General features: G+C 38.6%; 3 protein-coding genes across 4 annotated transcripts; all 3 read right to left on the bottom strand.

Moving 5' to 3' along the window:
* Window positions 1-4,893: 4,893 nt before the first annotated feature.
* Window positions 4,894-17,014, bottom strand: entpd4 (ectonucleoside triphosphate diphosphohydrolase 4). Of its 2 annotated transcripts, none has more exons than XM_041787850.1 (13): window positions 16,859-17,014; window positions 16,350-16,469; window positions 16,048-16,245; window positions 15,751-15,956; window positions 15,469-15,619; window positions 14,863-14,966; window positions 13,336-13,395; window positions 13,067-13,221; window positions 12,390-12,556; window positions 11,983-12,307; window positions 7,375-7,460; window positions 7,088-7,249; window positions 4,894-6,110 (listed from the first exon to the last, which is right to left on the bottom strand). In XM_041787850.1, exons 2-13 carry the CDS (start codon window positions 16,355-16,357, stop codon window positions 5,876-5,878), a joined length of 1,857 nt encoding a protein of 618 aa, XP_041643784.1. In that variant the 5' UTR covers window positions 16,358-16,469; window positions 16,859-17,014; the 3' UTR covers window positions 4,894-5,875. The 2 variants fall into 2 exon arrangements, with proteins under 2 accessions (XP_041643784.1, XP_041643785.1); XM_041787851.1 differs by having other exon boundaries at window positions 13,091-13,221.
* A 705-nt stretch (window positions 17,015-17,719) lies between these two features.
* si:ch211-214j8.12 (uncharacterized protein LOC100000539 homolog) lies at window positions 17,720-26,243 on the bottom strand. The gene is made up of 5 exons (XM_041786703.1): window positions 26,115-26,243; window positions 24,134-24,393; window positions 23,863-24,029; window positions 20,735-21,891; window positions 17,720-18,500 (listed from the first exon to the last, which is right to left on the bottom strand). The coding sequence occupies exons 2-5, from the start codon at window positions 24,375-24,377 to the stop codon at window positions 18,101-18,103; spliced, it is 1,968 nt and encodes a 655-aa protein (XP_041642637.1). The 5' UTR covers window positions 24,378-24,393; window positions 26,115-26,243; the 3' UTR covers window positions 17,720-18,100.
* Window positions 26,244-28,512: 2,269 nt separating this feature from the next.
* Window positions 28,513-51,178, bottom strand: gda (guanine deaminase). Its single transcript, XM_041786694.1, has 14 exons — window positions 50,999-51,178; window positions 49,662-49,750; window positions 49,403-49,574; window positions 49,131-49,218; window positions 39,501-39,606; window positions 37,509-37,536; window positions 37,314-37,421; window positions 36,921-37,028; window positions 36,733-36,830; window positions 33,501-33,568; window positions 32,961-33,107; window positions 32,573-32,691; window positions 32,431-32,458; window positions 28,513-31,809 (listed from the first exon to the last, which is right to left on the bottom strand). The coding sequence occupies exons 1-14, from the start codon at window positions 51,125-51,127 to the stop codon at window positions 31,733-31,735; spliced, it is 1,365 nt and encodes a 454-aa protein (XP_041642628.1). The 5' UTR covers window positions 51,128-51,178; the 3' UTR covers window positions 28,513-31,732.
* Window positions 51,179-54,918: the final 3,740 nt, after the last annotated feature.

Raw genomic sequence — 54,918 nt, 5'->3', positions numbered from 1 at the left:
AAAATGGCCACTGTGCTGTTTAGTATCATAGTGTGTACCACACTCAACATGGACCACAGAAAGCTAAGGAGAGAGTTGTCCCAGGAGATTAGAAAGAAAATTATAGACAAGCATGTCAAAGGTAAAGACTGTAAGACCATCTTTAAGCAGTCTGATGTTCCTGCGACTACAGCTGCACATGTTATTCAGGAGTTTAAGGTCCACGGGATTGTAGCCAACCTCCCTGGACATGGGCGCAGAGGAAAAATGTTGACAGAATGAAGAAACGGGTAATACAAATGGTAACCAAAAAGCCCAGAACAACTTCCAAAGAGATTAGAGGTGGGCTCCAAGGTCAAGGTATGTCAGTGTCAGAAAGCTCCATCCAGCGCTGTTTGAGCCAAAGTGGACTTAATGGAAGACAACTGACGAAGACTCCACTGAAAGCAAATCATAAAAAAAGCCAGACTGGAATTTGCCAAAACTTCTGGGAGAATGTCCTTTGGACAGATGTGACGAAACTGGAGTTTTTGACTAGTCATACCAGTTCTATCTTCTTCAAAAATGAAGCATACAAAGAAAAGAACACTGTGCCTACTGTGAAACACGGAGGAGGCCCAGTTATGTTCTGGGGCTGCTTTGCTGCAGAGGGTGTCTTAAATCTGTGCAGGGTACAATGAAATCTCAAGACTATCAAGGCATTCTGGAGCCAAATGTGCAGCCCAGTGTCAGAAAGCTTGGTCTCAGTTGCAGGTCATGGGTCCTCTAACAGGATAATGGCCCAAAACACAGCTAAAAACACCCAAGAGTGGCTAAGAGCAAAACATTTTACTATTCTGAAGTGGTCTTCTATGAGCCCTGATCTAAATCCTAGTGAACATCTATGGAAGGAGCTGAAACATGCAGTCTGGAGAAGGCACCCTTCAAACTTGAGACACGTGGAGCAGTTTTTTAAGAGGAGTGGGCCAAAACTACCTGTGGACAGGTACAGAAGTCTCATTGAGAATTACAGAAATTGCTTGATTGCAGTGATTGCCTCCAAAGGTTGTACAATATAATATTAAGTACTGGGTGCAATTATTTTTGTCCAGTCCAGTTTTATTAGTTTGTTTTTTATGATTCTGTTGAAGCACAATTCAAAAGAAATGTCTGATTTTCATTAGCTAATGTAAGATTTGTTCTATTATTACTTTTCTCAGTTTCACGTTTTATCAGTGACCACTGTGGGTTTTTCTCTCTATAATGGAAAGGTACCAACAAGTTTGTCCATCTGTGTGGGCACAGGTACTATAATTTTTACCCTTACTTCCCTACCTTGAAATTAATCTAAATATTATAATGTATCCTTGATGCATTTGATAAACCCTCACTACTTCATGACTTGCTCTGATGTTCAGTGTTTGCCACCTGCACCATGCTGCTCTGTGTTTTCATGGCATGCATTTGCTGTTTTTCTTATCTGTGTATTTTTGCCCTGTTTCTCTCATTCAGGTTTTATTGCAGTTTAGCTGCTAATACAATCTAATTTCCCCCCAAGGGTTAATAAAGTAATCCATCTCTGTATTTGTGATTTAAGAGATCATTCAAACAGAAGCAATGATTGTGAACATTAGTTTTTGTTCTAACAGAACTCATAATGGTGAATGGCTCTTTCCTCCAGAGACTCATGAAGTAATAGATTATTAAAAAGTATTAACATGTAATCTATTTAATCCTATCTATGAGTCTATGAATTCATTCTACATCGACTAAACTAAAAGCTTGCTGCACTTTGTGAGTTATTATTCATCTTTGAGAATTGTTTTTGGATAAATACAGTCTGATTTTATTTTAATTTAATTTTGTGCAGAAATACATTTTATTGTCTGATTGTTTTCCTTGTATTATCTATTTTTTGTGCAACATGGAGCAACATATACATAGTAAAGGAAGTGGTTGGTTTCAGATCTTTAATCTAACAGTGAAATTATAACACTTAAGGAAGTAGATAAGATTGCACCACCTTGTAGTTATCAATTAAGTTCTTTCAGGAAGGTTTATTATCCCAGTGAAGCTAAATGAATGTCTTCACATCTCTATTCTTAATTATTTATCTTTTTTATTTTGCTGTGTCATCTCGTCTCTTGTTGCAGGCCAGCAGTTTAAATTTCACCTTGATATCCAGCTCCATGCCCTCTTGTGTTTAAGACACCATCTGATTAAACTGAACGTACTGAAAGATTGTCCGCCAGTGCCCTCATGACACAGAGAAACACCTGAAACATTCACTCTCCTACATTTTTGTGACCTGTGTGTTGGTTAATTTCTTTGTTTGTCATTTGCGTTGTTTGACTCAATCCAAACTATCTTGTGTCGCTCACTATTGGCTGAAACTTAAGCTGTGCATACAAAGCACACAGCAGTGTCTCTGCAGGTGTGTCAGCTAAGTGGTGTGACGTATCAGTGACTCAGCATTGTAGGAGCCTGATCGTGTTGTCTTTTGTTAGAGGAGTGTTCTTACAGATTATCCATGTTCACAGACAGACCACAGCTGTAACAACGACCACACTTCAGTGGTAAAGTAGTTATTATACACTTGATATGCTCTGAGTCATTAGATTAATCTCTTAGTTGACTACATCATTCATTAGCGTTAGTAAGACCTTTGTTACCAACCATTTAATATTATTTATTCATTCTTGTTGGCATCAGTGGTGTGGCACTGGTCTGGTTCATCCTTCTGCACTAGTCTTTCTTGGGGTACCCCAATCAAGATGGGAGACGCCAGAATCAACAATACATCGCTTTACACATTATAATGCAAATGACATTTTTCTCTTATTTTCCAAAATATTAATGCACATGACAGTCAAAATATTTTCAAGTCATCAGCTGTTAGAGCATAATCCAAATGTTTTTGAACAAACTTCATAATGATAACCATTATTTTTTAAAAGATAAAAACCTCAACATGCACTGTTCCACATTATTATGCAAAACAGAGTTTTAAAAGATTTTATAGGTTGTAAAGAACTGAAAATGGCCATTCATTGAATTTGCAGCATTAGGAGGTCATATTTACTGAAATCAAAAGCTATTTCAATCAGAAACATCTTAACAGGCCAAGTTACATGTTAACATAGAGGACATTTGTGGCTGATTCAGAGCATAGACGGGTTCATGAAGATGAAGGCATAATGAGGAAGGTTTCTGATGAACAAATACATTGGATTAAGAGAGCAGCTGCTAAATTTCATTACAAAGCAGCAAACAAGGATTTGAAGCTGCTGGTGCCTCTGGAGTCCCACCAACCTAAAGGTGTAGGATCCTTCAGGGGCTTGCAGTTGTGTATAAACCTACTATTCAGCCGCCCCTAACCAATGCTCACAAGCAGAAACGGTTGAAGTGGGCCCAGAAATACATTTTCAAACTGTCTTTTTTACTGATGAGTGCCCTGGATGGTCCAGATGGAGGAGTAGTAGATGGTTGGTGGATGGCCACCATGTCCCAACAAGGCTGTGACGTCAGCAAGGAGAGGCGGAGTCATGTTTTAGGCCAGATTCATGAGGAAAGAGCTGGTAGGCCCCTTTAGGGTCCCTGAAGGTGTGAAAATGACCTCAGCAAAGTATATAGAGTTCCTGACTGACCACTTTCTTCCATGGTACAAAAAGAAGAGCAGCGCCTTCTGTAGCAAAATTTTCTTCATGCATGACAATGCACCATCTCATGCTGCAAAGAATCCCTCTGTGTCATTGGCTGCTATGGGCATAAAAGGAGAGAAACTCATGCTGTGGCCCCCATCCTCCCCTGACCTCAACCCTGTTGAGAACCTTTGGAGCATCCTCAAGCTAAAGATCTGAGGGTGGGAGGCTGTTCACATCAAAACAGCCGCTCTGGGAGGATATTCTGACATCCTGCAAAGAAATTCAAGCAGAAACTCGCCAAAAACTCGCAAGTTCAATGGATGCAAGAATAGTGAAGGTGATATTAAAAAAGGGCTCCTATGTTAACATGTAACTTTGCCTGTTAAGATGTTTTTGATTGAAATAGCTTTTGATTTCAGCAAATATGAGCTCCAAATTAAATGAATGACCATTTTCAGTTCTTTACAACCTATAAAATCTTTTTAAACTGTTTTGCATAATAATGTGGAACACTTGAAAAATATTGAAAATATTCTGTCATTTGCATTAATATTTCGGAAAATAAGAGAAAAATGTCATTTGCATAATAATGTGGAAAGTGGTGTACAGAAAGCTGCTATCAGAGCAACCTGGGCTTCATAACACCCCAGCAGTGCCACAGACTGACTGGCTCCAAGCCACATCACATGGATGCAGTAATTTGTGTGAAAGGAGCTCCAACTAAGTACTGAATGCATAAATAATTTTTCAGATCAACATTTCTGTATTGTAGTCCTTTTAGACTGATGTTTTATGATATTCTAATATTTTGATATTGTTGATTTTTGAGAGCTGTACAATCAACATCTCAAAAAAGTCTGAGTTTTTCACTTTGTAATGATGCATCTAGAATATATGAAAGTTTTACATCTTGAATTAAGTCACAGGAAAAAACAAATTTTTATAAATTTAAGATCTTGAGATGCACCTGTATACTTCCATTGTTACACAGATGACACTCAATTCTATGCCCCAGTATAACCCAGCACCACCACTGATTTCATAAATCATGACTTGTCTGGAAGAAATTAAAAATTAAATGTCCAAAGTTTTGTTGCAATTTTTGATCATTGTAAACGCGACATTGCTCTAATTAGTGCCTCAGACTTTTATTTTTCTTGCCCTTATAAAACAGGTATAAATATTCTTTGATATTTTTTACTGTCATATCAGAGTTTAAAATTCTGATGTAATAACCTAAATGCAAAAGTAATTTCTGATTCGTTCTGATGAAATGAAGAGTAAAAGAGTGTACCATAAAACCTTTATTACTGAAGTTCCATGTGACAACATTTATCTATCATTCATCTGTGCAAACATTTCACTAGTAGACCATTTTCATATAAATAACGGGGCATGTTTTGATTCCCCTCACAGCAGTGATATGACAGCTTCTGAAAATGAAGCTCAACATAAATAAATGCAACAGTATCCAACTTCAAAGTCGGGCGACCCGACAAAAGAATTTCAGCAGGGCTTTAAGAGCAACTGATACTCCCAACAAAAGAGCAGATGTGTTTTTTGGAGCATTTCCTGACAGTGACAAGACCTGTATTGCACTGGTAAAGCCATTAACGGCTACTTGTCTTGTTGAGGCAAAACAACTTAGGTAAGACACACACACATGAAAAGAAAGTCCATTCAGACTGCGGAAGGCATCCTAACTGCATTTTTAAAAGTGCTCCCTCTACTTACTATTAATCACTTTGTATTTAGCTTTCTGCCAAAATAGCAAGTGCTTGTACCATTTGACAACTATAAAAACAACTAAGAAAAGATGTGATCATACGACTTACAAAAGGCATAAATAAAAGGCAAATGCCACATACCCCCTCTGTACTCTGTACAGACTACACATCTATCCACAATCGAATTTAAGCTGGTAGGTAATGTACCGTTGTGTGTGTCTGTTTGAGAAATGAATCACAAAACACCTGGAGGCTGCTGATGTTTGATTTGAGTATGTGGCAAGCAAGAACATGATTTCTAGAAGACATTAATATATTAAAACAGAATAACTTAAACACAAATATATTCATGGCTCAGGTAGGCCTGATGACTCATAAAAATCTTTCTTGGCTGTCCATTTGTCAGTCTGATGCCTCATTTCGTAGTGGAGGGAATTGATTTCAGGGAAGATGACTTCAAAATTTCACTGAACAATCAAGAGAGAAAAAGGAGAGACGACTGGTTCTGTAAAGTCTGACATGCTGTCCAGACATTATCTATAATCTCTAGAGGTTGATGGGGAGTGTGGGAGAGCCAATGCCCTCTTCCAACCACGTCACAGCTGACGGGCTGCAGCGCTGGGCTGTACGCCGGTGTATGCGGCGGAGTCGCAGTAGGTACAGCATGATAGACAACAAGACGATGAAGAAACAAGCCAGGAACAAGTAGTGGTTGTTGACAAAGGAGAAGCTGTGTCGCCAGTGGGAGTGCAATCCTTTTAGACTCTCCTGCTGGATGTCCCTGAAAGAATTAAACAATGTATATTAGACTTTAAAGGTATACCGAGTGACTTTCAGTGTCCAGTAGATGCAGCATTTGAACACCACTGTCAGACCGAAACAAAGCGTTTCTTTGGCCATTTTCTCCACTGTCAATCAGTGCACTGTGCCCCCTACTCCCACCCAATATTGGCACCCCAATGCCAATCATATCGGCTTCAGAAAAAAGCACTTAGAGAAAGTGGGCAGTCACTGCCTCTGTGTCACCCACCTTTAGATCAGCCAACAGAAAAATTCAGTTGCAGTAGCTGGTTGCAAACTTTAGAGGATGGTCATTATGTGCATTGCCAACATAAAATTTGGAATCTAAATACTTCAAACTCAAATGTGGAGATTTGGACCCTAACTGATCCCATATACATAGGTTTTCATTTGAAAAAAGTGGTGTACGGGTTTAGGTACTCTTAAAAAAGGTGAGATCTGACTGATGATCTAAAAGAAGTCCTAAACCCAACCTGCCACATCACAATCTTATTTAAAAGTAAGCTGATCAGGAGCATTTCTTTTTTGAAGATTAGGAGCAAATGTGAGTTAATAATCTGAAATGAATAGATTTTTTAAAGACAAGTCCACAATTAATTCTGCAAGAGCATGAAATCTAAGATACTGATTTTACTGAATAAAGAGTTCACATTTTTAAGAGTTTTTTAAAATACCTTTAGAGAGTTTGTTTGTAGAGTCTGACCACGTCTGAGATCCAGCTTTAATTTAACTCCTGTGACTAAATGTGACCACTGTAACCTATGATTCAAAACAGTAGCGTGCTTTTGCCAAAGGTAACTCTGGGGACCAAACACTGGTCACTTTGTGAGCAATCATTGGTTATAGAGTAGAAAGGATTTAACTAGGTGGGATTTAAGGGCATAATCTTCTCTGGCAACCATTATTTAAGGCCTTATTAGAGGAACAAGGCTTACAGTAGAAAAAAATATCTCTTACCTTAAAGGGAGAAACCGTGTTCGGTAAAGAATGGCACCCAGAGTCCACTGGACCTCTTTGTCATAGACCAAAAGGGCAGTCTTCAGGTTTTTATAATTTGCAGGGAAAGAAAAGCCTGAGTGCAAAACTTCATACATCCAGGCCGATTTAAAGCACTGGTACCTGCAGGCAAAAAATGTAAAACAGCTGATAAACATTCCTCTCCATACCAGCAGGAGTATTTTCTGGGGTGTGGCCAACAGGTTGGTTGAGCTTTAGAAGAAGTCTGGTAATCTTGCGTGACTTACTTCAGTCTGTGAAGATCAGCATGTGAGGCGTACAGGCCAGAGTCAAAGCGTTCCCTCAGAGTCTTCCACTGGGTGGCACAGTAACTCTGAAATGTTAAAACGCAAACATCAGAAGACTTCACAGTGAAAACGCCTTCAGCAAATATCACATCTAGCTCTGCTCTTTATTGATAATACTGTCAGAACAACAAAGGCAGTGGACAAAATTCAAGGTAATCAGGGATTAATTTGGAAAAACAGTATGTAGAAATAGAATACTGACTGACCTGGATTTGAAACTAAAGCTTTATAAAATTATCATAACTGATCTGAGGCCTTTACTACAAAGTGAGTTTAATATACACCATATTGCCAAAAGTATTCGCTCACCTGCCTTGACTTGCATATAAACTTAGGTGACATCCCATTCTTAATCCATGAGGTTTAATGTGATATCTGTCCACCCTTTGCAGCTACAACAACTCTTCTGGAAAGGCTTGCCACAAGGTTTAAGAGTGTGTTTATGGGAATTTTTGACCATTCTTCCAGAAGCGTATTTGTGAGGTCACACACACATGCTGGTAGAGAAGGCCGGGCTCTCAGTCTCCACTCTAATTCATCCCAAAGGTGTTCTATCAGGTTGAGGTCAGGACTCTGTGCAGGCCAGTCAAGTTCATCCACACCAAACTCTCTCTTCCATGTCTTTATGGACCTTGCTTTGTGCACTGGTGCACAGTCATGTTGGAACAGGAAGGGGTCATCCCCAAACTGTTCCCACAAAGTTGGGAGCATGGAATTGTCCAAAATCTCTTGGTATGCTGAAGCATTCAGAGTTCCTTTCACTGGAACTAAGGGGCCAAGTCCAGCTCCTGAAAAACAAGCCCACACCAAAATGCCCCGCCACCAAACTTTACACTTGGCACAATGCAGTCAGACAAGTACCGTTCTCCTAGCAACCACCAAACCCAGACTCATCCATCAGATTGCCAGATGGAGAAGTGCGATTCGTCACTCCAGAGAAGGCATCTCCACTACTCCAGAGTCAAGTGGTGGCGTGCTTTACACCACTGCATTCCACGCTTTGCATTGCACTTGGTGATGTATGTCTTGGATGCAGCTGCTCGGCCATGGAAACCCATTCCATGAAGCTCTCTACTCACTGTTCTTGAGCTAATCTGACGGCCACATGAAGTTTGGAGGTCTGTAGTGATTGACTCTGCAGAAAGTTTGTGACCTCTGGGCACCATGTGCCTCAGCATCTGCTGACCCCGCTCTGTCTTTACATGGCCTACCACTTCGTGGCTGAGTTGCTGTCATTCCCAGTCGCTTCCACTTTGTTATAATACCACTGACAGTTGACTGTGGAATATTTAGGAGTGAGGAAATTTCATTACTGGACTTGTTGCACAGGTGGCATCCTATCACAGTACCACACTGGAATTTATTGAGCACCTGAGAGCGACCCATTCTTTTACAAATGTTTGTAGAAACAGTCTGCATGCCTAGGTGCTTGATTTTATACGCCTGTGGCCATGGAAGTGATTGGAACACCTGATTTCAATTATTTGGATGGGTGAGTGAATACTTTTGGCAATATAGTGTATCTTAGGGTAGGCTGTGGTTATGCAGCTTCACTGCCCTCAACACATGAAGGAGTCAGCAGCACACAACAACAGCTTTACAAATGAACAAGTCTGCTGTCATCATATAAATATCTATATGAAACACTTCACAAACCAAGATATTAGAACAACACAAAGAGACTGAATAAACACTTGAGACTGAATGTGCACAGCTGCATGAATAATAAGGACCAGAATTTGGCAAATTGAGACCTATGATATCACCTTATCATCATTAGGGTAATTTCAATTTAATATAACTCCCTTGAGTCATTTATTTCATAATATGTGGCACTTTAAGAGTTGAAAATGTAATATTTCAGCACCAGCTCTGACAAAATATGGAGCTGCATGCAGCTTAATCAAAATAGATATGAAAACATAACTGAAAGTAGTAAGCAAGTCCATTTTTAAATAATATTAACCATAAGACTTCATTGCTTGGATTTGTTTTTGTTGTAGGAGTTGTATATTAAAGGTTTTCAAATTAATTATTTCTACAACACATCACTATGACGTTGTAGATAAATCTGCCCTGATTCAGTGACAGAAAATAATAAATAACTGCATTTTTTCCGTTGTCTGCAGATTTTCTGGCTACGGCTACACCAACATACATTTGTTTTGGCTTGTAATGTTCAGACATTTATGTTGACATTGATCTCTAGAGCACTTTCTAAGGAACACGGGGCCTCATTCACCATGATCATCCTCAGATTTTTGTTAAATTTGTTCTGGACCTCAATTCCAGAGCGCTTCTCTATGTCACAAAAAAATCAATCCCATTTTCCTTGGTAGAATCTGTAACGTTGTCTTAAAATAGCTCTATGTTCTTCATGTTTCCATATTTCAGGGAAATGTCACACAGAAGACATGTAGACAATGTAAAGGAATCCTGTCCTGATGTGAGCAATAGCTGCAGACCTGAAAATGACACACAAAAAAACTACAAAGAAAAACAACTGAGATCAGTTTCTCTTCTGCCATTGACAGAAGTCCCGCCCCTTCTTGATTTGATTGGCAAGTGAGGAAGAAGTGACATTGATGAGTGAAACAATGTTAAAAAAGTTGAAGTTTTTAACCGAGACTGCAAAACAAAAAACAGCTGACGGCTACTAAAGCTTTTTGCCATCCTCACTCAGGAAAAAATATGACATAAAACAATTTATTATCTGTCTGAGTGTGTGAGTTTAATATTGAGTGTGCTAGAACAGTGTGCACATTTTTAGTTACTGTACACCTGTTCAGAAAGCCAATTGGTTTGTGTAGGTTCTTCATACATAGAGGTAACAATAATATCTCTAAGATTTCTCCCTCTCTTAAAGCAGAAACGAAGCTTATTAACTGTCCCTCCACCCATGTCATCTAGACTTTGAAATTTCCTTGTGGTATGATGTATGTAGGCCAAACTAAACGCAATCTTAAATTGAGAATTGCAGAACATAAGGCTGCCATCAGAAATGGTAACATGGATTATGCCATTGCAAGGCGTTACAAGGAGAAAAATCACAGGTCAGCCTCAGCCCTGAAATTCATTGGTATGGAAGAGTGATACCCAAACCTAGAGGTGGCAATTTGATTAACCAACTCTTAAGAAGGGAGGCTTTTGAATCTATGAACTGAATACTATTGAACCATATGGTCTCAATGAAGCACAAGATTTAAGTTGTTTTTTATGAGATGTAGAGACTTATTATTTGTCTTTTCTTCCCTACAGGTGATACAGACCCATAGGGAGAGATGAAGCAGTTTCCCTGACCTTCAGTAATTTCCCCACCCTATTCAGTGAGAGGGACAGCTGCTGCATTGTAATTTTAATTGTTTATTAATAAACTTCTTTCAGCAAGCCAGGTCGAGGAGGTCATTGATCTTGCGAGTTAATATGAACTGATATATTTTTGTAACTTGGATCAATTATGTCTTACATTTCTTGTTATGGATTTTCAACTTTAATAGTTGTACAGCACATTTATTTATTTTGTTTCTTTATCCTTGTAACTCTGTTGTATTATATACGTCATGTTTGTTGTTATGCTGAGTGATTTGGTTGATTATTGGTCACGTGACCATGTGTATTAAACACACCTGTGTTGGGCCGTTTGATTATGCTGGACGAACCTGAAGAAGCTACAGGCGAAACGCGTTGTTCATTCATAATAGAGTTTAAGTAAGTCTATTTCAGTGTGTTTCTCTTTGTTTACTTCGGAACTGCTACCGACCGGCACCTGACAACCTGGGCTGTGCACGGGGATCTCTGTTTAATAACTTCCCATATTTGAGTCATGTATTTCTGCATATTCAATGGTATAAAAATGTTAAATTGATTTTCAAAAAATCAGTGAAATAGAATTCAAAAATCTATTGCATTGTGTCATTCTTAATGACATTTTAGTACAGATGGGTGCAAAGGTGGACATTTTATCCTCTTATATCAACACTCAGATGTACGTAAGAGTACTGTGTAGAGTACCTAGATTTTGTTCTTAGCCAAGAGACAAATCACAGATAAAAGAGTTTGGTGGAAGTCAGAATCTTCTTAAAAACTGCGTAAAAGGGTTTCAAGTACAAATTTCTTCTTCAGAATGGTTGGTGAATGAGTCCAAATGTTCATATTTATCCGAATACTTATCTTCATTGGTGAGAAAGTGGCTCTGTGTGTTATAAAAGAAAATTGAGGATGCAGTCCCTCATGATGCATCATGATATTAGCCAGAATTGTTGACAGACTGATCATAATCACATCAAATGGCTGATGCACAGTCCACTTGAATAAAACAGTCATATTTTAAATGGGGTCATATATTCTAAATGCAAATCAGACAGTACACGTAAACTGTCTCTCTACCCCCTCTCCTTTTGTGATCAGCTCACAGAGGTCAAATATCTAGAGATCTGATTGGTCGATAGGGGAGATGTCATGTGGTCGAAGCTCTTATCCCTTACATAACCAACAAAAATGTAGTAAATAATACCTTAATTATTAGGTGTGTGATTTTGCAGTATTTACCTTGGCGGCCCGAGCGTATTTGGAAGCATTATAATCTCCACCCATGCGCAGCACGTCCTCCGTGCAGTAGTAGAACTCAGAGAAGCCGTAGAACTGACTGTTGTTGTAGTCGATGGCTGGCTGGTAGATCCCACTGAGGGAGGTAAGTGTCTCATTGGTGCGGTTTAGGAACGGCTGCAGAATCTGTCGACACAGGTCGAAGTCGCCTGTGCCTCGCAGGTAGAGCTTCTGGCTAGATGGACCGATCTCATCCTGCAGGTCTGTGGGTAGACAGGGGTCCAAGAGGGGAGACTCTGCAGTCTCACCTATGTGCTGATCTAATAGCCTAAAGGAATGAACGATATAGTGTCAATACACAAAACCTAGGCTGTTAGGAAACGTAAAAAGTAACAAGGTAAGGCTCTTACTTGTTTCTGGTGGCAGTGTTTTTGATGAGGCTCTCCTCGTATCTTTGGCGTGCTGCATTTCCTCCAAAACCCAGGAAGGTCGACACATAAACACGGTAAACATGCTCTGTTCGATGTGCGTCACACCCAAGGTTAAACTCAGCCAGTAAATTCTTCGCAACTTCCTCCTAAAGAGCAAACAAAAATCAGCCTGGGACCAATGAGGCATTTGTAATACTGCCATGCATATCTGCATTTACTATTTACAGATGACAGGAGTGCTAACATGCAAGACATTTATTTAAATGATATCAGCATCTACATTTGAAGCCTAATAAACTTAACACTTTAACTTTTTGTTTAGTATTTTGGCATTTTTAGTTAAATATTGAGGCTTTTAATGTGATAAATTACTAAAACATGAAAGTACTTGACATGTAAATGTTCAATTTCACCTAACAGTCTTTACATAAATGTCTTAATGTCCTCAGTCAGAAACCCTGCTTTGGAGTCATGCAGCAGGCTTACAATATGCCTTGAAAAGTGATGAATGGAGAGCAGATCGTCTCCGTGGGACAAAAATGGTGCATACAGGTTTAACCAGGGAATGACAAAGGTTGGAAGAAGGAAGAAGAACAAAGAATGAGTGCTAAAAAAACAAAGACAGCACAAAAACAGAATTGGTTGTGGATAATAACCTGCTGTGGAGAAGCAAAGCTTACAGTTTTGGGCACTTCGTATGCGATCTGTGTGGAGACCCCGCCCATGTCCAGGACGCCAGCAGTTCTTTTCCTCACCAGCGCCTCCTGCTGATCATTGCCTGGGACATGAACCTCCACTACTGCTTCCCCATCTGAAAAGATTTAGCAGAGATGTGGCAGTGTCAATTAGATCACATGAGTACTGTGGTACAAAGCATTTTCTATGGAACGTCATATTCATTTTAGGTGTTTAAGTATTGACTTACCGCTGTGCACATGGTCAAACCTCCCAAGGACAAAGTTTATTCCTATCCAGGCATAGACACCTGAATCCAAAGATGACAGTTTGTTAAGTTAATGAATAAACTTTTTCCAGCATTGTTTACCTTATAGTACTTAAAAATTCAAAACTATATTACACTGGACAAACTTGAACCCCCCCCCCCCCCCCCCAAAAAAGAAAATACAAACATACACCCCCTCCCAACAATTGTTTCATAGGTCAAGAAGCTAGTAACAGTGAGGAAGTTATTAATTAAATCTGAAACGATTAGTATAAACGGTCTAACGTTTGTGGTCTTACCTCTGGATCATACAACAGTACTACAGCATTAACTGGCTCAAACCAACACTTTAACAAAGGCTCAGAGATTAATTTTTGAAAAGTGGCAAAGTGAACTAAAAAGAATGGCACTGTATGATTGATATGTAGAATTTAAACACAAGATCAAAATGGAGAAGTATTATTTAGCTGGAAACCATAAGTATAGACAGATTATCTGTAATTTTGGGTTAGACAACACCTGGATTCTTAAGGGGAGATAAAAAGGACTTGACAGAAACGTCCAGATGATGTGGCTTTTTTTGAAGAATGCGCTTCCATTATTAAAGTAATACTTGTATTTCAGACAAGCCTTGTGCCATCTTTATTTGTGTTGTATGTTCTGTTTGTACTCCATGATGTGATCATGGTCTGAGCCAGATAAATTAATGAAATATTATTATAATGCAATGTACGTATAGTGCATTCAGAAAGTATTCAGATGCCCCTCACTTTTTTCAATTTTGTTATGTTGCAGCCTGATGCTAAAATAATTTAATTTCATTTTTTATTCTCATTAATCCGCACTCTTTACCTCTACATGGCAAAGTGAAAACAGATTTTTTTTTAAATGTTTGCAAGCTTGTGAAAACTGAAAAATCCAATTTAAATAAACATCAGATCCTCTGCAACAACACTTGAAACTGGGCTCAGGTGGCTCCCATTTCTCTGGATCTTTGCTAAGTTGTTTCTTCGCCTTGACTGGAGTCCACCTGTGGTAAGTTGTTTGGGCATAATTTGGAAAGGCACACACCTCTCTATGGAAGGCCTCACAGCTGACGATGTATATCAGTGCAAAAACTAAGACATGAGGTCAAAGGAACTGCCTGCAGAGCTCAGAGACAGGATTGTTGCGAAGCGCAGATCAAGGGAAGGATGCAAAAACAGTCCTGCTATACTGAAGGTTCCCAAGAGTACATCGGAGCTTGCCTCCACAATTTTAAAATGAAAGAAGTGTGGCTCAACCAGGACTCCTTCAAGAGCTCATCACCCGGCCAAACTGAACCATCGGGGGAGAAGGGCCTTTGTAAAAGAGGTGACCAAGCACCTGATGGTCACTCTGACTGAGCTCCAGAGACCCTTTAATCAGTGCAAAACACATGAAAGCCCACTTAAAGTTTGCAAAAAATAAAAATAAAAAAATCCAAAATAAAAGCCAGGGTATCTGAATACTAACACCAACATTTATTACCTTCCTGTTTACCAGAAATTACTTCCACATGGGAATCAGAGAAGAGGAAGTTAAAGTGGACTGGGATATCTGTTCGCAGATCTTCAAGAAGTGCTTCTTGTTGACTAAAAAGACAGAAATCACAGAAAAATCATCATCAGATTTATGAAATATAACATCAATGGTTTTCTTTGCTTTGCCCCTCCTAATGGTGTTTAAAACTGCAGAATGAACATTTGTTTGTTATCTCAAAGGGTTGTCACCATACAAGAATTTTAAACTTCAATCCAGCACTATTAAAAATCATATGATATAAATATTCCATGTGATACCACAGCAGTTTTTATTCAACCAAATTGCTGTCAAACTCCTGCACTGTTTTAAAACTGCACTGGAAACATCTGCAATGTTTTTGTTTGAACACCATGCAGTAGTTTTCTCATGATTTCTTGATGGACTTATCCCTCTCCTCTGCATCTGCCCTTTGAAATAAGCGTCATTACTTTTCCATACTACTATTAACAGAGAATGCATAATTTTAAAAGCCTGTGATATCTGAAAGTTGTAAGGATTTTGAAAGCTTATCATCATGGGAGTAATAAGATGATGTTCATGTAGCTCTACAACCTTTCAGGAAGGATTCTCATTCCAGCTGTGCACAGGATGTACAAGGGCGTTTCTTGGTGCTTATTTTTGGGGATGTGTTGGGCTGCAAAACTCAGCAGAGGGTAAATATAATCACTGGCTTTCTCCGGTGTTTTAGCCAATTCGGAGATACCTACAAGAAACAAAAAGACCAGGGAAATTTACACAATATGTTTACTGTGTTTGTTCTTGAATAACATGTATGAAATTTAGAGGCCTGAACAAAACTGTAACATCAAGAGGTTAAATGGTCCTGCGTTTTACCTGGTTTAATCTTCATGACCACGGGCTTGCGATGCTGATCTCTCATTTGCTGGATATCCAGCAATTCATGGGGATTACCATTGTGCCGGGGCCAGCAGTACACAAACACCCTTGAGCCACTGCTGCCACAGTCCACCACCAGGCCGTAGTTTAGGTTGGGGTTGCTTGTATCTGTCGCATCCACATCAGTCACCCTTGCCAAGTGCCTATTGGACAAGAAAGCAAAGAACTGTCAAGATGAACCGACTGAATTGGTTTATTTTTAGGACAAATTTATGAGGGATGCTTTTAGTCTACCTGTGGAAGTGGTTTTCCTGTCTGGTCCAGCTGGTGGCCCCCTTTCCAGTGACAAGCAGCAGATAGAGCAGTCCTATGAGACAGAGCACCAGACCGATGAAGAGCAGCTGTCTGAGGGAGGGGATGAGGAGCCGAGGAAGGACCTGGGATGGCAGGCTGAAATGCCACGAGGCTGGAAAAAGGCACGAAAAGCTGATCCTGCAAACAGATACGAGAAAGGCAAGTTTGTGCAATGCATGTCCTAAAACAACTCTGATAAAATACAATTCAATCCACGATCCGAAAAAAGACGGCAGACCAACCTTCCCATGATGGAGATTGTCTTCAACTTGTTGGGCTACTTCTTAGACTCAGTCGGCCGAGGGAGGAAAGTTTCGTTCGTTCAGGGGTTCCATTCTGTTTCTTGTGCTAGTCATTGTGACCTTTTGAGACGAAATTAATTCATTAATATCATTATTGTCGTGACAAACTCTGATTTCTTGCATAAGTTGACTTAGTAGTAGTTAATGGCTCTGGCAAGTAAATAAAACAATATGTTCCAGCTTCACTCGACGGGCTTACGGGCAGTTTTACCTCATTTAATTTCAAATGAAGCCAATTACAGAGAAAAAAAACATACGATAAACGTGGGATTTTAGCAACAGCTTATGACAATGTTTGCTAACGTCAGCGTTTCCAGAGGTCTATGCATGATCACCGTCGTAACGTCAAAAAACAAGCTAAATATACTAATGTGGCTTATTTTGACTAACAGTCACTGACAAGCCGGTAAAGCTGAATATCCCCCGCTTTTTATTGAGTGTATACTTACTAACACATCAGCGAAAACCTCCTCTTTTCTGAAGTTAAAGCCATTTGTACGGTGCCAGATGCTAACCGCTGGCTAATGTTTAGCGGTTATGGTATGTGGCAGGTCTCCGTTTAGTGACGTGTTGTCCCGACCACGGTGTGTTTGATTTTCATCTCCGCGTTACCCGCTTGGGCGCAAAACACTGATAAACCTGAACCCGCCCAACATCGACCTTCTTCTTTACCATCTAATAACAATGGCGCAACAAGCTCTGCAGCACAATACCGCCATCTAACTGCAGGAATGTGAACCAGGAAAACATATTCAAAGAGGTGAAATGAGATTAAACTTTTTGGGAAAACTACTTGTTGATATGCGTTCAAGGCACTTTTAGCATTTCCCATAATATATGTTTGGCTCTTCGCTAGTCATTCCTATAAATATTATAGGCTTCTACGCCAGAGATCTGTTTTTAAGGGTGACATTTCATACCCCATACTCATAATACCCAAATATTCTTTATGTTTAAAAATTCAACAATGTCTGTATGATCCATTATTTAAATCACATGTCATATTCAAATAATGAATGGCACAGAATAGCCAAAAATAAGTCACTGGCTTAAGTATTTTTGTTTTTATGGTTACTGATCAACAGATTTGATGAAAAATTATCATGTTTAATGCTTGTTTTGTTAAGACATATATAACTGAAATAAAAATATTCATTTATAAAGAATACCTGAAATCAAATGATATGTTTACAAATTATATATATTTCAAATAATGTCTTTAAAACATTTTTTCCCATCAAATTACACATAAACCAATTTCTATGAAATAATAACAGTCAATAAAGATAAAAAGGAGTTTTTTTGTGCAAATGACTCCATTTAATTTTGTGAGATTTTAAAACATATACTTACAGGATTCTGCAAAAACAAGTGTTCAATTCCCTTTTGCCCTAGAAAATCATGATAGTCAAAAAACTCATTTGAAATAGTAGTTAGGGAAATTTTGTACCCATTTAAAGCACTTAGGAACATGTTTTCACATGTCAACAGCATATCATAAAAGGGCATAATACATTCTGTCAGTGCCTATAAAGTAAAAAAGATCACATTATATGTGCAGTATGTTATCGATAATAATATCTACATACGTAAGAGATATATTAATACAAGCAAAAAGATACTGAGGCAATTGACACTGTAAGTGAATTAAATCAAATAAGCAATGCTGCTCCTGTGATTGAAGCATGTCTTCAGTATGACCAGACGAGCTGAACTCTACTGTCTATGCCATATTGTAGGTAATTGATGTGACCGATTTGCCAGCAGTGGCTTACGTCTATAAACTTAAGTCTCCTGCTCCGCTGCATTAAACTTCTTAGTGTTGTCATATCCACATCTGTCCATCGCAGGTTGACGTACTGCAGTCGCCCAAAAGGCATGGGAGTTAAAGGTACAGAGCCTGTATGGAGTTGCAGCTCGGAGTCCAACTGATCCAGTGCATTACGTAAAGTCAGGTTCAGAGGGCAGGGAAGGGAGACCAACGAGAGCTTCTCCAGTAAAGGAGAACCCAACAGGAGGTTCGTAAGCACCTTACTTAAGGGCGAACCCAACATGATGAGAGGTTGAATTTGTTTGGGCTCCTCGGAGAATCTGCAGACAAATAGGGAACAAAAACATGACTAATATCAATGAGATTAGTTCAACAGGAAGTGAAGCTGCATTTATAAATTAGTAGAAATATACATTACCATTGATTTCTTAATTTATCATTTTCTAAATCAACCTTAGATTTAAATTCGGTGTAGTTTAATTTGGATATTTTTAACACTGCTGAGAGGCAAATGAGAGTTTCCTATATGGATTTAATTCTACCTAACTTTGCAATAGTGTTTCAGGGAAAAGAAAATATGCAAAATTTCTAAACTGTGGGAGAAAAAGATATTTAAGTAACCTTCAGGGTGCATCTAATCATACAGTCAGAATCTTGCTCCAACAGCTGAGGAAGATGACAACAAATTTATAGCACATATTGCTTGTAACGACTATTTTCGTGTAAAAAGAAAGTCAAACCCAGGTCAAAAATAAACCAGTCATTCATAGAATCCGTCTTCTCTCCTGATGCAGATTCCTTGGGGCTGATCCGTTCTTGGACCAGCTTATCACACATGGGTCTGTTACTTACAATGACATGTTTCCATTATGTATATGACAAAATGCTGTTCAGATCTGATCAAAACTGCCATCGGTTCCACATGTTTTCTTATGGACTTTTCTCTGAGGTTTTCTGTATAAGTAAATTTTCCTTAACGTTTTTCATAAGCACCTGCCTTCAGACCTGAGGTAGAAAGAGTTCAGACTGTTGTACTTAAGTAAAAGAACAGTTACTCTGGTTACAGTTTACCCAGGAACAAGTTCATTTACTGGGCAATAAATCTACTGAAGTAGAAGTAAAGTACTGAGTAGTGACTGAAGAGTTGTACAGTTAAAACATTATATTTCCTTATCGGCATTAACAACGCTAGAAAAGTATTCGGAGAGAGCAGACCTCCGCCATTAGCCCTATTTCCCAATAGTGAAGAATCATTTAAAAAAATTCCTGGATCCAGACGGTGATCCGGATCACTCCCAAAATATAATCAGTTCTTCCTTATGCCATTTCTGACATTTGCTGAAAATTTCATCTAAATCCGTCCATAACTTTTTGAGTTATGTTGCTAACAAACAAACAATCAACAAACTAACAAACTAACAAACCCTGCTGATCACATAACCTCCTTGGCGGAGGTAATGAGAATGTGAATCACCAAACAGGCTGTAACTAGGTAGTTACACTTTTATAATTAAGTGAAATGCATGGGATGTGTGTGAATCATTCTGTCGCTATGTGCTACTGACTGTGATGGTTGTGTGTAGTCAAAGCCAAACTAATGACCAGATTCATGCCATTGACAGAAAGCTAGAACCTCCTTGTTTTGACTTTAAGTTTTTGGGTTTTTTTTTACTCAGTAATAGATCCTTTTAAAATGTAATGAAGTGCAATACGTCCTTCAAAATATAATAAAGTAAAAGTAAGATTACTGATTCCTAAATGCAAAATAAATATACAAAGTGTTTGGACAGGGCTTTTCAGAAAATCTTGGAAGGTAATTGGTCTGTTTCATTCATTTCGGGCCAATCAGAGCAACAAGACAAAATAAGGAAGTAGACATGCACAGCTCCAGTAAGTAACCCAGGTGCAGCAGGCAGGTACTGTTGTTGTTTCAGAATAGTGGAGCTTGTTGGTTGATAAAACTCATGCACAGGCCTGATGGAGGAAGTGCAAAAATATCCATGAAGAAAAGCTTTTAGTGTGGGTCTTAACTCCTCTTTCAATAAAGAAATGCTGTTCAGATCCAAGCTAATCACTTTTAAAACAAATTAACCCCACCCATAACTATAGTGAACTCATGTCAAATCAGGTCGGTAGAAGAGCGAGGTCATCTTTTCCTTCATGAAAGCTTTCAGTGCTGTTCTTTTCCCTGCTTATAATCAAATACTGTGGCCCACTTCTGATAAAACTGCCACTATACTATAGCTTCAGTTTGGATGGAGCATTTGCTATCGGCCTCCTATACAACTGAACCCTGAGCTACTGTCTCGTTCCTCTCTAATGATGCAGATTGGTCAGGTATGTCCTCAGACCTGGCACAGTTGTATCAGGCTGGAGCTTTGTGAGACGGATGACAGACGTGGCATCTGGCCAATCCGTCTGCCTTCAAGGTTACAAAAATATATAGTGCTCATTTCAGTGTATTTAGACGTGCATTGCTGATTTGTTGTTAAATATGCCCCATCCTACTTCAGAAAATTAATAAATCAAAGACCAATAGCTTTTTCAGCCTTACTGGAGTGTTAGAGTGCTGAGGTGAGGCAGTCGTGGCAGATCCTCTCCATCTTCTTCCTCCAGTGGTTCGTTGGGACACTCTGCAAACACGAGCAGGTCTCTGAGTCTGGGACAGGCCCTGATGACTTCTAGCAGAAAAAATCGAGGGCTGCTTTTTACCCCCTCCAGGGTGAGAGAGACCAAGGAGGGGCCTGATATTTGTAAGGCAGGAAGGAGATCCAGCAAAGGCCCCGGGTGGTGCAAAGAAAGGCTTCTCAGCTGGCCTGACCACATCTGTAGCCCTGCTGCTAACACAGACTCCTTACTGCTTCTTCTGACTTCTTTATCGTCAGTGTCTACTGATATGGAGTGGATGTCTGGACATAATAGGCCTAAACTGCCCAGAGAGTCGAGTGATACAGGCTTCACATCCTTCAGCTGCAGGATCAAATGATCAGCACCTGACTGAGACGAAACTCTACGTCTACTTTTGACCTTACTTTGGCCCTGAAAGCAGTAAAGTCCTGCATTTCTGCTTGAATCCTCCTCACTCTCACTGCCAGACCCCTCCCATAATATCTCCCCCTCTTCCCTGTCATCCTTATCATCTTCTCCTTCTCTTTTTTCACTCCACCTGTCCATATCCTGCCTCTGCCTCCAAACCTCCCTCAGTCTTGGCACTCCCTGTCTGTCAGTGAACGCATCAGTCTGGTCAAACTCTCTGTTCTCAATCAGTCTAAAGGCCTGTGCTAGACCCTCTAAAGCCACTCTCTCCAAGCAGGGCAGTGAGAGGAGGAGGAAGGCTGCAGCTGCTACAGGGTCTCCTTCTTCTTCTCCAAACCCGATATCCAGAGCGAGCAGACTGCTGAGGGGAGGGGGTGACAAATGTGAAGGGCAAGAATGGGAAATTGAAGATTTAGATGTAGAAAGGGAGGCAGAAGATGAAAAATAAGCCCTGCCTCCAAGAGGAAGTAGTGCAGCAGGGGAGAGAAAATGACAGCAGGATATGTCCAGATGGCGCAGGAGATGGCAGTGGTTGACAATTGCTCTGATTACACATCCATCACAGCGTGTACCAGCCAGGGAGAGCGAGCGCAGGGCAGGGAGAGAGCCCAGAGTTTCTGACAGGACTTTTGCAGGCAGCTGCTGAGCTCCAGAGAGGTCCAGACTCCACAAACCCTGCAGGGAAATAATAAAATCATGTGTACAGTACAGGGCAGGGCATTAAAACAAACAAACAAAGAATTCACTCAGCTATCCTGATCTTATTTTCAGTACAACATTAAAAAACCCAGAAAATTTAATTGAAAAAAAATATATATTCTAGAGTCATCATCACAAAGAGAAATATTTCAGGGCTGTTTTGGGTTTGAAAATTGTTAATTGTGGCTTACGGATCACAAAAATCAAAAATCCACTCCCTCAGAGTATTAGAATATCACAAAACATCAGTCCAAAAAAGGATTTATAATACATAAAAATTGACCTTCTGGGATTTTTTTTTCATTGCATGCATTCTGCAATTAGTTGGAGCTCGTTTTGCACAAATTGATGCATCTATGCGATGTGGCATGGAGCCAATCAGTCTGTAGCACTGCTGGGGTGTTATAAAGCCCAGGTTGCTCTGATAGCAGCCTTCAGCTCATCTGTATTGTTGAGTCTGGACTCTCCTCTTTCTCTTGACATTTCTCCACAGATTCTCTGCAGGGTTCAGGTTAGATCAGTTGGCTGGCCAATCAAACACAGTAACACCACGCTCAGCTCAACAAACCAGTTTCTGGTAGTTTTGGCTTCACTGTGGACAGGTCATGCTTTGATACAGCCTCTGAGAACAGTCTGCCCTTTCAGCAGTGGCCTTCTGCGGCTTACCCTCCTTGTGGAGGGTGTCAATGATTGCACTCTGGAAAATAGTCAAGTCAGTAGTCTTTCCCATGATTGTGGTTGAGTGTAATGAACCAGAGTGAGAGAATAAAGGCTCAGGAAACCTTTGCAAATTGGACTTTTCCACAATATTCTAATATTTTGAGAAAGTTTATTTTTGTGTGTGTGAGCTGTAAACTGTGATTATCAAAATTAAAAAAATATCTTAGGATACATCATATTGCCAAAAGTATTTGCTCACCTGCCTTGACTCACATATGAACTTATGTGACATCCTATTCTTAATCCATAGGGTTTATATGACGTCTGTCCACCCTTTGCAGCTATAACAGCTTCAACTCTTCTGAGAGGGCTTTCCACAAGGTTGTGGGGTGTGTTTATGGGAATTTTTGACCATTCTTTAAATGGCCATTTGTGAGGTCACACACTGATGATGGACAAGAAGGCCGGGCTCTCAGTCTCCACTCTAATTCATCCCAAAGGTGTTCTATCGGGTTGAGGTCAGGACTCTGTGCAGGCCAGTCAAGTTCATCCACACCAAACTCTCTCATCCATGTCTTTATGGACCTTGCTTTGTGCACTGGTGCACAGTCATGTTGGAACAGAAAGGAGCCATCCCCAAACTGTTCCCACAAAGTTGGGAGCATGGAATTGTCCAAAATCTCTTGGTATGCTGAAGCATTCAGAGTTCCTTTCACTGGAACTAAGGGGCCAAGCCCAGCTCCTGAAAAACAACCCCACACCATAATCCCCCCTCCACCAAACTTTACACTTGGCACCATGCAGTCAGACAAGTACCGTTCTACTGGCAACCACCAAACCCAGACTCAGCCATCAGATTGCAAGATGGAGAAGCGCAACTGACAACTGACAGTTGACTGTGGAATATTTAGGAATGAGAAAATTCCACGACTGGACTTGTTGCACAGGTGGCATCCTCTCACAGTACCATGCTGGAATTCACTGAGCTCCTGAGAGCGACCCATTCTTTCACAAATGTTTATAGAAACAGTCTGCGGCCATGGAAGTGATTGAACACCTGATTTCAATTATTTGGATGGGTGAGTGAATACTTTTGGCTAATAGTGTATTTTACTTCCAAGAGATGACTCTAGAATATATGAAAGTTTATATTTCTAGAGTAAATCTTGGAAAAAATACATTTTTCATGATTTGGAATTTTGGAAATACATGTGTATACTTTGCTCATAAATGTTTATGCAAGCCAAAGCTGTGAGCTGACAACATAAAATCTTGTCTCTGTCTAACCTGGCAACGTGCAGTGATGTGGCCACAAAGAGCAGAGGTGGCCAGACCGGGACATTTCTCCAGAGACAGAGTACGGAGCTGAGGGACTAGGAGGAGGTGGAGAGCAGCTCGGGACAACTGCTTCCTGCTACACAGCAGAGACGTCAGCTCCTCAACCAGATCGCCCGCTACAGGGACAGAGAGGAGAAAGTATTAACAGAGATCTGTAACCCTGTTGTCTCTTTATCTGACACTAAGTCCCTGTCAGATAAATAGTTCCTCACAAACTCACGCAGTAGGTTGAAAGGCCCCATGATGTGTCTGAAGGAGTACTGATCCAGGTAGTTGTCAGCGTAATCTTTGGCCCACACATCCTTCATGTTATCAGCCAGGCTCAGCAGACACAGACGTGTAAGTGGAAGCACAGAGTCATCATCATCTTTCTCCCCATATTTTTTCTTCCTATTCCTCCTCCTCTTCCATTTGGGCTGAGCCTTTGCTCCACCACTTTCCCCTGAAGCCTGAAACAGGGGCATCCTTGGGCTGCAGTGTCTAGTGTGAGGATTACAAGGATATAGAAGCAGAAAACAGTTTTGTTACTATGAATGTGACTGTGATACCAAAGATCTAAAGTATATAATTAAAAGATAAAACAAGAGTAAAGATGTATTTAGGTGAGGGAGACTTTATTTTGTTTTAACCCTGTAAAGCCTAAACAATACTTGTTATAATATTATTCTTTTATGATGGTTTCAATCAGGTTTTAACATCTGGACACTGCAATTTCACTCCATTCTTTTTGCATAACTGCTCAAGCTCCGTCAGGTTGCAGGGATTGGGCATGAACAGCCCTCTTCAAGTCCAGCCATAAATTCTCTATTGGACTGAAGTCCGGATTTTTACTCAGCCACTCCAGATGCTCTGGGTCAATGTCCTGCTGGAAAAAAATCTTCTCCCAAGCTGTAGTTCTCTTGCAGCCTGAATAAGAGTGTCCTCCAAGATTTTCTTATATTCTGCCGCATTCATTTTACCCTCTACTTTTACAAGCGCTCCAGGACTTGCTGCCAAGCAGCATCCCCACAGCATGATGCTGCCATCACCATGCTTCACCCCTGACTTATACTTTTCAGTAATCTTTTCTCCAAGTTGCTTAGAGTGTTCTTTTGTCTTCATGGTGTAATGGTAGCCAGCAATAATGATTACCCAGTGACTGGACCTTCCAAACACAGGTGTCTTTATATTACAATCACTTTAGACACATTCCCTGCACACAGGTGAGCCCCATTTCACAAATTGTGAGACTACTAGCACCAATTGGCTGGGTCTCTGTTGAGTTAGGTCAGCCACCATTGTTAAATTGACACAACTTTGTAAAAATCTGTTTCTGCTTTTTTGTCAAAAAGCCAAGTTACATCGACACTGATTGACTTAAAAAATCGCTAAAAGGGTAAAACATCCAAGGGGGTGAATCCTTTTTATAGGCACTCTATATGCCTACTAAATGTGGCCTGGATGTGGAGCAGAATAGGAACAAGAGCACAATGCTGCTTAGTGAAAAGGTGGAAGTGACCCACGCGTAAACATCCACTTCCTAAGCTCAGTATTCATTTCTATCACAACCAGTGGCATATAGAACATAGTATTAACCATCAATATCCCAGATATCACTCAAAATAAATCTAATTATGCATTTATATTATTAATCAATTACATAGTTTCTTTCACCTTAATGTATAAAATAAGATACACACATTTCAACAAAATTTTACAATAAAATGAGTCACTAAGGATTTATTTGTTCATTTAATCTGATAAAAAATATCTGTCAATATGCAGAATGCTCATTTTGTTAATTCTTTTTTCAAACTGGTGAAAATATCCATAAAACATCACACTTGTGTCACTGATTGACTGGGGTTCATTCTTTCTATCCACGAGTAAATTATCTGAGCACTTCATCTGGCTGTGGGATATTTATCATGTCGTTTAGATCTCGTTGAAGACGCAAAGGTTTCCTAAGATTATGTGTTAAATATGTTTTATCTGAGGAACACAAGTCAGAGTTTGAGAAACTCCGACTCGGATGACGATCATTTACGACAAAAAATTGTACAAGAACAAGAATAAAAGACATCATTTTGGACTTTCGCTGTTGATTCCTTTTATATGTTTATATGAAAAGTGGTATCTACCGAACAAAACTATACATGACAAGCCTACCAATCTCTCTATTTCAAGTGGAGGAAGTTCAAATATATTTCGTGTAGACCTACCTGCTAAACCAATGAGAATCTTTCTTTTTTTTTTTTGGTTTGTTTTAAAGTCCCATAAACAAGAAGACTGGAAAAAATGCAAAAACAACCTTTATCCTTAGCACTTCCTGGTTGGAGTCTCTGCGTTAGTGTTACCCCGAGTTTCGTCTTCAAGGCACAACTTCCTCTCAGACTTTGCTGGCGGTTGCGATCAAATCAAGGTACAACCTTGAAGGCCAATCTTAATCTTAATTTTCTTATTATGTTGATGAGTATTGTAAATACATTCGGACATTTTGTGCTCAGAGTTGACCTTAGTAGACAGTATTCCTGAAAGACATGTTTAGGGCATAAGCGCCCTGTAAACTCAAAGAGAGCCGTGTTCAAGGCCGGCAGAAAGTGTCGAAGAAGTTTCAAATCCTTACAGGCTCAACAGGTAACTCCAGTGACGTTGAACAATTTCATTGCTATTATTTAAACAAACCACGTAAACTGTTATAGAGAGACAATATCCACAATTATAGATAAACCGAATGTGATTAGAATCAAACAATAAATTGTAAAATATAAAATAAATAATAAACAAACTTTGCATAACTATGGGGTCCTGACTGTTAAAATGAATCCAGAGCATTGTTCCTTGGTACAATGGACCAGTACCAGAACTTATACTTTTCTTCACCCTTGGACCAGCACTGTGCCAGAGAGCCACAGATGAGATTATTGAGAATTCATTAAGTCTGGATGTGAGCCAGACCTGGATCAGTTTTGTATAGGTTCAGGCCCAGAGCCTTAAAAGATTCAGGGCCAGGTTGGCAAAAATAGATACGAGTCCATTTTATTTATTTATTTATTACAAGGGACAATGCACATTAATGAACATGAACATGGGCCGTAGGCTAACTTCCATCTGTAGTCCCGGTAGGTTGATGTTATATACAACAAAGAGTCCATTAAAAATCTACATAAAATCAGAAAACACCAAGAGACCAGACAACATAGACAGTACAATAAAATATGAAGACCCAAATATAACGATACAGTAGGTGGCTACATGACCTTTGCTTAAGATGGCCCGAGAATAAAGTGACCTTTGCAGTTAAAGTGCATAAGGCAGTCAGTAAAGTGCTATAGTGCTAAATGCAAGTGTGCTGATGTATTGCACATGATCATGAATGTGCTTAATGAAGAGATTGCACATTACCCTTGGCCTTGTTAGTTAAAGTGCTAATATTATTGCAGATAGCCCTATTGCACATAGTTTGCATTTACAGGTGTGTTTATGCATGCATTATTGCACCTGAAAAGCATACATAAGAGTATCTATGTATGTAATATCACACAAAATGCATACAAAGCTGTTTGTAAGTATGAATGCATAAAGATAGCACTTCTATTGGCTCTATGGTGGCAGAGCTCTTACTGATTGTTTTATTGCAGGGCTCTTTTTGGCAGCATTCCTATTGGCTGTTATGCCAATGCCAGATGGAGTGGTAAAGCATAACGACCCTGGACTGTGGAGTAGAGGAAATGAGTTCTGTTGAGTGACCAATCATGCTCCTATGTTTGACAGTCAGATAGGCGAGTCTGGGTTTGGTGGATGCCAGGAGAACGTTACCTGCCTGACTGCATTACAACTGTGAAGTTTGATGGAGCAGGGATAATGGTGTGGTGTTGTTTTTCAGAATCGAGGCTATGCTTCCAACTTTGTGGCAACAGTTTGGGGAAGGACCTTTTTTTATTCTAACATGACTGTGCACCAGTGCACAAAGCAAGGTTATAAAGACATGGTTTGATGAACTAAGTGCGGAAGACCTTTACTGGTCAGCAAAGAGCCCTGACCTCAACCCCATCAAGCATCTTTGGGATGAACTAGGAGATTGTGTGCCAGGCTTTCTCATCCAACATCAGTGCCTGACCTCATAAATGCTCTGAAAAAATGGACACAAATTCCAATGGAAACACTCCACAATCTTGTGGAAAGCCGTCCAGGCTTTTATAGCAGCAAAAGGGGTACCGACTTCATGTGAAAGTACATGTACATGAATACAATGCCATTACAGTTTCTGTAGGTGTAATAGTCAGGTGGCCGAATACTTTTGTCCATGAAGTTATTTCATTTTTTTAAAAAAGCACCATGTCGCCCTCTAGTGGCCATAAGAGGCATCCATGCTTGCTCTCCTACATGCTGTGAAGTGTTTTTGAAGTTCAGTAGAGGCCTTTCTGTCAGAAAGACATGCCAGACCCCATCCTCATGTCACTTATCTGTCTTTAAACCCTCTAAACTGTCTAACACAGATGTAGACAAACTGTTGAAGAAGTTGAGGACTGGTCTGTTAATGAGAATCAGTTTGCATTAATGGAATTAACACTGTCAACCTACACTCCAAGCTAAAAACAGCATTAAAATACACAAAAACAGATAAAACGGTGTCCTTTATTTCATTCTCTGATGACTTTACACATCACAGAATACAAAGAAAACTATTTTACATTTAAAATGTGCTGTCAGAGAGAGACATTTTGTAATAAAAATTAGTTTATTTCGCTACAAAGACAAAAAAAGTGTTAAATACATTTTAATTCATGAACACAAGCATATTCTCTGCAATCAGTGCATTCAATTTCCCTTTATTTAGAAAAGCGTCATAAGACGGATTAAACTGATTATAATTTAAGTTTAAAAATACATTGTTGTATTGAGAGAGAAAACACAATATCCAGCAGAAAAAGGAATCAACAATCTCAGCTGTACAACTACTAAAAAGCTAACCGATTCCTATAATGAGCAGAAGCCAATAAAAACATACAAAATATGTCCACATAATTAATTCACTCCATGTTTCTGTGACAGGCTTTTCTCTGGATCTCAGCAAAACATGAATTCAAGTCATTATTCTGAGAAAACCAGTGCTGTTATCCCAAGACTACAAAAGAAAGGTCAAGATATTATACAAACAAAATTTACTCAATTTCACAGAAAGACTGAATAAAATTAAATGTATGAATGTCTGTCTGCTCGTGGCTTCTGTTCAAGGCACCTGCTAAAGTGCATTTTTACTTTGTCAGAGTGTTTATCAGTATAAACATCTTCTGGAATGCCATTTTTAAGATTTCATTGTTCCCTGTGTAACCTGTTTTAATGCACAGAAAGCTTACTGGGATCAAATGAAACTAAAGAGATTAGAATACAGCGATTACATTACTTTACACATTGGAGTGAACTGTGTTTACAACCAAATAAGTCATGAGTAAAAGATCATTCTTCTGATCATAAAACAAGTGTAACTACACAGGCATGAAAGTGAGATCATTGAGGGTTATTAAGGTCAGGCGCTGCAGCTCCACTGAGCAGATTTACAACACGGGCACAAAGTCCCACATTCACACCGGACTTAACCTCGTGAAGCATTGTTCTGTTTCAATTTCTGATGGGAGCACACTTTTATATCAAAATAAAATGAAATGGAAAATATGATATAGCACACACTCCAGAGCCAACAAGTGCTTTATGCGAGTTAATTCTGGCAAATTTAAAGGAGCATTTTGAGCAAAAACACAAAAAAATCAAACCCAAGTAAGGATACTTGTATAATTTTTTGTCAACAATATCTTATTGCGAATTTTTTAGGCCACAGTCACATGACAAATCCAGAGAAACTTTATTTCAAGAAATCAAAGCAAAAAATACGGTCTGTTTTTCATTTGATCAAAACTTTTTCAAAATTGTGATTTATCACTGAATTTTAGGAGGTTATCACGCTTACTCAAGTTTCATCACATTTAATAATTACTCCGCATATAAAACTATTTTTTTTTTGTCAAAATTGACAATATGAAGCAATCCTTATCAGTCAATTTATGAATCAAATGAATGCAAAGGCATTGGGATCCCAAATTTCCACTAATTATTTAAAGTAGTGCTGTACTGCTAACGGGGCAATGTTTTTACTATGGAGTGGCATCCGGTATCTTAGGACATTGGCTGACGACGAGGGGCGCTGGCTGGACTCCTTTGTGACAACCTCTTCATGGTATGTCTTTGGGTTTCGTTGAATAGATCATGTGTCTAATGCTGACATGCTAAGGAGAGCAGGGATGGGAGGGGTCAGCTGCCTGATACAAGAATGGCACCTGGCACGCTTTTCTGGTTTCGGGGTCTGGTCCAGATGCCAGGGGCGGCTGGGGACGACCGCATGCTTTGTGTAGGGGGCAGTTGGGAGGCTACCTGGGGAAATGGGACATGGGCCTGGCACAGGCCTGGAGGATGGCCATGAGAAGGCCAGAGCAGTACAGGACCAAGGTTGACGTGGCAAAGTGCTGAACCAGTATATGCTCCTAACCTGACCTGACCTGTACTGCTACACTAGTGTGGTTAGAAACCATCACTTACAGGTAGGAGACAGCATTGAAATATGCATTCAATGCAATGCAGGGTTTAAAACTGTTCAGCTATTTGCAGGAGTGCACGTACAGAATCACTGAGGTCCTGTGATTCCCAGTCAATGCAACAGCATGTGCACACAACACAGTTAAGGTTAATTATGAAAATAAGAAACTGCATCAAGAAACTTTTCTTTCTTATTCTTTCCTGTTCTTTTATTTTTTTTTTTTTAGCTATGAGTACTTCTATGTTTAGTTAAAAACCTGCTTTTATTTTGAAAGGAATAGATGAAGTAAATAAAAATAGCTAAAGAGAATGGTTAAAAAAAAGAAGATGAAAAGTATATTTGATTTGTCCTCTGAGACATTCAATGCAATGTCCTTCTTTTCCATCACTCTGGAGCAGGACGATGCTTTAGTCAGCAGCATCCAGCTGCTGTCCCGCTACAGGAACTTAACTACAGTACACCAAATAGGATGTGATGAATGACAGTGTATTTGTGTTAATTCCAGACCTTAATTATATCTGGATTAACACAATAATGCAGACAGTCCTACAGTCCTACAGTCCCCTATTTGCCAATGGGGCTGTCTGCATTGTATTTGAGCATCTGCATCTCATTTCAAGACAATCAAGTGAAATTAGTTTACCCCACTGGTAAATGTTTTTGACTTTAACAGGTGATTCAAGTCTTATTTCTTGAGTATGATATTTTGAAAAAAAATGTTTTTCTGGACATGTGGCTTAAATAAATGCAGTGAAATATGCTTGACAACAAGTTAGACAAATAGATTGCTTAGATAGAAGTTTTTGCAGTATTCTGCAAACATACAAAGAGGACATAAAAGGCATCTTGTTGTTCAGATGTGTTCAATAAGCAACTAGCCATCTATCTTAAATTACCAAGAGACAAATCAGAAGGTTCACAGCGCTTGTTCAGTCCCTTATTTCCCGTGTTAAATCCTATAATCAGCCATAAGGCTTGGAGGAGACAGAATTTGCACACAGCTGACCACAATCTATCATGACCTTCACTGAACCTCATTAAACAAGCCTTCTGATTCAGAAACAGTCAAATGTTTGCAATAATAGCATCAAAGAAGCAGCTAAATCCATGCAGCATTAGGTCGTTTCCAGCAGATTGTTCTTGTGCTGTGATAGTCAAATTTCTGCTGGGTTTTATTTTTAAAATCCTCTTTGAGGTTCTTTGTTTTAGACAGCGAGGTGGCTAAAAGTCTTCTGAGGATGAAAGTGTTTACTCTGCTGTTTTGTCTGCGAAAGGCACCACTTTCCTCCCGGCAACAAACACCTCCACAATGTTTCGATCATCGCCTGTGGAAATGAAAAAAGAAAAACATTAAAAAGTGAACAAGGATCACTGATTCCATTGATTCCTCGTAAAAATAAACTGATAGCATGGAAATGCAATATGAAAATAAAAACATACTGATTAAAGAATGGGATGGGGCATCCTTATTAAAGTACATGTATTTGAATGTAAATTCATTACAGTGCCTAATGGCATAATGGGCAGGTTACTTTAGTCCATATAGTGTACCCCTACTTAAAATATTGTAGTACTATGCATTTTGAACATTTTTTCATAAACAATTATTATTTGGAATTGTATTTATTTTCTGCATTTTTTCTTGTTAACTTTTTTTAATTATTTATGATGATATAAAATTATTTAACAAATAGTTTGTGAACATCTCTAGTCCCTGTGTGTATTTTGTAAAGGTTAACAGTCTTAAAATACTTATTTCTTATTTTATAATCCTTACATATCTTGTATAACTTAAAGCCTATATTAAATTATCTAGGCTCTTATTAAAGTAGGTAATAGAAATTTTTTTTTTAATTCATATAAAGTCTAAATCTCAGTATACATGCTGTTTTTGAAAAGTTAGCATGATATGGCACACTGAAGTCTGAAAACCTGCAGAAACTTACCTAAATTCAAGAACTTTTCCAAAAGAATCTGAAATGGAGGTCAGATTTAAAGAGATAAATTACAACCTTTATTTTAGCTTTTAATAATTCATATGTAGATGTATACTGATATACTACATGGAGACTTTGCCACTGTACAGACCTTTGGATCATCACACTGGATCAGGTCTATGGGTCCACCGGGAGCAGCGACGTTCACTCTCAGAGCGTCAAAGTCCTTGCCCTCTTCAAAGTTTCCTGTCTGGTCATCCATCGACAAGGCTGCAGAAAAAAAATATCATAAGAGGAGCTGTTGTGTTCCCTTCCCTTGTGTAAAATTGCAATCAGTCACCACTAAGAATATCTCCTGGTGTAGTGAATCAGGCATTTCTGCTGCAGCACTCTCACACAAAACATCTTAAAGTGTGCTGAAACACTTCAGCCTGAAAAGCTGAGTAGTTGGTGAGACTGGTACTTACAAGGAGGCAAATGTTTAAAGTTTTTTGATGATTTTACACAGGGCTACTTCTGTTGGGTTGTGGGGTTTTTACCTTGGCTGCCTCCCAGTGTAGCAAGTCTGAACACCTCCTCAAAGGTGAGCGTTTCATAGTCTGGGTCCTGGATTGTCAACACTTTGGACGAGTCCAGAGCTCTCCTTATGGCATCCAGCATGGAGGCTGAGTAACCTCCAGCAACGTCTGAACACAGAGCAGATATACCACATTATTAATCCACATACAGATGCATTTAATACACAAACTGTGATTATGAAAACTGAATTTCTGTTTAAATTCTTCAGATTAAGGCCTGGAAATTAATCTTTTAAAGCTTCTTGTTACATTTTTGAACCAGTAAAGCTACTAAAAAGTGATCAGCTGATCGTCACCTCCCCTGTGTGCCAAATATTTCTGCAGCAACTACATCAATAAAATGACTGTTGTAAAAGCAGATTAGTATAAAGCAATGTCATAAACCATTTAAGTGCTTCCAGTAGGCTGTACTCAGTTTCAGAATAATTAAGCCTCCTTTTGATAGTGTGTATGAATTTGTCTATTTTGATCTAACAACACTAAAAGTGAAACGGCCCCCACCTGTTCCCAGACCCAACTTCACTTTGTGTTTGAGGACGTTGCGGACGTCCAAAATTCCACTGCACAACCTGGGCAGACAAAGGAGAAGAGGGGTCTAATTACAACACAAGACAGAGCGATGCACTGGATATCAGCACTGCTGCAATGTAGTGCCAAAAATACTTTTTGTGGAAAGTTCACAACAACCTCAGCTGAAAATTGCTTAACTTCCGTTTCATTTTAATCTCACCCCACATCTACCTCAATGACCAGTCAAAATCAAGAAGGGCCTGGACTTATATTACCAGCCTTGTCAACACAAACGGTGGCAGAAATATTCTTCAGAATCACAAATTTGGTTTCAGAAAAAACATTCAGCTTATTTAGCACTTCAAGAACTCACTGACAGAAAACATACAGCTTTGGACAATAATGAATACACAATCAGTGTATTTCTGGACCTTTCTGGACTCAGTTTGGCTTTCAAAAACATATAAAATGGTTTTCATGGTAATGTTTACAAACGGCTAAAAGCTATGTTCATAATAGAATACAATATGATAACTTTAATGGTCATGAATCTAAGTGAAACATTATCCACTATGGTGTTCCTATTTTTATCTCCTGTCCAATCAGAATACTCAATCAGAACCAACTGATGTATAAAAATGAAATAATAATCATATTAACTGTGTACTATATCTTTGACCTACTTTCTGCAAACAACCTAATTTCAAGAAATGCATTAAAGGGATATTTCACTATTTTTAAAGTTGTGTTTTATAACGTACTTAGCAATAGTAGTAGCATTAGCCTCTAGTAGTTTCAGTGAGCATTACCCCTTTAAGCATGAGGTGCTTTAGCAAGCTAGCCTATACAGCACTACAGATGGGTACAGTTTCACTATGCAACCAGTTTTAGGTAAAAAAAAAAAAAAAAAAAAAAAAAGTCCAAAAGAAAATGATGGCTCAGTTGTATTCTCCCAGAAAGCCTCTGTATTTGGCACTATTTTGCAATGCAAGGTTTGGCTGCTGGCTACATGCTCTTCCACGGCAGCGTATCTGAAAAGCTGTTTGGGTCCGTGAGCACCATCAGAGATAGCGACAACAAAATAAGCTAAAGTAAAACTAAAATGAGCAATTTCAAGTGGAAATGACATTTTGTTTACTGTGGATGAGAGAGGGTACTTTCATGACCTGGAGTACATAGAGGAACAACTTATAAAGAGACTCAGTGGGAAGAAAGACAGACGAAAGAAATTTGGTGGAGACTGGTTAGCAGGAGAGATCCCAGGCTACCTGGGGGTGTAGGTGTGCAAATTGTGAGTCCATACCCAGCGAAGATAGAGAGCTATTGTTGAGTGAGACTTCACAATACTTTTCTGATCAAAGACAGAGGCTCACAAACGCCTGCAGCCTGCATCACTCCCCATCCAGAGTTTTCTACTGTACTGAATGACGGTATTATTGGGACATCTTCAACTTTCTGAAGAGAAATTGGAGAAACTGACCCCCACCAGAAGAGCTGAATGGAAATATGTCCTCCAAGTAAGTTTATGGCTGTCACTTTATTCCTCTAATAGCTGATATTTAGAAAAACTGCAGTCAGAACAATATGTTTACTTTATGAAGACATTGCATTAGCAGTTGAAGTGGAAAACTGAAATGAAATAACCAGCCCAATTTTTTGTTGCTTCTGATAAAGCCTGCATACCCAAAGAGCATGTAGCCGGTAGCTGAAGCTTGCATTGCAAGAAAGTGCCAAACACAGAGGTTTTCTGGGTGAAAAATAAAATGCTCCACAACTTTTTGATATAGTGTACAATTGAGCCAGCATTGGTTTTTGGCCCACTTTTTCCCCAAAACTCTCTGAATTATGCAGAGAAACTATACTAGGGCCCTATGATTTCTGTGTTAACAGAATCGCGGAATTGGCTAATAAAAATAGAATCTAGTATTTAATGTGGAAATTACAGAAATTGAATGAATTTGACTGAAAATGTTGTGCATTTGTAGAAAGAGGAATGTATATTCGGGGAATATTTTCTGGGGGATCACTGAAGCATGGAACAAGTGTGCCTCACTTCTCCAACACTCACCCTGCCCCCTCCTAAACAATACAAAACTTGTCAAAGCAGCTGCTCGAAACACCGGCTAACATCTCGTAGCTCAACACGGGGCAGGGAGAGGTGTGTCTGTGCACGAGGTACACAGCTCAAGTCACAACTTGAAGACCTCACCCCTCAGAGGCTTCAAACTCGAGTCAGACGGACTCAATTTACGAGTTCTGTAGTCTAAATGGTGTTACATTCGAGTATCAATTCTCTTAATAATTCCTCTGGTAGATACTGTAGTTCCCTTTGGGTGCTTAACAAGCCAACACGCATCTGGATTAACGTAGCGGTCTGATATGAGGCAGACGGACAGACGGCGAGGATGGAGAGAGATGAGGAGAGGAACGTTACAGTCAGGAGTAGAACACAATGCAGCATCAAACTGCATGGACTATTACAGACTGAGAGAGGAAAGAATATTTAAGTAACAGGTTTACTTTTAACCATTTAACTTTAATGTGACCTTTTTATTAAGTTACTACCACTCTCTGTTTGAGAGAACAGAAAGATTTCTTCATTTAAATTCTAAACATCAGTTAGGATGTGATTATACACATGGATGTGTCTTAAATTGTTGGAAATATCTGACTGTTACACTGGTCATAATTATTTTATATCAGGGTTATCCAAACAATTGCTCCTGGGCCAACTGTGGCCCTTTTTCAATAATTTTAAGGTTATTTCTATTTAATTTGTGAACTTTTCATTCATTTAAATAAACAGGACACTATTTTTATGGTAAAATTAGTGGAAAGGTTAAAAAACATAATTCCAAAAAATTAAAACAGAAAAAAAGGAATTTGGGAAAAAATAAAACAGATTTCATAGGGCCCTATAAAACCCATCTGTAGTGCTGTATAGGCTAGACTCCCCAAGCTCGTCCTGTTTGAAGGGGAAATGCTCACTGAAAACACTTGGAGGCTCATGCCGCTACCATCGCCAAGAACCTTCAAAAATACCAGAATATCCCTTTAACAGAGTTTTATTTGTTGCACGTCTTTGCATTTAGAGATGCACAGTGCTGCATTAAACCTTTTGAGTGCTTTCCATTAAAATCAGTTTTATACAATTTTATACGATCATGAATCTTTTTTATTGCATCAAGTGATGTATAGTCTGCAGAAACAATATGAAACTTACGAAATGTTGGAGTTAGGACAGTGAGACAAAGAAGCTCCAGTCTCTCTGAACACTGTCAGCTCTTCATCAGTGAGGTGGCAGCCATGAGCCATCACTGTCTGTGGATTATAACACCATAATATGCCAGACCTGGTAATTAAGAGTAATTATAAAAACTTGACTGACTGGTGTGACTGTGTGCGCCTCACCTTGTCAGTGAGCAGGTTGTATTTGTGGTAGATGTCTGTGTAAGACTCAGAATCAGGAAACAGCTCTTGTACAAGCTTCACCTCCTCTACATTTTCACTGATATGACTCTGTAAAAACAAATTAATAGTTTGTCAGAGGTTAAATATTTGCCTTAATTGAGGGAACGTTGGTAAAATTTTGCCTAAAGTATCCAGACAGAGCTGGAGTTGTGTAATTTAAGGATAATTTTTGCTGAATGCCATTATGTAATATGTGTTTTTCATTCCTGCCAGACAGCCACTGTTGAAAATGACATTTGTTCTTCTAAAACCCCACAGGTACAGCTCTTTGTTATCTCTTTGGAAACAGTTCCCTGCGGACACAGCCTGGTTTGGTTGTCACAGTGAGCTCACCTGAATGTGCAGGTTGTTATTCTTAGCGATTGCTCCCAGCTGTCCTAGTAAAGCTCCCGTGCAGGATGGGGCGAATCGGGGAGTCACTACCGGCTTCACCCGAGGGTACTGCAGAAAAAAGAAAATTCAAGTCTTAAAAACAAGGTCTTTCTCACATACTTATTATTTCTTTTTTATATATACACAATATCTTACCTTTTTGTTCAAGAGCTCTGCAATGAACCTTGAGGGAAACGAACCGCAAATGTAAATCTTACAGCAAAGATGTATTTGCACATTTAAATCATTTAAAACTCCTGTGAGGTTTAAGCTATTTACAAAACAGACTGAAATCAATACTGATGGCTCTATATCCCCACAAAAGCAGACAAGAAGTTCAGCATCAAGATTTACAATTTCAGATGGCTTTCACCTGAGCTGTGGTCTAGTTTTCAGACCAGGCAGGTTACAGCACACTGCAGAAACACTTTTTAAATGTGTCTATGCTGATGGTGGGGAAGTTTAAAATAAAGAATGGTGGGCACTGGTTAAGCTCAGGTGGTAAAGCAGGTGTCCATATGCTAAGGCTTTAGTCCTCAACACACCAGTGGTGGGATCGACGTTTTGTACATGTCTTCCCCCCACTCTACCTCCTAATTTTAACTGTCTCTTTCCAGGTGTCCTATCAAAACAAAAGCAAAAAAAAAAAACCCAAAATAATTTTCAACAAATAAAACAAAGAATGGTGGCATTTTTTGTCAGAAAACAATACTTATGTGTGTACAGGACTGTATCAGTAAAAAGCTAAATTGTCACACTTTGTCATCTAAATCTTAAACTTTTATCCAGCTGCCATAGATGTTAGTTGTAAACTCTGTAATAACTGTCATTTTTTTATGAGGTATGTATAGAGTGGTCTTTAAGGTCAACTGCAAAACATTTAACTCAACACTAAAACATTCTGCCTCATGCAATAATACTTGCTGAAATGTAAAAATATTTTAAAACGTGCAAAATAATTTCACAAAGCAAACAGCAATCATTTTTCTTTTGACTTAATGTAATTTTACTGAATTTACACTGGTGTGCATTAGTCTCATTGTTTCATTAACCTATCAACTTTTAACTTTTACACTCTCCTGTAGCAAATTATAAAAACTAATTTTGTGACCCTATATTTTCATATGATTTGTATTTTAATATCTTGTTTTTGCTCTATGTTTCTGATATTTTTATGTTCTGGATGTTTTTTTTTTTGGCTCTGTAATGCACTTTGAATGGTGCTGTATAAAAAAAATCACCTTTCCTTGCCTGTAAAGCACTGAGTTTCACTGTGTTGTCTGAAAGCTATTTGAAGGTTGCTTGATTGATTAAAGGTTTTTGTGTTTTGTGAAATGTTTATGCCTTTTCAGATACTTCTGTGTTTATTATTACATATTTTGGAGTTTTGTGAAATATTATTATTATTTTTGGCCTTTTTGCCTTTATTAGATAGGACAGTGGATAGAGCTGGAATCAGAGAAATGAGCGGGGAGAGACATGCAGGAAATAGTGCCACAGGCCGGAATTGAACCTGGGTCACCTGCATATATGGTGTGCGCCTTAACCACTCAACTACCGGCGTGCCCCTGTGAATTATCTTTTATTTTGTAGAATATCTTTACATTCAGTTTTTTTCATTTCATTGCATATTTTTGATATTTTCCCTCTTTTGGAAAATAATTTTGCATTTGATCTTCAGGGCCACTGTACATGTTTTACTTATGACCCAGGAAATACCCAGGAGTAAGTGAGACAAAGTAAAGAGAATGTACAGCGAATGCATGCACCCTTAAAGTCCCTGGATTAAAAGTTAACCCACACTGGGTCATTATAGCACTGACAAAGCAATGGGTTAACTCGACCCTTTACAAACAGATGGAAATTAACCCAACTAGGCAGGCATTTTCACCACTTATATAACACATACTGAATGAATGAAAAGTTTTTCTAAATTTCTTGCTTCAGGGCTTTTTTTACAGACCAAAATTAACTTCTGTTTGTTATCACTAAACAAACAAGAAATAATATCACTAAAGCCTTATGCATGTGTTACATGCATGATACAGCGTGATTAAATGTCATGTCACTCCACCTGCAGTACTCTTTAGCTAGAGCCTGACACGTGCATACAGACCTCCTGCATCTTTAAAAGTAGTAGACCCTCACCTGCAGGTTTCCTCCTGAGACTCCTGACTGGTTTCTTTGTAATGTTTCACAGCATTGTTTCTGTCCATGCATACTTTTCCCACCAAGGCACGCTGTCCAAAGTCATCTGTAAGAAAAACAAAGATGACTGAGTAACAAAGACAGCTGGTTCTTTCAGAGTCTTCCATTTTGGTCATACATGACAGTTTAACAGAAAAATAAATAAAGCCAACATTCCAGTTGCTACATTTTTCTAATATTGTGAAAATCCTAACTATCAAGATTTAGAGCTCAAACAAAATTTTTCCTCTGTTAGGTAACCATATTTGTACAAACATGGCATTTCAGAAACCACTTTAAGATAGCTTGAATCAAATTTATCACACTAATCTTTAGTTTAGAAGTTAGCTACAGAGTTCCACAAGGCCCTGTGCTTGGCCTGATTCGATTTATCTTTTATATGCTTCCTCTAGGTAACATTAAAAAAATCACTCCATATATTTTCACTCCAGTGCAGATGAAATTCATCTATACGGATCCATGAAGCCAGATATCCTGCAACGCAGATGGACTGGCCAGATTTCATGTCCGTCACCAGGTAAATCCATTTTTCAAAGCTCCATTGTGAAATTATTGCGCCTAGTCTGGAAGGGACCTGACCTATCAGTGTCATTGGAAGAGAACAAAATGGTAGCAATGGGCCAGCCTTAGCTGCACCAGAAATCGATAGCAATGGCTGTCACCAGAGTAGCGATAAGCTTGGGTGCAGCTATAGTATAGCGGCAGTTTTATCAGAACTAGGCCACAATTTTTTTATTAAAACAACAACAAAGAGCGACACTGAAAGCTTCTCTTGGCATAGAAGATGTTTTTGCACTTCTGATTGGAGAACTGAAAAAAAACAAGCACCACCATTCTTAAAGTACAGCAGCCTCTGGCTTTCAAACTCAGGGCACTACTGGAGCTACGCATGCCCACTTCGTGAATTTGTCTTGATGCTCCTATTTGCCCACTATGAATAAGACAGACAGAACATTCGTTCAGTCATTTTCTGAGAATTTTTTGAATAGTCCTGCCCTTACCAAACACCTTGTATGGGAAGTTTACCAGATGAATGTGAAACATATCCGTTCAATGGAAATATTAAACAGTCTCTCTGTTGTATCAGGTTAAGACAGCAGTCAGTTATGTAACCTAAAAGCATACCTTAAGGACATTAGCACCCAGATAATGTGAAATTTTCTGCTACTTTACTACTTCAGACGAGACTAGAGTTGTTGTGCTTGGTCCCCAACACTTCATAGACTTCTTCTGATGATATAACGGCCCAAGATGGCATCAGCCTGACATTTAGCACCACTATTGCTGGTTACCTTTTTGTAAAGTATCTTGGAATAAAATTTATTATGAATTTAAGCTTAAAAATAAACTTAGAGCTTGAAAACACTTGACATCTATGGAAAAACCTGAGTAGATACTATGGGTCATACTGTATACACACAGTGTCGTTTAAAAGCAACAAAGCAAAAGTCTTCACATTTTTTTTTCTTGACTTTGTGTTGCAGTATTTAAGCTCCTTCACATGTCAGAGTCAAATCCTGCCATCACTCACATACCCTAATCCCTGTCTTCTAGCACTTTAGCAAACAGGCACTAACATACCATGCAAACAGACATGTATAAATATACTTGAAAAACTTCTTATTGTTCATATGTCAAACATGCATTCATAGACTCCACATAGCAGAAAAGTTCACATTATAAAGTGATGTTTCTTATTTTTGTTCCCAGCCTAGTTTTCAGGGAAACCCTGCTATCCCTCCTCCATATGATTCTGCTCTTTAGTAAGGTGTGGTGTCATTCACATTAAAAAAAAATACTGAGTGAAAGAAACTCAAACAGAATTTTATGTAAATCAAAACTAAGAACATATAACGTGTTCTCTGTCAGTGACTAATACAAAGACTAACATTGACACAGACCTATGAAAACAGGCCTGGGTTGTCAGACATTGAAATAAACTCTTTAATTTGCATGCTAGGCCAAAAGAAATAACCAGAAATTCATAGATACTGCTGCACAAGTATTTGTTTTCTATCCTTCAAGGTACAAACAGACTACCTGCTGCTTAATGTGTGTGTGTTACAGTTGTGATAGAGTTCATGCACTGATAAGAATACCCAGTTGTTGGGGCTAATTTAAGCCCTGCCCAAGTTTTAAAAGAAGATCCAATAAGAAATAGAGAAGTTTAGGTGGTCCTGCCTGAATGATGCAACAAAACAAACAAAACAGTGAAGGTCAAAGCACAAGGATCTTCAGTCTAAAAGGCAGAATAATGAAAAAATCTGTGCTGAGGTATGAATAGCATTAACACAAAATATGACTAGGCTCTTTCACAACACAGGATCAAATTATAGTAAAACTGCAATGAGGCAAGATAAGGCATGTTTTTGTTCTTTACTGGGGAATAAACTGACTTAATTAAAATGGCAGATGACAAACTTGTTGAAAAATTGTCTCTGTCTTTGCCTCAGTTCATATGTCAGTCGTGTTTTTACAGGTGTTATGGGATGAGTGGCATCTAACGCTGTCTCTCCAACCTGAAAGTGTCCTACTCAGAAACTAATTTATGATGGCTTTTTCTTTATAGAATTAAGATTTAAATTCATTTAAAAATATTTTAATATTCAAAAGACAATTCAAGCATGTTGTTGACATCTTCCCTCAAAGTGAAATCAAATGACCACAAGAAGGAGACAGAGGGAATTACAAATTCCTGACAAAAAACTACAATTGGGGGACTATTGTTTCATTATAGCTTGTTAATCTAATTATATAAATGCCATTGTTCTTGGCCTGATTTGTAAAATCTCCAAAAAGCCTGAAAACCTCTTCTAATCTTAGATTCAAGCATTACAGATGTATTTTTCAAAATTTTTAATGTTTGCCAAAAGCAATTGAAGTTGAGGTTTGACGGTGGGTTGATCCACTGTGGACTAGCTTATCTGTTTTGAGAATCCCCAGACCTGGGAAACACTTCCATAATGTTAAGCTGTTTGTGAGACTGCAGTAATCCTGAGCATATATGAACTCACTGAACTTACTGAACTCTGTGACCCTGCTCATACTCTATACTTGCTTTGCATTACACAGTAATATACAGCAATACAGATATCCTTCCTCTTTTTGAAATGTTCATGAATTTTAGTATGTGATACCTGGTATACTGGAGCTATTTAGTGTCTTTTCGGGTGTCTAGACTCAAGAAAAGATTGCGTAATAGTTTAAAATATTTGTATGTTTCTCTGCTAAGCCCAGGTGAGAAAAAAAGGGAGAGTGGGAGACAAACAGTTTTATACCATATAAAGATTTATCACCAGATTATGAAGCCTGGTGTCACTTCCTGGTGTTTACTGCACTTCGTATGTTCCATCCACTCTGCATCAACAATATGTCTCAAGTGATGACCTGCAACTGGAATTTTTTTCCCACTGCCTTTTATGCAAATAACAGCCCATGCATTATTCCCTGAAGTAGATTTCCCTGCGTACTATGAGCAGTGAAGCCACTTGTGATACAAATAACTGGGCAAAACAGTCTTAAAAGTTAAAACCTGACCTGCAAAACCTGATTACTAAACATTTAATAAAGCCAAATAAAGAGTCTGCTCACAGGAAAAAGCTCATCCTCCATGAAAACATCCTAAAATAGCAAATGTAGCTTACGTAACTCTGTTAACTGCATTCGCTACATGGATAACGTAGCTATATAGCTCAAGCTAAATCTTACAAAACTCATAGATATCCAAACGAACAAAGCCACAAAGCTAACGTCAGCTATGTTTGCTTTAGCTACGTAAGCTAAGTAGTTGTTTTAGCTACATTTGCTATGGCTCATGTTGTTTAGGCAAAAGCTAATTTAGCTACATATTAACATTAACTATGTAATTAGTATAGCTATGTTAGCTTTAGCAAGCCACTGTTCAGGGAACTACTTGAAATGAATTTAAACATGATTTAATCCCAGGTTAGACCTCTGATCATTTTTTTTTTAATTTATAAAATACTGCTTCATCAGTAGTTTTTGCAATTTTTGCAAACTGCCAGACTTTGTTTATGAATAAAGCTGAATAAAAAATAAATAATAAATAAATAGATAAATCTGAAACTGTAAATATGTTGTACCTGCAGATTATGGCCCCTCCATTCTGACAGAGACGGCATTTCACGGTAACAGTCTGGGAAAAGGGGACGTCTGAGAGCTGTGGTCTGCAACCAGACCCATCTCTGAATGAAACTACACAAACTAAGAGGCTAGCAGCACCTTTTTAACAGCTTTTCTGCCACATTTTGCCTTAAAATGCTTTTAGAGGAAACAGTGATATACTATCTAGCAAAAAAAAAAAAAAAATCTAGTGGTTAGATTAAAATGACAACTCAGCTCAAGACAGCAAGTTATGAACCAGTAGTGATGTGCCCTCTTTTTTTTCCCATTTTCTTTGTTCTTTAATAGACATAATAAAGCCAGGCTGGTACAAAATAAAGAGCTCTTAACTCTTAATTATGATGATAATACTAATAATGATCTGTGAGGCTGAATGGACATAAATAATGCTAATAATAACTGGTGGACAACTGCTGATTATATCAGGTCATGGGTTGGTCTTTAATGCGTGCTAGGACTCATAGCATCCCCACTACCAAACCAGTCTGGATGAAGGCATTGCAGACCACCTCTGTATGCACTCTAAACAATCTGATATTAACATGTCTTCAGTACACATTAAGATGAATCCCTAGCAATAACGACAACCACTTGGTACCTGAATGCTCAAAATGATTATTCATGTTAATGTAAGGTCCAAACAGGGTCCAAGTCGGGTCTAATGGACATTTTAAACACTAAAAATTTTGTTGAAAAGAAAACTTTTTAATTCTAGCATCGTAAGTGTTATTTGACTAATTTTATTTAAGTTTAATAACAGAACTGGCTTCAGATACAAGTATTTCCCACAGCCTAGATGGTTGGGTGAGGAAAGGCATGTAGGAGATTTCACTGGGCTGGATAGTAATAAGTGTAGAGTTACAGATGGTGTTGTCAGTGTGAGAGAGCTTTGTACCAGTGTGACCAAACATCTCCAGTCAAATCAGGCAGAAAATGTGCTGGTATCAGTTTTCCCTGGGAGCCTGATCCTTGCACCACACAAGACTCTGGCATGAGAAAATACACATGTACAAAATATATACGTAAATTGCTGGAATTTGTAGGATTTTTTTTTTTAGGGAAGAGAAAGATAAATGTAAACATGTCAAATTAAATGTTTCAGGTGGTTTCTTTTTCTTATTATTTCAAAAATGATTATCTTGGCTGCCTTTATATTGATATTTCAAGACAAAGTTGTACCGATTAAAAAAACTAACTTAAACTGTTCTGAGGTCTCTTTTTTAACACTATATACAGCTTTTGACTCATACTCTTTAGTTCAATTAAATCCCTCTTTAAGTCAGAAAACTTTATATTAGCTGAGATGGCTCATTGCCACTTAGTTAAATTAACTTCTGTTAAATTTAAACTAACAATAAGTTACCATGACTGATTGTTTTCACCATGCATTTTCAGTGAACTTCCTTTAAAGAGATCTGCTGCTCTGAACAGGACAAAGGTGAGAGTTCAACAACCCTGATTACACAAAATAACTGTGTAAAAGTTGCCAAAGCCAGAACTCAATGCAGTGAGATCGAATCACCACACATTTATGTGAGCATCTGCGTTCATGTGTGTGTCAGCTTGTGACTGTGAGTGTGTTCAAGGTTGCATAACCCGAAGAGATAAGGCGTACAGGTGAGGTAAACAGATGTGCTTTTGAACTTGCTGAAACTACTGAGTGAAACAGGAGCGATCAGCCTTGTAAAACCACATCAGCTGATTGATTTACTTTCAGTTTTAGTTCTGCTAAAGTTACTCGTTTCAATTTCAGGACTTAACTAGAAGGTCGACCTGCCCTTATTGTGTTATTCAATACAGCCAAAAAGGTGTGGAGATGCTTTGTCACATTTACAGCCTCTGCTCTGCTGATAACCTCTGACTGAACTTCTCCATTTGAGAGATGAGTTGTTATTTATACAGCCTGACTTGCTGAACATGCTTTCATAGTCAGATCTTCCTAAATGTATTTCTCTGTTCCTTCTGCAAACCTCACAGCCAACAATTACTCACTACTATTACTCACTAACATGATCCAATACTACAGGAGGGGATTTTGTACAGTTTTTATGGCTTTTATAGGCTTTTCTACTTACATGCAACTCTACTGGGATTGATGTAGCTTGTTTTACAACTAGACATACTTAACCCTCTGAGCCCCAAGATATTTTTTAACCATTTAGTCTTGCCTGAACTTATTGTCATAAAAAATGTGTAAAACATCAACTCTGTGTTGCATAGTCAAACTATAAACTTCCTTTTTTTCAGGACAACCTCGGCTTTAAGAATGTGTGTACTGCAGTAATGCCACTTGAATAAAAGAAAGGGGCTACAAAGATAAACAAAAAACTTAATGGAAGTTTAAAAACACTTGTTTGTCTATCTCAAGGGTACCAAAAAGTGAAAAAATAATCATTCTAAGGCAAGAAGTCTTCAAAATATTAACATATTTAGAAAAAATGTATGGGCTTTTTTTATATTGGCTGATTATGATCCATCATTCAAAGCAGTTTCTGTCTGCAGTGACACAGAGGGACACATCTCAGGCCGCCTGTCTCTTTATATCTCCATCATGAGCTGCTCAGGCCCTCTTCTTCAGTGTCTACTCATGCGCTGTTTCGCAAACCATGATGTGGCAACAGAACAGCCTGCCATTGGTTGTCATAGCCCATGTGACACCTGTGTTAGGAACGCGACACAGTGAAACAATTTTAAATTGATTAAAAAGTGGATAAAAAAACTTCAGTATTGGAGTTACTGGTGTAGATTTAATCTTTAAAGACCCTAAAAAGTCACCACAGTTCCAGACTAGCTTGAAAAGCTACCAGAAGAGCTACAAAGGCATGGATGGCATCATTAGAACAGCGAAACGGAGGGAAAAAATACGTGGCTATGACTTATGGTTCAAAAGTTATGTACCTTTAAACAAACCCTGCCTCTTCTTGTCGTACACGACAGTGTTGGTCTCAGAGGGTTTCTTACTTCCAGAATACTACACAGGGCTACTGCTTCAAGAAAATGTCATGTGTGTTTCTCTTGTCTTGGACCAGTTTGAGCCAATGTCTCTCCAAGAAATATAGTAACTTAACTCAAACCTGCCTGATGTCCCACTGACATTATCCCACCCTGCGAATAGGTGTGGGAACCATTGGTACTAACGTCCAGTTGGTTGTTAACAGCAGTATGACCCCTGGCACCGTGTCTGCTTATTTTGGACAAGCTTTGATCAAAATCCATCACCAGGATTCCTCTTGTTTTGTCAAATTTTCACCCCATTTAAAAGATTCCCTTCATTTCTAAAGCCTTCTGGTGACTCTGCTCTTTTAATGCTGATAGATTAGAACAGCTGCTTTTGACACAGTTGGTCACACAACTCTCATTGCTCGACTTGAACACTGTGTCGGGTTTTTAGCAGGTCTTGCCTCAGGACCAACCACCTAAATGAATAATTGCAAACTAAATTTTGGACCAATTTAAATCTATTTAACGATGAATATTGAAGTTTGTTTATTATTTGGAACAAAATGTGACTGAACAGAGAGATGGAAAAAGTGTGCCATTATAGAAACTCTACACTGATATGCATGCAATAGTAATGCACAATTTAGTGATAACATGCAGTTTCAATCATATTTAACAATACTGTGATATGTGATTCCATTATGCTGTATCCATAAATGGTGTTATGAGTCTACTTGCTTGGACATCGAGGAAGTGCAGAGAATAAAGATATTTCTTAAGTGTTTATTTCTCAACTCAAAACCTATAAATATCAAGAAGCATAAAATACAAAACCTGGAGTTTATACAGAACTGTTTTCAAAATTACTTAATATTTTCCAAAAAAAAAGTTTATCCTTTGTTGAAAATAAAGGTTCTTCCCCAGAGTGCAACAGTGGTGCTACTGTAAACTTAAAGGCCTTTCTGCAGGTATTTTTGTGCTTCTTAACACAAAAAATTGAAGCTTATCGTTAGGTTATGTAATTGCAGTCTGACGTTGCATTGCGATTAGAGTAATACTGCAGCACAAGCATGCAAACATACATTGCATTTTCTTCTATTTTCAATGATATGGTGTAGATTTTGGATATTTTTTTGACATTCTGAGAAACTTAGTAAAATTAGAAAACTAGTTTTGTTTTCCCCACTTAAAAAGTTTAGATCTCAAGAAAATGGCCAAACTTAACCATTATCAGGGAGTATTATAAAATGGACAAATGTATTTTAGCTTGTGCCTTCCATACATCACAGACTTTTTACAACAGTTATTTTCCAGGAACAACTTTGTGATAGACGAGTTGGGAGTCACTGAAAGGGTACTGCCCTAAATTGGTTCAGGTGTTAGTTATTGAATAGATCTTTTCCAGATCAGACTCGGGGACTCTACTTCCTCCTTTGCTCCCCTTCATGTGGAGTCCCACAGGGTTCTATCCTAGGACCAATCCTCTTCTCTCTTTACCTCCTCCCTCTGGGCTTGATTTGAAAAAAGTATAGTATGTCGTACCACCTCTACACAGAAGACACTCAAATATACCTGCCTTCAAAAAGAAGTGATGGCAGCACAGTTGATTGCTACAGCCTGGTTGTCTGTTTCGGATTTAATAAAAGTAAAACTGAAGTTGTTGTGTCTGGCTCCAGTGGAATCAGTGATGCCCGTTTTATGGACCTGAACCTCCTGCTATCTTATGTTAAGCCCATGGTGCCAAATCTTGGTATAAAAATCAACACTGATTTTAAAATGGATCAACAGATTATTTGAAATTAACATTAACGATTAATTAACATTAACATTTGCACTGCTGCTATGCACTTTATAATTGATTAAACCAGGCTTTTCTTGCACGTTTACAGTTAGTCCAAAATGCTGCTGCTTGTCTTCTAACAGGTATGCAAAAACATGAACACATTACTCCCATTTCCCCTCCTTGTACTGGTTTCCCGTTCATTTTCATTTTAAAATTCTATTTTTTATTTTTAAAGCTTCAAATGAGTCAGCACCCCAGTACATTTCTGAGCTTTTAGAAGTTTAAACCCGTCCAGATCTTTGAGGTCTGGTTTAAAAACCTGAGGTGATCAAGCTTTTTCTGTGGTGGCTCCTAAATTGTGAATTGTGCTACCACTGTAAATCAGAATCTCCCCCACCTTACCTACTTTTTAATCATGCCTTAAAACTATGTTTTATTGTTTGTCTTTTGAGGCAGAGTTGTGTGATCTCCCATGTGTCTTTTATTTTTTTTATACTTGCTTTTATTTGTTTGTATTAGTTTGTTACATGTGTTTAATATCTTTTTAGTTTCCTTTTAGTTTTTATGGATTTTATGGTGTTTTCATGTCCACTAAAGTTTCATGTTCTACTTTAAGTTTTAGTCACTGTGCAGCACTTTGTTTTTGAGATGTGCCACATGAATAAAGTGAATTTCAGTGTAGGTTTGAGTGTAGGACGTCTTACTTGCGATCTGTCCCAGCAGCAGCGAGGCATCAGTGTGGATGGTGGCATGGTAACATGCAGTTGTTGTACCGTTTCTCAGCGTTCGTCTCTGTTAAGCACACGGGTCATATTACAGGATTAACAGTCAAAAATATGTTGTTTAGCCTGACTGGATTATTTACATCCTTCTTAAATTACAGACTATGGTGTTTCATCAACTTACAGGGTAGAACCTGTGGCTGATACACATAAAAACAAACATACTCTGAAGGCCAGTTCTTTCACAGACTCACCACCACTTGTGTGTAGACTTTGTTGGCAAAGTCCAGATCCTTAAACTGTGACTCCACGGGAAATGTGTAGGTATTGAGCCACTGTAGTAAGGGCATGTCCAGAGCTGTGCCAGCGAAGCTGTACTGTGAAGCATGGATGTGTGTGTCCACGAGTCCCGGCATAAAGAACTCACTGCAGACAGAAAGCAGATCACCGTGAGTCAAACACAAAGTGGTAACGCTCTCATCAAATTCGTTAGAATTTTGTAAAACTGCTTACTGTTGGGCCAGCTGGGTGATGTCAGACGCACTGAATCCAAAGGTCTGAGACAGTCTTTCTACTTCTGAGCCTTTTCCCATGAAAGCAATCTGAGGGAAAAAATGAGTCAGAGTAAAAATCAATACAATCAATACAATATTAAAATAATAATTATGATTTATTTCCACTCAAACCATACACACAGGACGCAAATTCATCACAAACGCTTCACAAGCATGAACAAATGCTCATAACAAGAATGAAGACAGACACTCAAACAACAAAGAACAATTAATATTTTTTCATCACAGCCATCATTTATTGTTCCCTCTATTTGCATCAAAGCCCTCTAACCTAAAATAATGTTTCAAAAGAGAGAAAAAAGAAATGACAAATGTACTTTTCCTCTAAATTAAAAAAACCTCACCAGTAAAAGGACAGCATTTAAAAATACTAGGGCTTGTTTGAGGGCTTGCTGTTATGGACAGATAATCTAAAGCTTGCTATTGTTTCAAGGTTATTTGAAACATCCCCACATGTGAACTAAACCAAAAAGATGCATCATACCTTCAATTGTAGATGTACAGAAGCCACAGTACTGATCATTGTTGGGATAGGAACTGCTTCTGAGAATTACTAGTCAAATTATGCACCTTACAGAAACAGTTTTTAACCAGCTGAGTGTACTCAAGACATCACATCATTATCTTTTATTTCCAGAGGGACTTTTGCCTCTTAGGTCAGTGTGGCCTGAGGGAGAAAACTTTATGATTTTCAACCATTATAAACTTCTGTTAAAGGGATAAATGACTATTTCTGAGACTCTGAAACACTTTGTTGCCTCTTTGATGATGCTGAAGAAAAGTCATCACACTTTATTCAGCTGCTTACAGCCAGGTTGTGATTTCTTCAGCATCCAAATATTACATTTCCCCATCAATAACAGCAACACACTACAGGAGATTCTGTCTCAGCATGAAAGATGATTAGTGACTATCAGACCCACTTGTACTTGAGGACACTTCAGACTGTCATCGAGGTTTTTGTGTCTGAAAGCTTAGTTTGAGACAAGAAGTGAAAGTTGCTCAGCAACAGCTCAATGTTGGAGACAATTACGGTATTATGTAACAGATTTGTACGTTTTGGTCTTGGAAATACGGAAATATTTATTGGAAAAGTGCGCCATTATTGTTCACCGAGTGTGCAAAGTTTGGTGTTAGCTACTCTGGCTGTGTATTTCTTTCATCAAATCCACAATCACAACGAAACTCACAAGTATCCGGATTCGTTCACTGAACCGTGAACATATGAGGTCTCTTAAATACTTGAAATAAAAGCTGTTTCAGCTTGTGACAGACCTTTCCTTCTGTATCCACACCGAGGAGCGCATCTTCCAGGACCTGCACCGCTGTCTGCGGGGTCGAGTGGACAAAGGTTCCCCTGAACACGTGAGAAATGTCGGCGGAAGATTTGTTCGAGTTCGCCATCCCTGCTGTAGAGATGTTACAGTCGAGCTGTAAGGTACATGCAGCAGGAGAAGCGCACCGGGTTTTTATTCTGAGAACTCTGGTCACCAGGGCGCAGCAGTACGCACAGTTCCACCTGACTACAGAGGAGAGCCGCAGCCAATGAGAAGAAAGGGTGTGAGTCTGTGCGTGTTGTGGAGTTTCTGAGCAGCAATAAGCTCAGTTTGGCTTTGGATTTCTTCCTTAGAAAAGGAAACGTACCAAAGATTGCAAACCAGATGCAGCTCGCTCTAAACAGATTTGAAGTTCAAAGACTTGATATAAAATATAGTCACCTAATAACACTCTTCATGGGGCCTTGAAATCAGGATTTCAAGGCCCCATGAAAAGTGTTAGGCCCCTCCACCACAGCCTCAGCCCACCCACTGATACTGCTGTAACCCAACAAACGATCCACGAAAAGGTTTTAGGCAGAGTCATGAAAAATGAAGATGCCACTTAATTCAAACAGTTACAATATCTTTTATTTTAAATTATGTGTACCTATGTTAATGAACCAAAGATCTGAGGGGAAAACACTTTTTTTTATAAGGACAGGTGTAAATGAGAGAAATAAATCCATAAGAATTGTGAGGAAACACCTGCACACTGTCTGAATTACACAAAAACATCAGATTCTGGCCATTTAAAGACATAATCTTCTGTCATTAGAATTTTAATAACTACAACTTTGTGTTAGACCCTGAAAACTGATTTTTTTTTTTTCAATGTGGCAATGCAATATTAATACGGAGCGTACTGTTTTTCAATAGAACTTTAAAATCTTGTATATCAGAACCTCTGTTGCATTAATAACAAGCTCTGTATAACTTTATAACACTCAGGGTGTTTGTGATGAAAAATGCTCCGTTGAAACCCGTCAAAAATACAACTTTAATCAGCAGCCATCGCAGTAAAAAGCATGAATTTAATGGTAAATGGCTTTCATTTGAGTCATTGCTTCAGATTTGCAGTTTCCCTGTTTGTCACCAAATGATAGCCATTTTCTCATATTTGGCACAAGGGAGAATTGCATGCCTACTTCCTGGTTTCCTGTCTGGTCACTGAAAATAAATCATGCATAAAAATCAGAGTTGTTGCTCATTGTAACAATTCAAGGCAGTGACAATCCCCTAAAGTTCTTGTATTGTATTGTAAAGCAGGGGTCATCAACTACATTTGCACAAGGGCCAGACTTTCAATTTAGCTAAAATAAAACAAACATTTCGGTCCAAATGATATATTATTGTATTAGTATTATCTTTCAGAATGTAAGCACTTCTATGCATTAGCAGAGAGATCAGTTCCTACTGCCTAAATATTTTAGCCACATATTTCTAGGTCTGTCATGTTGTCCATCACAAGGTGTGACACAAATACAGTATGATTGGTGAAAAACAAATGGAGGAAACAGATATTTTTTGATTCTCAGTCAGGATGACCACACTTTCCAAGAGCCTGAGTGAAAAGTTGACACAGAAAAGTGTACATTTACTCAGGACTGGACTGATAAGTATGTGTTTATCATGCATCATCTTTACTCATAACAGCTGGCAGGTGGATTTCTGTAAAAAAACTGGTAAAAAAATGTAATCATTCTTGATAAAAACTGTTGCAGTCTTGACTGTATTTAGGGTTGATTTGATAGCTGTAGGGATTTTCAATACTTGATATTCATCACCAGGCCTAATCTTGATTGAAAAAAATCATGAAAAGAAGATGGGAAAAATATTAACGTTTATAGTTTTTAAATTATGTATTCTGACGCTTTTTGGTCACAAACACCAAGGTTGTTATACTTAACAAAAACTAACTACACAACTGAAAAGAAATGTAAAAAAAAAAAATGAAGTTAACTGAAATTTTTTAAAACTAAGCTTTACAAAAAAATAACACCTAACTAAATCTGTATTGTGTGCTTTCAAAATTTACTAAACTCTCCTTAGTTTTAGTCTTTGACAGCAGCAGACTGACTGACATGAACACTCGAGCCCAGGAGTATAAAATGGCCTGATTTGATTGGTTGAGACTTCACACAATGGTGGTTTTATTTCTTGAGTTATATTCACTCATCAACTTAAATTAAAACAATGAAAGTGAAGAGTAAGAGGGTCAAACTTTTAAAAATCCATATTTACTCAAACCAGACATGTATCCAAAAAAACCCTTAAACTAATAAAACTAAATTAAAATGAAGCATTTTTACACAATATAGAATAAACTAATAAACTAGGAGAACAAATGAATTAAAGCTAAACTGAAATCAAAATCAGAAAGTTCAGTTTACTTAAAATCAAAACTACTGAAAAATCCCAAACTATTGTTGTAGTTGTCTTCAGTGTTTGAAAAAATGTGATGAAATTGCCCCTTTGGATGCCCCTATTGTACACAAAACATGACGACGTGCCCTCCAGGTCATCCTTCCATTGATCTAAACCTGGCTAAGCCCCCTATGGTTTTCCACCCAGTGTACACATCCTGGTGAAGTGCTCTCATTGAACAAAATGTGATTGGCCACCTTTCCCTATGCTGACCAAGTCCAACATAATACTGTAAATGCCACATCAACAGTTAACTGCTGCTTCAGAAGAGCGCTCTTTCTCCAAACTGAGTCAGATCAAGACCCAGCTCAGAAAACAGGTGAGGGGGAGGCAGGCTTTCCAGACTTTCCCGTCTTATTGAGCTGGACATCCCAGCTTACCAAAACAAGGTCACTGATATCTCATTCAAGCTCGTTTTCACTGACATCTTCATTCGTATATCTTTGTTAATGAAATGGTTCAGTAGTTCACAATCCCTCTTCTGTTTACAGTGTAGCAGGTCTAATCACAGTATAAAAAATCTTAACCTGATTTCTCACACAAATGTCTGACAGCTTCCTGTGTGCTGGTGCCCCACCATTACAGCTGGTGCCTTTTATTGTTTTTGGCTGGCTCTGAGTAATCAGTCTCTCTTCTTCCTCCTCCACTGAGCGATGTATTCAGTGTCTTACACTCTCACGTAAAGCACCAAAATATGTTGAAGTGTGAAGTTAAAAAAAGGAAATCTACCAAAAATTAGACACAGGCCTTACAGGAAAAGATCAATGCTGGGATGTAGTGTGATTGTTAGAGAAGAGGATTAATGGTCAGTCACGAAACTTACTTTTGAGTCCTAGCTTCTGAGAACTAAGTCAGAAGTCAAAAATATTCTTTGCATGTGGCCCTAATCCGTCTTTGAATTTTTAAGACCATTTTATTTCCAGATTGAACAAAATCCTCCACAATATCAACTCTTTTCTGTGCAATTATTTTGTTAATCAAAATGAATAATTAAGACAATCTGAATCACGATACCAAAGTGTTGTTTTCTGCTATAACACCTTGAACACCATTTAATATTCCAGAGAATTTGTCAGTCAAATGCTTTAGTTTTGACTTGGAGCTCTTTTCATGTGTGTGAGTGATCTAGACAAGACAAGAAAGAATATCAACTTACCTGTCTTTTTATTGTTGATCTGTCTGTTATCAAGTCATATGAGTTTACAATAGGTTCAACTTCAACTGAGATACATTTTTATAATAGACAAAGACAACCTGAGTAAATACAAAATGTAATTTTAAATAATGATATAATTTATTGTGGAAAAAGGGCCCTATGTGAAAAAGTAATTGCTCCCTGAGCCTTATAAGTGGTTGTGCCACCCTTGGCAGCAACAACTGCAAGCAAGTGCTTATGATAACTGGCAATGAGTCTTTCATGTTGTTGTGGAGGAATTTTGGCCCGCTATTCTT

This window comes from Cheilinus undulatus, linkage group 5 (genome assembly GCF_018320785.1).
Source record: "Cheilinus undulatus linkage group 5, ASM1832078v1, whole genome shotgun sequence".
Taxonomy (NCBI): Eukaryota; Metazoa; Chordata; class Actinopteri; order Labriformes; family Labridae; genus Cheilinus; species Cheilinus undulatus.
Note: the sequence above shows the minus strand (reverse complement) of the source record. Positions and strands in the feature narration are given on the sequence as shown.

Coding starts and splice junctions, on each gene's coding strand:
- si:ch211-214j8.12 (XM_041786703.1), bottom strand. CDS start 24,377: ATGCCCCTGTTTCAGGCTTCAGGGGAAAGTGGTGGAGCAAAGGCTCAG. Junction 21,892..23,862: donor ACATCACTGCACGTTGCCAG/GTTAGACAGAGA, acceptor ATTTCCCTGCAG/GGTTTGTGGAGTCTGGACCT. Junction 18,501..20,734: donor CTCAGCACTCTAACACTCCA/GTAAGGCTGAAA, acceptor ATTTGTCTGCAG/ATTCTCCGAGGAGCCCAAAC.
- gda (XM_041786694.1), bottom strand. CDS start 51,127: ATGGCGAACTCGAACAAATCTTCCGCCGACATTTCTCACGTGTTCAGG. Junction 49,219..49,402: donor AAGTCTACACACAAGTGGTG/GTGAGTCTGTGA, acceptor TGTGCTTAACAG/AGACGAACGCTGAGAAACGG. Junction 33,569..36,732: donor TGTCCTAACTCCAACATTTC/GTAAGTTTCATA, acceptor TTGTCTGCCCAG/GTTGTGCAGTGGAATTTTGG.
- entpd4 (XM_041787850.1), bottom strand. Junction 14,967..15,468: donor ATGAGAATCCTTCCTGAAAG/GTTGTAGAGCTA, acceptor CTGTCTTTTTAG/TCAACAAGAAGCACTTCTTG. Junction 13,222..13,335: donor GTTTGACCATGTGCACAGCG/GTAAGTCAATAC, acceptor AAATCTTTTCAG/ATGGGGAAGCAGTAGTGGAG.